The sequence below is a fragment of the Martes martes genome, assembly GCF_963455335.1.
Source record: "Martes martes genome assembly, chromosome: 12".
In the NCBI taxonomy this organism is placed as follows: domain Eukaryota; kingdom Metazoa; phylum Chordata; class Mammalia; order Carnivora; family Mustelidae; genus Martes; species Martes martes.
The window spans coordinates 28,272,375-28,344,463 of NC_137900.1; the positions used below are offsets into that span (position 1 = coordinate 28,272,375).

Here is a 72,089-nt window from a genome sequence, read left to right on the forward strand (position 1 = left end):
GAGAGCCTTACAGTGGAGAAACCTGATAAACATTTCCTCAGCCAGGTGATCAAGGCCACCATTAGCAGTGATAAGTCATATTCATACTACATCCTTCATATGACGTGACGAGATCGTGCATTTTACTTCTGCGGTCTTCCTCCCAATATCCCATAATCCAAGATTTGTTAGGAGAAAATCATCAGATAAACCCCATTATTGGGGGAATGCTGCAAAATACTTGACCAGCACTTCTCAATACTGTCAAGGTCATCAAGACCAAGGAAAGTCTGAGAAACTGTTATAGCCAAGAAGAACCCAAGTAGACTTGACAGCTAAACAGAATGTGGTGTCCTGGATGGAACTCTGAAACAGCAAAAGGACATTAAGGAAGAACTGAGGATATTGGAATAGTCTGGTCTTCGGTTAATAATAATGTTTTGCTATTGATTCATTAATGCTAACGGTTGTGTCTGTTATAAAATGTTAATAGTATGATAAACTGGGTGTGAAGTATATGGGAACTCTACACTAGTGTTTTAATTTTTCTGTAACCCTAAACCTGTTTTAAAAAATAAAGTCTATGAAAATGAAAAAAAGTAAAGATTACAAAGTAAAAAGACAGTTTTACCTGAGACAATCTTTAATGAGTATGCCCTAGTAATAATACCTGACACTGAGTTTCCCTCTCCAGAATGAATTTTTCTTTTATGAAACCAGCATTGACAATGGAGACTTGCAGCCCTGTGGTGTTCTCAGGTGACCTGCATTTCTTTGTTTTTTATTAGATTTATCTTCTCTGCAAAAGTTAAACAAACCCATTTTATTTAGTGGAAGTCAAGTGGATGTAAATAGATAGAGAAGGGGAAGGGGAAAAAATTATTGATTTCCAGAGGGAAATAATGATATCCCAACTTTTTCACAAAGGAAACTGAGGTTCATAGAGATTGGATAAAATATCTCAGAGTTGCAGGTGTCATAAAGAGCCGAGCCAGGGATCTTGGCCCAGGTCTGTCTGCTTCAAAGTTCCTTCTCTTTCTACTTACTTGCTGACCACAAAATGTACTCAAACATCACATGGTTTATATGTTCTGCTTTGGGCAACGCCAGCCAAGGAGGCTGGGAGATAACTCTGGGCATGGCTGCTGTAGATGAGGGAATGGAAGAGACAATAAATAAGCAGACAAAGCCATTTCTTCCCTTCCACAGCACCCCCATCCTGGGCTGCCCAGTGATCTGTGACTTACTTCCACTCTTCTTCACGTTCTTTTCAGTCTCTTAAGGTGGTTTTCCAAGTTTTACTTCTTAAAATGTGTTTACATGAGCTCACACATCCAACAAGCAAAATTAGAGGAGCCCTCATTGAGGCAAGGCTGGGTGTGGAACCCCAAAATCGGCCCCTTCTCTAGTCCAAAGCCTACCACCCCTAGGTCCCTAACACAGCTTCTGTCAAGAACTTCGAGTCTCTTACATCTTACAGGAACACTGAGGGGAGTTGGGAGGGGGTAAGGGAAGGGTGTGAAAGGCTCCCAATGAGATCCTTCCAGGTCCTGTGCCAAGGCGTTGCTCTCATAACAGCCACAGGTGTGAAAATCCATGTACGGAAGAGAAGCATTTTTAAATCCCCAGGAAGGCAATATGCTGTCGACCAACAACTCAGGTTTCGTTCAAGATTGGAGCAGATCGGGCTTTTATTGAGTACTTCCCAAAGAAAATGATTCAAAGAACCCAAAGAGAGGACTAAAGACTCTTGCGCTGATGCGAACCCGGGGAACCTGCAGCCCACGCCGTCTGAGCAGGCCCAAGGTCTGTCTTTGCGGTCCTCACACTTCGTGGCTCGAGTGGCAGATTTCATCTTTCAGTAACCTTGGAGTTGGTGATGAGTTTGTTCCTGTTTTGGTGCCTCTTGCTTGGGGTCATTGTGCAATCCCAGCAATCCGCCAGCGCGGTCTGTGTAAACCTTGAGATGTATGAGGGAGCCAAGCCTCGAGGGGAGCGGGTGTGGAAGAAAGAGAAGAAAAGGAAAGAAAGGGGACAAGTGGAAAGGACAAGTGGGAAAGGAGGATTCTCTCGCGCGTCTGGGATAGTCCTTCCACACGGGACTAACTGAAGTAGTTGACTTGCATCAGCGAAATGGAAAATGGGCATCTGTGAACGCTAGGTGAGGGGTCCCCACACGTAGGAAGGAGCAAGCCTCATGGAGGGCGCAGAAGACGTCACTCACGCCGATGTCACCCCGGGGCTGTGTCAATGAGGGAAATGGCAGATGGCAGGAGGGTCTGCTCCCCTTCAGTTATTTTCTTTCTTTTCTGTCTTTCCCTCCCTCCTCTCCCCGCCTCCTTTCCTCTCTTTTCCTCCTTCCCCCACCCCTCCACCCTTTCCCTTGTGCCTCGGGTAGATTCTGAGTTGCCAATTTAACGCTAGAACCTCGGGTAATTCCACAAGATCAGATCTTCTCCCCAGTCATCCATGACGTCGATTTCTACATTTTTCATTTTTAAGAGAATAAAATAATAAAAAATTAAATTAAAAGCAAAAGCAAAAATAAAAAGGACTACAATTAAAATGAAAGTAAATGGAAAACGAAAAATGAAAAAATTTAAAATGTAAAACAAAATAAAGCGCCCACATGTCCTTAGCCTCCCCTTCCCTCCTCCCTGGCTTCCTCGTGTCTCTGTGCCTGGGCACAGCTGTCACCCGTTTTCGCTTCTACCGCATCCAAGTTATTCAGGTTTCCGTGAAGCCATGGCCCCTGAGTGCTCGCTGGGAATCTGCCTTTGAAAAGGAGAGTCCCAGGGGCGCCTGGGTGGCTCAGTGGGTTAAGCTTCTGCCTTCGGCTCAGGTCATGATCTCAGGGTCCTGGGATCGAGCCCCACACCTGCTTCCCTTCCTCTCTCTCTGCCTGCCTCTCTGCCTGCTTGTGATCTCTCTCTCTGTGTGTCAAATAAATAAATAAAATCTTAAAAAAAAAAAAAAAAAGAAAAGAAAAGAAAAGGAGAGTCCTACCTCTGGGCCAAGAGTCTGGACTCCGTTGACACTGGTAAAACCCTGTTCTTCAGGCCACACCCCAGGCCTTCCCCAACTGCAGCCAGGGTACGAGTGACTCTTCACCCTCTAGCCAGAAAGTCTTGAAGGTTCCAACTTGAGAAACCCTTTTGTATTATTCTCCTCCCCACTCCACCCATCCCACCAGAGCTCAGGACATCTTCAGCCTAAGGTTGGGAGGTAATTCCCATTCTGAAAGCTCTGCCTTAACTTGGGTTTACATTGACATCAGGGGGGCTATTGCTCTGTGTCAGGTGTTGTTAGAGGAAGGGAAAAACCACAGAAAAGGGGGAAATTGTGGAAGAAAAGCTTCGACCAACAGTATAACTAATCAAATGGTAATAAATAATGATTTTAGAAATGAGATACTTTGTGGTTGATTTTTATGACTTTTAAAACAATATAAGTGGTGGCAAAAACCTCCAGCAACCAGAACCGCAAGTCACATTTTGGTTGTGGTTTTTCATTCCCTACAAAAAACAAAATACTTGGAAAAGTTCACTTCAATTGTATTTTCTCCACAGAGGTTGAAATTGTCCTCCTTTAATGATCCCTGGACAATTTACATGTCTATGTTGGAACTGACATTTCTGCTGGAAGACTTGCTTTGGTGATATGAATATTAATTTATAAAAAACACCTTATTGTTAGCAGAACAATTTCATAGACATTATCTCAGTTTATCCCACTGGTGGTCGGTATGCTCTCTGATGTTCGCAGAAGGTCAAAGTCTTGTCCGAAGTCTCTCATCTGGAACATTCCAGGATCTACAAGATCAGGGCTCCGCAAACAGCAACAATGGACCAAGTCTTACCCATTGTGTATTTTTTTTTTTTAATGGCACATAAGCTAAAAATGAGTTTTACAGGTCTTTTTTTTTTTTTTAAAGATTTTATCTTATTTGAGAGAGAGTGAGAGCAAGAGCAAGAGAGCGAGTGGGAGAGAAAAGGAGAAACAACTCCTCCCTGAGAGCCACAGAGGGCTCCATCCCAGAACGCTGAGATCATGACCTGAGCTGAAGGCAGATGCTTAGCCAGCTGAGTCACCCAGGCACCCCCAAATTTTACAGTTTTAAATGACTTGGGTTGGGGGGGGGATTTACTAGCACAGGAAAATTACTGAAATTCAAATTTCAGCATCCAGCAGTGAAGTTTTCTTGGAACTCAACCCCGTTTACATATTATCTATGGCTGCTTTTTTGCTACAGAGGCAGAGCTGAGTAGTTGGGACAAAGACCATATGGCCCGCAAAGCCTGAACTATTTACTCCCTGGTTCTTTACAGAAAAAGTTTGCCGACCCCTGTCCTAGATCAAGGGCTTATTCTGTCACACAAGAGCTGTCTCTCCAGAATCCTGGCAGACCCGTGGACAAAGGCAAAACCCGCAGGGATCTGGTGTGTAAGCCTCATAGAAGAGGCTTAGAAATGGGCCTGTGACAAAAGGCTAGTCCTTTAAGTCTTGAGTGTCTCGATCCTTCTGACTGGTGAATTGGGGACCGGGGTCCCAGCCTCCAGCCTGGTAGGCAGCTCCCTCCTGGGGGGCTGAGGGTGGGTGAGGAATGCAGGTGTGTTCTCACAAGACCTTTGCCAAAATGAAAGGGTGCTATTTTCGCCTTTCCTTCCTGCACCTCCTCCACTAAAGAAAAAAAATAGTTGCATTGCTGGGTTGCCCCTACAGTTAGGAATGACGGACCATCCCAGCTTAGAGCCGGAGGAGGCCACGAGGAATGGAGCAATGAAACGTTGTAGCATTTGTTTCGTTTTTAATGCATTTGTTAGATACCCTTGTCCTCCTCTTTCTGAACCCCGCTTTCCACCGGCCATTCCGTCTGCTGCTGCTGGAGCGAGGGGTTCAGACTGAGCGTGGAAGGGCAGGTGGGTGGGGGAACCAGGCACAGAAGGCTTGTTCTTCTCTCGGTGGAGCTTCCGATCCTTTCTATTACATGAAATTAATCCTAGTCACCAGAGGGATGCTGAATAACTTGAAGAAAAAAGTATCATTCTGCTAATAAAATAAGTTTATGCACTTCCGCCAAAGGTAGGATGCCGCACACGTTTTTTGTTTATGGCATTGGTTTTCATACAGGAAACAATGCATCTAGGGTAGGGTAAACTCGTGACCAACCATGCTGTGTACAAAACTGCATAGGCACATGCTGTCGCTAGGAGAGAAAGCCACATGTGTGAGCACCCAAAGGGGAAAATGCCCACCTTGTACCAGAAACGCAGGGGAGATTTTGGAGCTGCTAAGCTTTTAAGGCACTTTTGAATCATACTGTGAGGATGACTGTTTTTCCATGCCCCGGGTCAGGAGTCAGCAAACTTTTTCTTTAAAGAAACAGAGAGTGAATAATTTAGACTTTGCAGGTCTCACAGACTCTGTTCCAAGTACCCAGCTCGGCTGCAGTGGTATGCAAGCAGCAGTATGTAAACAAGTGGGCATGGCTGTAGGCCAATAAAATTTTATTTACAAAAACAGGTGGCGGGTTGTACCTGGGCTGAGGGCCGTGGTTCACCAACCCTGGTCTAGATGCCGGGCATAGGCAGATACACTTCTCAGCATCATATTTTACTCAGTTTTTAAAAATTTTTTGTTCATTTGTGTTGCAGAACACTTAACATCTTTTAGAACTAGTATTCTAAAGAACATGACTTTGGGAAAACTTCAAACAGCTTTGAGCATCAGAGTCATTTCCTTAGAACAGTGAACATAGAAGTAATAAAGATGGAGGGAAACTGGATCTAGGCAAAGGGGTCCAGTCTCCGGGGGCTGAGCTATTTATTGGCCATATAAATTCAAGTCCTCAGACAACTACAAGGGATCCAGGATCCCGGCCCTGGCAGACAGACCGTCCAACTGCTCACAATAAAGATAGCTTACTAAGTGGCATAACAGTGTAGCTTTCTGAAAAAAAAAAATTGTTTTTGTTTTATTAGTTAGTCAGGGAATGTCTGCAAGTAACCAAACACCCCTGAAAACCCTTTGAGAGATTGGAGAAGATCAACGCAGACCGTGGCTTCCGGAGCCGTTCTGCCTGGATTCGGGTTAGCATTCCACACCGGGCCCAGCATAATTAGCCTCAGTCTTCTCAGCTATAAAACAGAAATGTCTAAGTCATAGGCAAGAATTCAGTGAATCACATTTAGAGGGCTGGCATGGGGTAAACACCATGGAAGTACTGTTGCTAGTATTAATTTCCGGTTGTTATGATTTATGTTACCCTTAGGTTATTAATCTTACAAGGCTTATCAGTTCACCTAGCTTCGTAAGAGCAAAGAAGTCATTATAAAATTTTACTCTCCATGTTTTTTCAACTCTCTCTGCGTGTTCATTCTTGTTTCTGTGGAGACCTGTTTCATTTTCTTAGGAACATGGAGCCTCATGGCTGCCTTCAAATCGAAGCCCAGCCCCCAGCCCACATCCTCTGCTAGGCCAGCACCCTCAGACAGTAGACTCAGTCTCTCTTCTCACTTGTGTCAGGGGCCTGCCATCCCTACCTCAGCATCCCTGTAATAAATGGCACCTTCTGGTCCATAAGGCTACCCCTTCCATGTCTCTGGGCAGTCCCTGGTCTCTGCAAAGAGAATATGCTCAGCAGGTGGAAATAATGGGCATGTCTGGTGCTATGTCCTGAGGCTGGGTTCATCCCAGAGACATTGGACACCAGGTCAAGACAGCAGACAGTGGCTAGACTCTGAGTCATCAGTCGAGAGGGAACTTTCCATTTTATCTGACTATCTGGGCTTCCTTTGACTCAGGACCAGTGCAAAATCCAGCACAAAGGAATTAGGGTTTCATAGCAGACCTATGGGTGGGCCAGGGTGGGTGGTAACTGACATCAGGTACAGAAATAACTATAAAACATGGAAGGATTTGCTTATTTCCATCCATTTGCTCATTTGTTCAACAAATATTTATTGAGTGACTTCTAAGTGCCATGCTAGGAAATACACAGTTTTTTATTAAAAGAACAAATAGACTTCTTTTTTAAAGAGATGAGGAGTATTTCTGTAATCTCTGAAGTAAAGTTCTCAAGCCAGTTGTCTTTGCAAATAACCCATTTATTCCGGGGGTTCCCTGATGGTAAAAATAAATCTTATCGTATGTCTTATTCACATGCTTTAAAAGTTACTATTATTCAACGGATTCACTACGTTCCATATACGAAACAATCCCTGGAAATTGGCAGTGATTCTATTAAATATTTCATAAATACATTAAGAAAAAATACACACACACACACACACACACACACACACTACCTAGGAGATATGAAGAGAGATGAAACAATAAAATGAAAAGTCATATATTCACAAATGAGCTTAAGAAATAGAATTACACCAGTTTCTCTGAAACCCCTTGTGTGCCCTTCCCAGGTTGAAATCTCTAATCCTCTCTCAGAAGTAGATCATTCTTTTGAATTTGGTGTGAATGAGTCATTTTCTTACCTTTCTTCATAGGTTTTATTATATACGATCCTATCCCCTAAGCAAAACATCATTAGTTTTGTCTATTCTGGAATTTCAAATAAATGGAATCATATTGTATCTGTTGTTATAGATAGCTAGATATCCATTTACTCATTCATTCATTCATTCATTCATTTTTCTGCAACCATCTTTTTAAAAAATTTTATTTCTTTGTGAGACAGAAAGCATGAGAGAGTGTTAATGCACACGGGGGAGAGGGAGAAGGAGAAACAGACTCCCCACTGAGCAGAGAACCCAGTTGGGGCTCCATCCCAGGACCCTGAGATCATGACCTGAGTGAAAGGCAGACGCTTAACTGACTGAGCCACCCAAGCACTCCTCCTGTGACCATTTTTATATTTTCTTTATTAAAAACAATAAATCTGTGAACCTCTTTGTCCTGTTTCCTCAGGCAGATGTGCAACACCTCAGGTTGAAAGCGCGGTGTCCTCAGACATATGCATGTTGTGTATCTTGATATCTGTCAGGTAATAACCCCTTATTCTTCACTGGGTATTTGGGTTATTTCTGGGGTTTTGCTGTAAAAAAATAGTGAATTTATTTAGGTGTTCTCTGCTATACTTTTTGGCATAGTTTTACAATTTTCCTCTTAAGTCTTGGACATCTTTTGTTAAATTCTCTCCTAGGCGCCTGACAATGTTTTGCTGATGTCATATGGAGTGACGTTTTTAAAAACTATGGAACAAATGGTTTGAGAGCTTCACTGTGAACTATATTCTTATCGTGTGGCCTTGCTCTTCAAAGACATGGAGGTGGATGGGGTCAGACTTGTAGAAAGTTCTGTTTTTCAAATCCTTGGGTTCACTTCTTGTGGTCTTTTGTCTTCTTTATTATTATTATTATTATTATTATTATATTGGGAGGCAGGGATTCAATACGATCCCCAGCTTAATGAATTCCTGAATAACCATATGATATTTATTATGATTAGAGGAAAAGTAACCGTAAATATATTCTGTGACATTTATTTAAACTGATCATCCTATTATTTCAAATTCCTTCAAGGTTCTCAAAGAGTTGAGCTTACAGAGAAAATGATCTTTGGATCAGTAAGCTATTATGTTACTAGCCGATAGTTATCGTATCTATTTTAAGTAATTATATTCTTACAGAAAAAATAATTATAATTAACTGGAAAAAGGTCATCTTTGAAGTCATAACTCAGAAAGCATTGCCCAATGGTTGCAGCTTAATAAAAATGTAGGCAAAATTCTTACGTGAAAATGAATAATATCAGAGATATTACTCTCAGCAAACCTAGTTCAACAGAGCAATGGCTAACCCTTGTGTACTTGAGAGCAGTGAGGCTGCGTGTGCGGACACGGCCTCAGAGTTCTGGGACCATTTGGCTAGTTTCTCTGTTTATAAAATCCTACATTTTTAATAAGCTATGTCAAAAATTTAGCTGATGTGGGTAAAATTCGAATTTAATTGAGGTATATTATTTGCCTGTCTAGGGAAGAGCCATCCATCTGTTAGATAGTTAGATAACTACCATAGGATGCGTGAGGGAACAAGACAGGTGGTTCCAGAAGCTAAGATGGACTAACCACGAAGAACGGCCAACATCGACAACTTAGGGGACCGTTTAGAGAGGACAGTGATACTCTTTGCTTTTCCATTTTCAGAATGCCCGAGGGATATTGTGGTAGGGTTACTTCTGTCCGTCTCTCCTTCTGGAAACTGTAATTCCTCCCTCCCTTGAGATTAGGCACGGTCATGTGGCCGCTTAAGCCGCTGAAGTGTGAGCCGAAGTGGTGATGTCACTTCCAGTGAACGCACTTCACTGTGTCTCTCTTTCCCTGACTTGGGACATGACAGAACAGCACCAAACCTCACATGGAAAACAGCGGCTGGGATTGTCTGTCACACCTGCACCGGACCGTGTGAGCAAGAAATAACGCTTGTGTTGAGGAAGAGTCTGGGCTGTGTGCGCTGCAGGAGAGCACTTAGGCGTGCCACAGGTACCGACGCTGACCGTGGGAGGTGAATCGTGAACTGGAGACCTAGCAGTCAGGACCATGGATCTGAGTCTCCGAGACCTTGACTCTTCTTTTCCCACATGAGTCCCACCCAACGTGAGGGAAATGGGACTTGCTATCCATTCAAGAAAAAGTCACACTCACACTTTTGTGATAAGAGTGAGGAAAGGGAAGTTATGTAAACTAAAGGATTCCATTCCTGAAAACTCTAATTTGGTTATCTTTCAAGGATTAAAAAATGTGCGTGTATGCAAGTATATGACATACGTATATGCATTGGATGTGAGTGGATGTACAAGGTCTGTGTCTGCTGTCCTGACTCCTCTAAGGTCTGTTGGCTCTAGAAAATAGAGGTTTCTCGAAACAGAGCTCTGTCCCGAACCCATCCTTACATGCTGCAAACACTACTGGAACAGAATTTATCAACAAAAAAGCAAAACATAACATTAACTTAGCGGCTTCCCTTTGAAGACAGTAAACCCCCTTCCTCCATGTCCTACCTCATGTCTCTCGCCTTGTGAGAGCCCTCGCTTCACGTGGGTCACATGGGATCGTCAAACATCAAGGGGACTTTTACTTTTGGCATATCTCACCCTCATAATCTTTTCTGATGCTCCACCTCAAAGGGCCTCTGCCCTTGCTTTTCTAGAATCTGTAGTTTACACACTAATAGCTGCCTTCTCCCAAACTCAAGTGGTCTTGTCTGCACCCCACCAGCATAAACAAACAAAACCCTTCAAAACTCAGGATCGCAAACAAATCCTTTTCTGATCTGAAAAAGAGGAGAAATTCTTTCTTTTTTTCCCTTTTTATCCTCACCCATTCCCCTGTCCTTCTCTGCATCCATTCCTCACCCTTTATCCCAACAGAGAGGTCCCGAACCTCACTCTCTAGAACATTTTTGGTCTAGAGTCACGATGCAGGCAGTCACAGTAATGCTGGCTATGACAAGCAAAAAAAGAGGAGTGGAAATTCAGGGAATCCCATTTTCCAGGATGACAGACAAGTGCAGGGACGGTACAAGAGGTCCCCGCTGTCTGACACGCAGTGTAGGAGAGCCCTCTTGGTGCCTTGTGTCAGGACTCTGATGCCACAAGGGAGACCAGGCTAGAAAGGGGGCAAGCGGGACTCAGGACGTATTTTTCACTCAAAGAATTTTCATGAAGCAATAGAGAGAATTGACAAAGTCACTCTCAGTAATAAATATAATTTTGATATTTCCTTTAGATGAGATGAGTCTCAAAAGTGTGTTTCTAAGTGCCTAACAGTTTTTTTAGAAATTTAAATTTTGGGGCACCTGGGTGGCTCAGTCGTTACGCATCTGCCTTTAGCTCATGTCATGATCCCAGGGTCCTGGGATCGAACCCCACATTGGGCTCCCTGCTCAGGGGGGATCCTGCTTCTCCCTCTCCCACTGCTCCCTCTCATGCTCTCTCTCTCTCTCAAATAAACAAATAAAATCATTTTTTAAAAATTTAAATTTTGAATCCAATACACCCTGAATGATTTCTCTGATATTATAACTGTTGTTACTAACTACAATGTCATAATAGTAATATTGTTTAAGATTTATGAGGGCATATATGTGCTAATAACTACATTAAACATTTACATTGTCATAGAATTTCAGTGAATTGGGTGCTATGATCTTCATTTTACCAATGAGGTATCACCTTTAGAGGTAATATGGTGGCCCAAGGCCAACATTGGTGAGCAGCAGAATGGCGGCTCAGCCTTAGCCTGTCCCATCTCAGACCCTAGGTCTAAGTCCTCCAACATATACATCTGCTCTGACTCTTGAGACTTTACATGCCTCCTGGAAGAGCTTAATATACTTGATTTGGATCATCTTGAACTTTTCTCTCAGCACCAAAACATAACAACAGAGCTCAGAACCCCTGGTCTTTATTCATGTACTTTCTGCCCAGCCCTGTGATGACAAAATGGTGGGCATGATCCCCAGATGGACAAGGGGATAGAAGGCTCAGGCTGGGAAGTGTGTGGCCTTGCGCCACTACAAACTCGGTTTCCTCATCCATGATTTGAAGAGTTTGTGGTCCTCACAGGTTCCCTCCGGAGTCTCTTCCAGATGTGGAATTTGGCGGCTCTATGCGCTCAGTGCGTGGCTTTTATGTGGTCTCACATCTGAATTCAGAGTGATTCTGCTTCCCCGTGGGCATTTTTCCGTGGTTCAGGGAACATCAACAACATTCACAGCATTTGCAGGCAGTTCCGGCGACAAGGCTGGAGTTCATTACTTTCAGTAGCCAAAAAGCCTTTATACTTCTATAACTTTGGTGCCAGTTGAAGTCAGTCCATCCCTGGATCTTCTGGTCCACCTTTTTGCCCTAGCTACAGGCCTTCTGGAACTAGGAAATGAAGACCTTTGCCTTTGACGTTTGGGCTGGGAAGAAGTGAAAACTGATCTAATAATAATTAGTTATGGCTTAATATACGAGATCGGAATGTTCTTATTTTTCGTCCTGGAGCCTGGTGAGAAAGAGCCAAGGGGAAAGGGAGAGCACAAACCCTTGAAATGTTCTCACACCGTGTGGCGTAGGTGATCCTTGGGCACCTTCTTATATCATGTTAAGAGCCTGTGGCAGCCCTGAAAGAAATGGAGAAACCCGGCGAAGGTAGTGGATTAAAGGGTTTTCTTGGATTGTTCTCTGAGGCCAAACACCTTTGTACATGAGCTGCCTGCCTATTTACTGCATAAAGACTGTGGTCTCTGACTGGCTCCAAGAAAGAAGGTTTGGGTTCAGATAACTGGCTCTGAGTAAACAGCAGCTTGTTTTTCTAACACTAGAGACGTATTCACTTCTCACTTCATGAACGGGAGTGATGTCTGGGATGACATATGACCCGACACAAACTATAAATATGAAGTCCAAACATTGTAGGGCAAACTCTTTCCAGAACTTTCCAATGGGTTGCCATGTGAAATTGGTGTTGGTGGTTTTAGTTGCCATGGGCCTATTTCACTCACTTTCTGAAGAGGAAACACTGGAACGGAGAAGCCAATGTAAAGACATTCTGTGTGTGGGGGTGTGTGTGTGTGTGTGTGTGTGTAACACAGCTGTGACTTGACATATCTAGTAAGATCAGCCTGTTTCTCACTGCTGGGAAATTCAGTACGGTCCAGAAAGTTGCAAAGGGTGAGGAGGGTATCTATGAATAGTTTAAAAAGGAAAGTGTTAAAGAGTCCTTCAAGTATCACTCTGCCCTCGAAAGGAACGAAGATGAGGAGAGAACAAGAGCTGGTTCCAGGAGAGGAAGAACAGATGGTGCTTCGCAAAGAATGGCCCTGCCGTTCATCTTTGTCTTCTGACAGGGCTTCAAACGTGAATGCTCAGGCTGAGTAGGGAGCAGGCACAGCACTGGGACCCACCAGCGATGTCCGATGACCGAGACGGGTCAGACCCCCGGAGGCCGGGGATCAGGTGCTACCCCACCGGGATCATGCATCAGAGGCCAGTGGAGACAGTGAGCCAAGTGTCCGCTCTCATCCATCTTGAGTGAGATGGCGAGACTCCAGTGAGGGGAATTTCAGCTGAATGTTTAAGTGTAAGGAAATAAGGCCAGGGCAAGTGGGGCTTATCACAGACACCACAACAGAACATGGAAATCTGCACGAATGGTTTTTAGAGACTTGACTGAGTTTTTAATCTTCTCCCTATGACCCTTACGGCTTCACCAAGTTTTGTGAGTCTTCTTATCCCTTCCCTCAGCAGCTCCAAGGATGAAGGGAGCCAGAGACCCTGCTCAGGGCAGGCAGCCTGCGGCCAGCCAGCGTCTTCAGACACCCCTCAGTGTTTGGGAGTTTCTGCAGATTTGAACGTAGTCTTGAGTCATTTGCCTGGAAGCATCGTGTCCAGCGATAGCTCTAACACACTGCTGTCCCATGGGAAAAACAAGGTTGTGGTGTGGAAAGTGTAGGCTTTCATTCACTACTGTGATTTTAACATAAGGAATAGGAGGTTCCATGATGACACTTAAAAAAATAAGAATATTTCCTCAAATACAAAAAGTCCAATGTTGAACTCAACAGTAGAAAAAGAATATCCAGCCCCTGAAGAGAGGACATTCTACACTCAGGATTATAGATACTGCACGAGCCGGACAAGAGTAGCAATTTTGGACTCTTCATTGTTAGCATGGTGTTATGGGGACACACAGGTGGTAAGGGTCGGTGCATTGGTTCTCAAATTTGAACAGGTGCCAGAATCACCTAGAAGGCTTCTTAAAACACAGATGGCCGGGTGCCACCAATGCCAGAGTTTCTGTTTCAGTAGGTCTAGGATGGGGCTTCTAGTAAATTCCCAGGTGCTGCTGCTGCTGCAGCTGCTGACCCAGGGTGCCGTCCCCTTTGAGAACCACTGTCCTAGTGCATTTAGGATCAAGAGACATATGTAAAAGACATTTAGGTTTACCCCCATTCACACCTGTTTTCGGGAAGGAAGTGTAATGGGCTGTAATAAAGCCAACACTTGTTGAGCTCAGCAGAGATGGTTGCTGGCAGTGAAAACCCAGGTGTTCTGGATTCCTAGGCTGTGCTGGAGGCTGGAATGAGCTTGGGACAGAGGAAAGGGGCATAAAATAGTCGACAAAATGCGGACAGACCTGGGAAAGCATGGTGATGACATCGAGCATTGAGTCTGAGAGCTTGAATTCCAATTCCAGCTGCGACTGTCGCCAGCTTTGAAAACTTAGCGAGTTACTTAACCCTGGTGAACCTCACTTTCCTCCTCTGTAAAACTGGGACCGCTGCGAAGCTTGTGTTTCAGTCATGATCCTTAGCTGTAGTCAGCTGAAGCCCACTCTGGCTGCCTGAAGCAGGAAAGACATTTATTGTAAGGATATTGGGTTCTACAGGAAAAAGGAAATTTTTTGCCAACGAATCAATGATACAGGAGAAGAAAATGTTGAATGAAAGAGAAATCAGAGACACAATGACAAGACAATTACTGGGCTTCGTTTGGATCCCAATTCAAGGAAATCCACTGTAAAAAGACAGCTGGAAACTTATAATATGCCTGGGTACCAGACAACATTAAGGAATCACTGTGAATTGTGTTTGGTGTGATAATATAATGAGATTATAATTCTTATAGAGGCCTTAACAGAGGCTAATGCACTAAGGCATTTATAGGTGATATAACACAATGTCTGAGGTTTGCATTGAAAAACTTCAGGGAATGATGGGCACTGAGTAATGTATAGAATTGTTGAATCATTATATTGTGCACCCAAAATTAATATAACACTGTATGTTGTCTCTACTGGAATGGAAGTTTATTATTTTTTTATAATTTTTTAAAGATTTTATTTATTTATTTGACAGAAAGAGATCACAAGTAGGCAGAGAGGTGGGCGTGGGAAGCAGGCTCCCCACTGAGGAGAGAGCCCGATGAGGGGCTCAATCCCAGAACCCTGGGATCATGACCTGAGCCGAAGGCAGAGGCTTTATAACCCACTGAGCCACCCAGGCACCCCTGGAATGGAAGTTTAAAAATTTAACCAAAAAAAAAAAACACCCCAAAACTTCAGGGAAGCAGAGAATGTAGAAGAAGTAGGATTGAAAAATGTTGATTATTGCTATGAAGATGTAAAGGATTTATTTTGCTGTTTCTCCATGTGAGTGTGTGCCTGTGAGTGTATGTGTGTGCACTTGAAATTCTTTATGATAAAATGTCTTCAGAGGTTCTGCTGCATCCCAAGGGCCCACATAAAACTGAGGCATTTAGGAGGATGGTGGCCTGTGGTCTTCAAAGTCATGTGTTCTGGTGGACACCTTCTGGACATTCATGCCTTCACTTGTCTGTCCATGTGGCCACTTTTTGTTAGCCTACCTGGGACCGAATACTTTAAACCATTCCTGAGCTCCTTTTCTCCATCAAGATTTCCCTATTTTAAAAAACATGCTCCTTCTAGACACTGAGCTCTATCAAGTCACAGAGGGGGATCTGTTACTGTTATGGGTGGCAAAGTAATGAATATGCTAAAACTTGCTGTCACTTTGGTTCCTAGCAGAGTTTCAAAATAAACACGGAGACTTCAAAAGAAGCTCATGGAGCTGATTAGTTCCCTACTTGTTGCCTTTCCCCTGCTTCTTACCCACAGTCTTCACTGCCTTGCATCACAGCTGGTCCCTTCCAAAGGGATAGAAAACCACGCATCCCAACATCCCTAGTGAACTAGGTGATCCAGCCTGGCTTGTGGTCAACATCCGCCATCGCTGGGTCAGCCAATCAGAGCAGAAGCTGCGGTTGAGCAAGATTGCATCCAAATATGTTATTTTGTATCCCCGCATATTGCCTCCTCCATCCTACTTCCCCTCCCCCCACCCAGCCCATAGGAGCCCCCACCAGGAGTATCCTATATATCTATGCTATTATTGTCTGCACGATTTTCTGTGCTGCCCCACTAGGCTTCTTGATTCTGTTCCAGGTCCCTTAGTGCTTGGGCTGGGCAGTGTGAAGCCTTCCTACTTGCATCTAGGAAGGCTTCTCTCACCAGCTCCTTCTCTAGAGTTTCTGTAGCCTTGCATCCGTGTTATATATGCTGTTATGCCGCCGTAAGTTGTCTTTGGCATTCCAAATGGCTATGGGAAAGTAAGCAGTGCCTCACCTATTGGGATGAAGGCCCAAATTCCCTGGAATAGGGGCTGAATATCTACCAGACCACTCATTGCACTGCAGGAAGATAGGGAGCATTTTCTTGCTGTATTCCACAACACTTAGCAAAAAGTAGGTGCTTAAAAAATAAGCAGTTGTAAAGATAACGTTCAACCAGAAGAAAGGCTCTAAGGGTGGGAATTTTGGACAAACTGTAGCTGCGGGAAGACATACTCTTGAGCAAGTGTCCTCCAAATTATTTCACGAAGATTTTTTTTTTTTATTCTTTGTTGGACTGGCTCTGGAAAAGTATTGGTAGAATGAAAGCTGAAAGCTCCTTTATAGTCTTATTTATACTTATTAAAAAAAATTGAATGGGTTTTTAAATGGGACCCTGAGTAACAAGCTTGTAATAGCTTTGAAAACAGGTCATGGGCGAGATAAATCAAGGGAACTTAATGAACATAATAAATTGGATCTAAAAGACATGTGATAGGGTCAGCCTATCTCGTCTGTATCAGTTTAGAATAAAAAAATGCATTAACTAAACATTCTGACAAACTGATCCCAATGGGGACAGGAGCTGTCCCCTCCAGTACCTAGCTCAGGGCTCTGTCAAGGCATGGAATTAATAGTTGTTATCCCATGTTGAAATAATATATTGGACATATTCCGTTACTAAGATATATTACTCTTTTAACTGAAGTAGAGTTGACCACAATGTGACATTAGTTTCAGGTGCAGAACATGGTGATTGGACAACTCTGTGTTATGCTGTGTTCACAAGTGTGGCCACCATTTGTCACCATACAACACTATTACAATACCGTTGACTATATTCTTTATGCTGTACCTTTTTATCCATGAATGATATCTTATTAAAACTAACTTCAATCCATCTTTGTATGTTTCTAGTGTGGTTAGTAGAGCATATATAATCACAAATGTGGCCCTCATTCTGTTTCTATTGGGCTGTGCCGCCTCAGAGAGATAGGGCGGGATGTAGAGAAAGAACTTTAGCAGCTATGGGGGACTGTGGGCTAGGTGCCAGAGCAGGGAGTGATGTTATAGACCATCTCAGCTGACCTTCTTTTGCCTATGAATAGACTGGTCAGCTCTGCCACTCATGCTGCTCATGGTGGTCTACCAGAAGTCAGGATGGGGAGGGCCAGGCCACACCCTTCTCCATGCTCCTTGCGGGGCTCTCGTCTGACTCATCAATTTTGAGGAGGCACTGACTACATGGGTCACCCTCTCGGGAGCTTCTTGCATGTTTAAAACATTTTTATTTATTGAATAAAAAAACATTTTTAATTAAAAAATATATTCAAGATAGACAATTTAGAAAACAAGAAAAGATCCAGAAAAAAATAGTAGTTAAATATCCACAATCCTATCACCCAGAAAAAATAATAGAAAAACTTAACTCACATTTGCTATGTCCAGATACTATCTAAACCTCACACACACTGTGTTTCATCAAAACAAAATCACCAGTAATTACAAGAGGCAACTCTTCTTTATGGAACACCAAGAGAAGAAAAAAAAAATGTTGCCAATTAAACTTTGTTATAATGCTTCCTGATCACTTAGAATTTCTCTTTTATACTTAGTAAAAAAGATTTCCTTTTAGATTTACTTAGGCATAGAGGTGTACCATGAATTACTCTTCATTTGTTCATTTGTGAACAAAATGAAATTATTAAGTTTTTACTAAACTTCTTCACATACAGTCTCAACTGCTTGACTAAATCATTAACGACCAAGTCCTTGTTTCTTTACAATATCTTCTGAGCCAATGAGAACGTTGGTGGTTCAGTCTTTTTTGAGGGAATCCATAAAGGGACTACAAGTCCCTGCCCTGGGCTCTGAAGCTGACTTTGCAAATTATCCAGAACTTGTCTCTTTTTGATTCCTGCTTCTAGAACTTTGCAAAACACACCTGGCTCTACCCAGTCACTTCCTTCTCCTTTCAATCATCTGTTTCCTGGGAATTAAGAGTGCTCTACTCTTGCCTTCAGGATCGTTTTGTAAGTGCTGATGTCTCTTCTGCAAATTTTTTGATAGAGCTTTTTTGCTGTTGTTGAAATTTTGACATTTTTCAAGGTACAGGAATAATAGAACATTGTCTTATCAACAGTGAGGTGGTATCTCACTGTGGTTTTGATTTGTATTTCCCTGATGTCAAGTGATGTTGAGCACTTTTTCATGTGTCTGTTGGCAATTTGGATGTCTTCTTTGCAGAAATGTCTGTCAGAATGGCTAAAATTAACAAGTCAGGAAACAACAGATGCTGGCGAGGATGCAGAGAAAGGGGAACCCTCCTACACTGTTGGTGGGAATGCAAGCTGGTGCAGCCACTCTGGAAAACAGTAGGTTCCTCAAAAAGTTGAAAATAGAGCTACCCTGAGACCCAGCAATTATACTGCTGGGTATTTACCCTAAAGATAAAGATCTGAAGGGGCATCTGCACCCCAGTGTTTATAACAGCAATGTCCACAATAGCCAAACTATGTAAAGAACCTGGATGTCCATCAACATCATGATATCCATCATGAATGGGTAAAGATGTGGTATATATAGACAATGGAATACTATGCAACCATCAAAAAACCCTGAAATCTTCCCATTTGTAATGACATGGATGGAACTAGAAGGTATTATGCTAAGTGAAATAAGTCAATTAGAGGAAGACAATTATCAGATGATTTCACTGATATGAGGAATTTGAGAAACAAGACAGAAGATCGTAGGGGAAGGGAGAGAAAAATGAAAGAAGATGAAACCAGAGAGGGAGACAAACCATAAGAGACTCTTAATCTCAGGAAACAAACTGAGGGGTTAGTGGAGGGGAGAGGGGTGGGAGGAATGGGGTACCAGGGTAATGGACATTGGGGAGGGTATGTGCTATGTTGGGCACTGAATTGTGTAAGATTGATGATTCACAGACCTGTACCCCTGGGGCAAATAATACATTATATGTTAATAAAAAATAAAATAAATTAAAACACACACACACATACACACACATGCTAAATAAAAACATCATCTCATATCCTGAAAAAAATAAAAATAAAAATAAATTTTCTTCATTCTAAGTAAAAAAATAAAAAGATACATATTCATTATATGATAATGAATTAATGTTAAAAACTAATTTTCCGTGACCATAAGGCACAAAGTATTTAAAAACAGTATTCTGGATTGCATTATCAGTATAAATATTGTCAATTCACGGTTAATAAAAAGAAAAATATATAAAAAATATTTAAAAAAACCAGTGAACATTAATTCCATCAGTCGTGAGGTGTATCTGGATTTCAGATATGTAAATATGTGGAAGATGGTGTGTCTTTGAATCAGTGAAGTGGGATATAGTATAAACTTGTTTTATTTTCATGGGAACACTCTGAGATAGTGCAACTGTGATTACTATCCCATTATACAGATGGGAAAACTCAGGCACAGAGACCTTCAGCCACTTAATTAAGATCACAGTATTTAACACTTGTAAATAAGTCTTAGAAGTACCATGTGTTTGTGTTTGCTAATGTTTATCTTAACATTTCTTTGCCAACTAGAAAGATTACATTTTTTGAAAGATCTAGAATAGGGAATATTATATTTAAAAATCTTAAGATGCCATGCGAAAAATAGTTATGCATATTGAAGTTATGAATAAACATTTATGCTCACTAAAATAAAACAAAGAAGACAGAATATTTTCAAAATCTTTATCCCCAGTAGCTTTAAGTACACTTCTAAAAAATTCATCTTACTTTATGTCAGATAAAATGTCTGCTAAGAAGCACTTTGTTTCAGAGGGTCCCTCCATCCAAATGTTCACAACTTGCCTGATTTAAGACTCAGAACAGTAGAAGATGCTCACCTTTTGGACCACTCTCTGTGTCTAGAAATTCAGGATAACTAAGATATTTGAGATTTTCAAAAAATATATACTGACCTGAATTTAATCTACCCAATTTACCTTAACAGAACTGATGTTTTCCAACCATCCCATCCCCAATATTTTTTTAATTGAGTTTTTAATTTTAATTCCAGTATAGTGAACATGCAGTGTTCTGTTACCTTCAAGTGTACAGTATAGTGATTCAATGATTCTAGACATCATTACTCAGCGCTCATTATGATGAATACACTCTTAATCCCCTTCACCTATTTGATTTTAAAACTTTGAATCAGTTCTGCTTTCAAATATCCTTCTTCCTCTTATGAAAATTCTGCTTCTGGAGCTGTTTATTAAGCCTTGGGATATTGCACAGTGTGTTTTAACAATGGGCAGTGTTCACTTCATCATTTCCAGGCTTAGAATTTTAAGGTGCATAAAATTTCTGCAGGACAGATTTTGGGGCAGTTGTTTTTCAAATGCTCTCAAATAATACCGTGTATGTATCTGTGGGATGCCTAGTAGAACAGAGGCCGAAGGCATGCACACTGCCTTATTTTTTGATAGGCAAAGTGGGTAGGTTATGGAAAGCATGTGAAGGCAGGGTACACAGTAGAGAGGAGAAGGCGATGTGAGCACTCCATTCCCACTTCACAGATGAGGGCACGGGGGCTGGTGAGGTTGAGTGATGTGCCTGAAGTCACATGGCTAGTCCTGTCCCTGGCAGATAGAGGACCCAGGACTGAAATGTTGCTGTCTGTTTCCAGAGACCTGGGGAGGAAATAGTGCTCATTTGGGTGTGGAAAAGTAAGCCCCAAGGCACTATTGTGGGGTGGGCGGGTTTTGTCAACCCATACCTCTCTCTGGAAGACAATTTTTCAGTGTGTGACGATGAAAATGCCTTTTGGTCCCAATTCCACTTTTGATGATTCATACCCACCCAATGATCAAGAGTGTTGCTCAAAGGTGTACAAATAAGATTGTTCATTAACATATTGTTTAAAATATTAAGGAATTCAGAAACAACTCGAATATTCAATAATCATAATCAATAAAATTTATTAATGGTACAACTAATAAACTCCCATAGGAAAAAATGCTTAATGGCATGAGAATCTTTTCATCAGATTTTTATATTAAGTGAGGAAAAAAATTAACAATGGCTTTAAATTGTGTGGCCCCTCTACTCTGCCCTTATAAGGAAATTACTAAAAAATCATCACAGTGTTATGCAAGATGCTTTGTTCCAAGTAACAGAAACTCAGTAAGGATCGCTCCAGCTCTCTGATATTACCACTGTGGTATTTAGCTTTTCTGAGGGATCCTAAGAAAGCCTCTGGATACTAGCCTATTGCGCAGAACGTGAGCATGACGTAGAACATTCTCATTCTTTTCCTTCGGGGACAAGTTGAGTCACCATGCATGGGTCTGTCCTCTGCCATTCCTCACAACTTCCACTTGATCCACTGACAAGTGCTGAGAACTGTTGCTGGACCCAGCGAATATGGAGGAAAGGAAATCTGTGATCTGGACTTCAGTCCCCTTTGGGAATACATGGCCTGCAGCCACATGAGTGTCTCGGGCTTTGTGAGGACAGTGAGGAAGCACAAGACGTGGTCCCTGGAGTGGAGAAATGCAGAGAAAAGGCACCAGGATAATCACACGAGGGGGTCTGGGGTTAATGCCCCAAAGGAGGGTGCAGCCCGGGTGCTACAGACAATGAGGGAAGTGGGCAGCCTGGAGAAGGTGAGGAGAAAGTCTGCCCAAAGGAAGGGACACACTGAGAAGAATGAACGGTTTGCAGAACGAGGTTTCAGGGGAGGGTAGAATGATTTCAGGCAAACAACTGGGATGACTCAAAGCAGGACAGTCTGGAGTGGTCAGCTGTCTTGGGACAACCATCTTAAGATGTAAACATTATGTTTTATTTGTTTTCACGGTCACTATGTGCAACAGAAATCCATCATGTTATCAGTATTCTCAATACAGAAAGAGCTCCTACAAAGCAATAAGAAAAAAATATAAAAGCCTGGATGATGGATCGACCAGACAGGGTAATAGAAATTAAGTAAGGGTAGGTGAGTTTCTGAAGGTGACTTCCTAGATTCAACTGATAAACCCCAAAGTTTAACCAAGTGGGAGATAATTATCTTCTGGCATTTATCATCTCTCCTAAAAATACAAATGGTAAAGGCAACATAGTCAATGAAAGTTTGCAACATGCATCATCATTCATTATCCCCAAAGTCACATTGATTAAGTTTAAATTTCTCAATCTTGCCGAGATCAGCTCGAAAAGCAAAGATTAAACACTGGTATAGGAAGAAGATTCTTTATGACTAAGAGTAATAAGCTTGTTTAGATGTTTCTCAAACTTCAGTTTCTAGCAAATTCATTAATTAATTTAAAAAAAGGCGTTGTGAGGACTAACAGTCAGTTCTAGGCAATATGTCAGTTTTGATAATGTCTCAAGTAAATTTGATTCCTGTCACTTCTCAGATAAGAACACTAATTGTATTTTTTCTGGTTTATTTTAGTTAATTCAATTGAGTGAATGGGAACACAAAAACAAAAACAAAATTCATTGTCACTTTGGGAAGCGTATCCGCTTGTTACTAATGAGGCTGCTACCCCAGGTTGGTGTCAGGAACCAGTAAACCCCTTCTCTAGCTTGGGCTAACCTCGGGCTGGTTCTGGTCACCTGCACACCCAGATGCTGCCACCACCTTCCTACCCCGTCACACAAGCTCACCCACACAGGCAGACCTGCCAGGGGTCCAGGGCTCTCGCTCTTATTCTCAGTACCATAGAGGGCTTGCTTGCTGTACAGAGCACACGTGGTAGACGGTGTGAGTAGTCACTGACCCTTTTCCTCCATTTCCCCTCCCTGGGTTCACCACTGAAACCAGGCCTCGCATATGATGTGTGTTGACCAATGAAAATAGAGCGAAAGTAACAGCCGTTACATCTGGACGGATGTTTTAAGAGTGATTTGGGGCTTTGTCACAATCTGTTTCCCTTTGGCCTGGGCCCAGACAGTAACTGGTATGATTGCCCTGGGTTCTCTTAGAGAAGATAAACATGATGATGGGGCAGAGCTACCAGCCAGTGCACAACAGCAAACACTGTGAGTCAGACAGAAAGTTCCAGTGAACTTTGGGACTGCTTGTTACTGCAGCATAACCAAGCCTAGTCCAACTAGCATGCTGGCAGGGAAAGGAGGTTCAAATGAGTGCTACCCCTACAAGTTGGTCCCTGGGTTACTAGGTCTCTGAGTCGTACCCAGTGCTTGGACATTTGAACTGAGCCTCCCATAGTGGCCTTTGTTGAGATGGTCCTCAGTCCTCATGGAATCCAGCATGTTCTCTCCTTGTCCCACCCACCCCTCTGGTCTCATCACCTTCCCTTCATCTCATTCCATGTGCCTTCCCTGCCTTAAACCTGGGAAATGTTAGAATCCCCAGGGGAAGTAGGAAGATCTGCTCCTGTTTTCCCCCCAAACATTCTCTCTGCTGGAGCCCTCAGTATTTCCCTAAAGGATCAGGCTTTTGGAAGCAGATGCCAGGCAAGAGTTATTTTTCCTTTAGTCCTGTCACATCTTACCCTGGAGGTAATGAGCACAGAGCCATAAACTAAGCCGTTGGAGTAGAGGACAAATACTGGGTTGCTTCATATTCTCACTTACTGTTCTGCCATGGAGTTTTGAAACTTCTTGTTTGGAATAACACCTATAGTGCATTACTTAAAGTAACCCTAATTGTGACACATCTTTCTTCTTTGACATTGATTCTTTTAGTAAGTTCTAACTCTCTGGGCCAGTTCTGATGGAAAAAAAAGGGGGGGGGAGTGATCATGAGGGGACATATAACTACTCATCCAACAATAGATCAAAAATGGGATAAGTCATATTTCTCGAATGCTGTGCGGATTCTTTTTGATGACAAATTTCATTTTTAAAAAAGCTTTATTAAGAACTACTTATTTCAGTTGCATATCTCCTGCCCTTGAGGCTTTGTAAATATGGAAATACAGAAGCAAATATCCAAACATGAGCAAATATCATGCTGCCAAATGAACAGCTCAGAAAAGTGTAAGCTCCCTGAGACGGGATCACACATACCAGCTCACCATCATGCCATCATGTACCATGTACAGTGACCAGCACATAGGGCACACTCAGGGAACTATTGTTGAGTGAGGGAGTCACTAAGGACTTTAGTGAGTGAGCAGAAGGGAGATAACTCTTGCAGCCAGACTTTTGAGTGAAGATTTCCTATGAGAGCATGGATTCCAGATGATCTTTCAAGGCAAGGGTGAGAAAACAAATGAAAATCCACTCCATCTTTTTCTCACATTTTATTTTATTTCATTTTAAAGATTTTATTTTTTTATTTGTCAGAGAAAGAGAGAAGGCACAAGCACGGGGAGCTGCAGACAGAGGGAGAAGCGGGCTTTCCGATGAGCAAGGAGACCAATGCGGGACTCGATCCCAGGACCCTGGGGTCATGACCTGCGTCCAAGGCAGAGGCTTAACTGATTGAGCTGCCCAGGTATCTCTTTTCCTCACATTCTAATCAGTTTATTAAACATGGCAATTGTTATACATTTCTGATTTATTTGTGTACATGTGTTTGAGGCCAAATGTAAGTCCCACTCAGGCAAATTTCTATGGACGACTATACCTGAACTTAGTTGTGCACCATGCCCACCCTCTGCCCCTTCCTCCATCAGAATCACCACCAGATAAGGCCATGTGATGATGGCCTGACGAAACTACCAAATTCATTTTGTGTCTTTAATTTTGCGTTGGTTCACTGAGAACCATTTCTGTAAGTTTCTTTCATGGCCAAAGAGCCCAATAAACATTGGGCTTAATCACATCTGTGTACAAGTCTCATAAAATAAACCCACTTGGAAATCCTCTTGTTATGAAATCCAACAACTTTTGGGGAATAACAGAAACATAATGCACATGCTTGTGTGCGTGTGTTGTGATTATGTGTGTGTGTGTGTGCACACCCAGGTGTATGCATGTCTGCAAGACTGAAAAACTTGCTGTTTTAGAGAAAATGTGTTTGTTTGTTTGTTTGTTTTAAATTTGCTCTCTAAAGTGGTGGGCCACGATAGAACTTCATTTCTTTTCTATTTTGAAGTGCATTATAAGAAGATCCTCATGACCATCAGTTTTGCTTCATTATCCCATATTTTTTGTGTGAGCCATTTGAGATCAATTTTGTTTAAAGTCAAATATTCACAATTTTTAAGAAAATGCCATGGTGAATTATCAGCATACCGGATTCAAAGAAACTGATTCTATATTTTCTGCAAGGGATGATAGAAATTTCACAACTCTTTTAGCAACACCGAAAAGTTGGCCTTACACTTGTGGCACTCGTCACATGATACTTTAAATAATCTTCCAAATGTCAGCTGTAATGCTATCTCTCCCTGCTAAGACAATGGATGGACCTAAAATTAGCTAGAAAAAGACAGCTGGGTCTATCAGAGTTTCTTCAAGGAAGATGCCAGAAAATCTTGATTAATACCACCGTTCCCTCTGGAATTAATTTTCAGTTCTGCCATCAGGTGTGTTGATGGAAAGCGGTCATACAATTCTAGTAATTGCCTTGGATTCCTGTGTTGTCCTTCATCAGGGCCTTTAATGAAGTCTGAGTCGTAGCCCCGTGGATGCCAGACTGGAATGCAGGGAGGCTGAAAGCTGACACCAGTTCAGCAGAGCAAAGGGCCATGTGCTAAGGTTGTCTCCATGACAACCTGAGGATTTTCCTGGTGATGCATTTACACAGCAGGTTAAAGTTCTGTGAAATCAACAGCTGTTGTAAGAACAGTATATTAAATATGTTCAGGATAGCAAAATGTGCATTCTTCTCTGTGGCATTTCATTTGGGGAAATTCTGAAAATGCAAAATGTACGTAAAACAAAATTACCAAAGGCGGATTATTTCCTTTGACAAATCTCCTTAATTCTTATTTTTGAAAGGAAGTATGAGAAAATCATTGCTGAACCTTTTTTTCCTGGCATTTACTTCTTTTTAAATAATCTTTTCATACTAAAATATCCAAAGTATAACCCTGATCCCTCTCTACTGACCGGTGTATCTGCAGTAAGTCACTATCTGCAGTTAAGTCACTAGGAAGGAAAGCAATATATGAGCCCTGTGACAGAGATCATTTGTTAGGCTTCTTCTCTGACTTTGTTCTTTTCTACTCGAGGCCTGTTAGTTTTTCATGCTAACTCGTATTCTGACAGGTATTTGAGAGAAGAAACAGAATTTATCAAATGGTCAAAAAATATATTGATATTTTTAATAGAAAACTCTGTTCACTTTTTACAAACACTGTGTCCCCAGGTTGAGGGGACTGATTGGCTGGAGGTAAACTGACCTTCATTCAAAGTGAGCAACGTCGTGGCAACTTCTTGAACTGACAGACCATCCATTCCAATTTGACCTGGGTAAAGGGTTTTGCTGAGACATTGAAATTTCACTGCTACAATCAAAGACATTTGGGGAAAACCAGGATTAGTTGGTCATTTTAGCATTCGAAAACATTGGCCAGCATCTGTTAATATGCCAAGCTTGATGGGCATATCACTAAGCAATGGGATCCAAAGTCAAATAGTCCTTGGTCTGTTCCCATCACCCTCAGTAATTCAGTAGAAAAATGCAGTAAATTAATTTTGACTCTACCTCAGTGTGCTCATATCTATAATAAGAGATGATAAAATGTGCACCTTCATTGATGGAACTCGTGAGCCGCGGTACTCTCAAGTAAATAAATATATGGCGGGACCACTTCCTGTTCGAAGCTGACATCTTGGTTGGATTAAAGTGAGCATCTGCCAACCACTTCCTGATTTCCTCTGTCTCTGTACCAGTAGAGGCTAACATTGACCAAGGAAGTCCATTCACACAGTACTCTTCTTGGAGCCTGGAATGGAGACTGGAAAGTTCATCTATCTTGGCTAAATCATGACAGACCCAGCAAAACCAGTCATGTGGCATTTTACTGTCTCCTTTCCATGCAGGGATTGAGCAGAGGAAAAAGAAATCTTTGGACTCTCTAGCCACAGAGAATATTTGCTGGGAATATTTTTCTAAGTCAAATGAGTCAAGGTGTATTGGTTGCCCAGCTCCTTTGTCTAATGTAGGTCTGGGTAATTCAAAGAGACATATTCTCCCTTTCCTTGAAAGCAAGTGACAGAAAATTGTTTTACTCCCTCTGTTTCTGAGTACGGAAAGGAAGCAGTTAGCAACGCTTCTAAAACACTGTCAGCAATTAAGATGGAGGCCAAAGAAATACACACATTCCATTGTACTCTACCCACTACGATTCTGTGAGGAAACTCCTGGTTGAATTCCCCAGCGCAGTGTTCCAATGGTAGGAATGGAATTCCTTGTCCAACCTCATGGAGTAGAAACTCCACGCATGAGCACTCATTCACTCTCTCACTCACCAGGCATTTATTGAGTGCCCACTGCATGCCAGGCATTATCTAGAGCAGTTGGGGGTGGGGGTGGGGATAAGACAAAGATTCTTGCCCTTGTGCAGTTTATATCCTAGTGAAGGAGAATACATTAAAATTCTACCAAAACACACATAAATAATTTCTCATAGATTAGGATTGGATTTAGATTTAGATTAGGATTAGGATTGGGTTTTTAGATTAGGATTATTACAACTTCTTTAGATTAGGATTATTATAACTTCTTCATTTCAAACAACTTCTTCAGATGAGTTCGCAGATGAGTCTCCCCTCAAATTCTAAATTATGATATCTTTTTTTAAAATTATGGCATCCTGACTAATATTCTAGATAGACTTTTATTTTTCAGAAAGTTACAATATGCATAATATGAGGATAAAACTAGCAAGCAGGTATTAAGAACTGACCTATTAAAACCTGTCTAAAGTTATTATGCATATGAGCCTGATGTGGAGCTTATTCCAGTAGAGCTTATTATAGGAGGAACTAAAACTCACCATTTTCTTAGCTAAATGAGCTAATGTTAACAAGGTAACAGACTGAGCTGCTCAAAGGCATCGTAGAATTTGGGAACAGAGATTTTGCAGGTTGCTCGGATCCTGATGGGATCGTTTCACTTAGTCTTGAAGGTAATTGAGATGGGTTGCTTTTTGGAAACAAGGTCTAGCTGATCTGTGACTAGATTGAGCACATACCAGCAGATGGCCACAGAACTGGATGGTTTTGAAGACTCACATTTATTAATGGACATACTAGTCCTAATGAAGAAGTGTTCTTCACTTTTCATTCACTTGAATCTCATGACTGTGCTGGACACAGACTTATGATAAGTGTGGTTTTCTTTACCGCTTCCATATCTTTAAGCCAGATTTCACAAATTGGCCTGTAATATCTAATTTACTACTCAAATTATTTTTCCATGTATCTCAGTTGTTTTCCAAAAGATCTACCAGAAACTGAAGTACGTGGAAAGCATTAATTATTATGAATAAACTAATGGATCTTGAGGAGAAATGACTGTATTTAATACCAGATTCTCTAAATAAAAGCTACTACAATGCTCTGTTTATGACAAATGCTGTCTTTGGGAATATGCTTGTGAAGAAAGAGAAGGTATAATTTGAATAAACACCACATTCCACATTGCCAAATATTTTATAAGAATCTCTTCCATTAAGAAGACGCATTTCACTTAAAACCGCCACTGTTTTCATCCACCTGCTTTGTAGGGAAAATAATGAGAAATAAAAATAAAAATAATTAAATCTTAAAAAGAATCTCTTCCATTTGTAGCATGGGTAGGGGATAAGAATTTTCTTACTTTAAAACAAAACTCTACTGTCAAGAGAATTCTATTTTGTTTTTTTCCATAGGCAAAAAAAGAATGGTTAATTATTTGTCCTTTATGAAATAGAAGAAGCTATTTTGAGAAAAGAAGAGCTACATCTGCTATATTCTTAGAAAGACCATGATATAAAATTTGACTCCTTAAAAAGAAAATCATGTTGGGAAGATAGCCATGAAATTGAACTGAACGGGCATCTGTCAAAATATCTTTTTCTAGGCTACCTCCTCCCAAGAATGCAATAGGGTTTAAGCAACTGAAAAGCCTAAATGACTTCCACCCATAGCTAGTGTTACTAGAGGTCCAGCGCAAGTTAAGGACTTTGGCCTGTGGCTTCTTTTGGAGGTTTGGTTTGGATTTAAAATCTGCTCTTAGAAGATAGGAATAAATAATTTTAAAAACCAGTTGCTGGATTTGGGAGGGCAGGGATGGAACATGAAACCCGGGACTGAGAAGCCCGTGTGTGTCCTCAAACTACCCTGCGGGACCCAGTTTCAGTGTGCAAAGGGACCTCCAGAGGTGGTGTCCACAACTGCATCCCTTGGAAAGATGTAAACAGAGTCTGCCTCACAGTCGCACTGAGAGGGTTGTGGTCTTAGGAGCAAGAGACGGAGCTTCTCGAACCGGCTTTCTCGTTCGCTCATTGGCTTGGTTTCCTTAGGAAAATTATTTAACTTACCTAGGAGCCTGTTTTCTCACTTGGAAAAGTGAGAACCCGAGTCCCGTTCCCTTGCAACACTAGGTTCTACTCAGGCAGGCCAGGACCGCCCCCCCCTCGAAAAGGATCCTGGCTGCTTTCACTAGGCACAGAGAACATTCTGCCAACTGCGAAGAGAGAAGCTTCTCCACTCTCAGTGCATCCTTTCAAAATGGTGAAGCAGTAGCATGTGGGGTGCTGTCAGATACCTTTCTGATGACAGATTTAGTACTTTTCTCGATGGGGGATTTCAATGAGCCTTTAAAAGGAGGCCTGAGAAAGCAAGCTTGAAAAGAACACAGGCTATTTTCTCAAAATCTACTTTTTCCTCAACTAGAAGCCTTTTCTAGATGGATTAACTTCGCCTATGTAGCAGCTTGTTGATTTGAAACATATACAATTGGCCCCTTAATGTCTAATTTGCTCAAGAATTTTTGGATGTCAGTTTTCCTAAGTTTCCAGGAAGCTACCTTGTGGTAGAGCCAGTTTCCCAGAACCTAAAACAAATTAGATTAATCATGCTAGAAACTAAATAGAAGTGCCTTGTTGGGGCCTGTTTGGGCAAGCCCTCATACTCTCTCCCGTTGGCCAAGAGGAAAAGATCATCCTGGGAGGCTCAGCTGCCACCGACCCTGAACCAGAAGAGCGATGTGAGTCTGTGAGCCTCAGAGGGGCTTTAGTTCGGATTGCTCTCCAAGTGTCCAATCAGATGCCAGAATCCTGGAGAAGACAACACGGATGGTCTCCAAAGATTTTTATTTACAGGTAAGCGTGGTTTTTGAGCACTTGAACTGAGGACTGCCAAGGCTTTGTTGCCTTTAATGATCACCCAGCAGAACTATTTACCCTTCTACCTGATTCGCCGGGTATTTTCCCCACCCATCCCCCCTGCTCCGCACTTCTCTAATACGCGGACTTCCCTGCGTGTCTGGGGATATTTACAAGCCCTGGAGAATGCGTGGACCTGACACCACCTGCCACTTGATGCGTTGTTGCTGCGGCTGTCTCTTAGAGCTGCCAAGCTCTTCCCGCGTGTGGCAAAGCTGCCGGAGAACTCCGCCCTCCCCATGGGTTCCAAATCCAGGGCTCCGGACGCACACACACCCAGCCCGCGGCTGCACGAGGCGAGTTGATCCCCAGGCTGCCATTTGATCTCTCCCCGGCCCTCACCAGCGTTCAGGAACTGAAAATATTTACTTTGTGTTGGCTGGACAAAACCCAGTAAATAGCAACCTTTGCAGCCCCAGAACACACGCCGGAGGAGTGGAGGGAGGAGGGTCTGGAGAGCCCTGGTTGTGCTCACATGAGGAGGTTTTCTGAGCTGGGAATGCAAACCCTGAGGGAGTCAAGCCTCGGGTTTGTTTTGCCTCTGCAGTCAGTATTTACAGACCAGGGCTTTGGAACAGAATAAAAGTATGATTGGTGCCCCATTTCCATTGTTAAATCTCTTTTAGGAAACGTAGCTGAAAAGAGTTTTCTGATCATTTTCCCTGTTTGGATTTCAAGATCCCTCATTCACTCAAGGAGTCATTTGATAACTATTTACTGAATTACCGTCATTTTCTAGGCTTTATTCTGGGTGCTAGAGATTCAACAACGAACAGGAAGGATCTCCAAACTCAAGAAAATAAGTCAATAGGATCATTCCAAATTGAGAAAACTGAAAGAAACAAACTGAGGGATTTGAAAGAGTGAAATTTCGGAGTCCTGGTGATAGGTGATCCGAGCAGGCTTTCCTGAGATGCCAATGTTTGATTCAAGACTGAAAGGAAAAAGCAGGCATGCAAAACCTGGTAGGCTCAGGTTTTAAGGCAGAGTGAAGAGTAAATGCCTCTTGGGGCAAGAAGGAGCTTCATACGATCAAAGAATGGGGGAGGTGTTAGAGTCCAGGGGCCAAGTGAATGAGAAGAATGAAGTTGAAGATGACCTTATCACTATGTCACTACCGTATTTTTCAAGCTACTGATCCTTACTACCAACACATTCCTGTTTTATTCCCATGTGTGCTGCTGAATCCAATGATCACCGGGAATGTATTGACGTCAGCACATGAATTTCTTGAAGTTACATAGAAGCAAATGAAGTTCTATTAACATCCTCTAAAGATATAGTGAAATGTACAGTTCAGGAGGCTTGGCAATCCTCTGGCCATCCATCATGGCCAGAGAGTGACCTGTTCTGGATTCTTGGTAATTACATCGTATATTTCTTTGGAATCCCAGTTTCACAGAACTCCAAGTCACAGTATGCTGCGACTCTCCAAGTAAGTCGAGAGTCAATGTAATTGAGTTGACAGTTGGCATCACACAAGATGGCAAGCGTAGGGTTAGAGTCTGCTAGACATGGATGGGAGTTCTGTCTCTGCTCTCCCTCCCTGTGTCCTTGGGAAAGTGACTTGCCCTCCTGAGCCTCAGCTTAATGTCAGTTAAAAAGAGATTGTAACACCTACTTCCTAGAATAGATAACCATGAGATGACTTAAAAAAAAAAATAATCCCCAGGGTATTTTTTAAAACTCCCTGGTAACTCTTACATCTCAGTAAGTGAATAGAATCTGATTAAATTATGATCATATGCAAATGAAGAACCACGTGGTGGCTTCTGGTTGGAGCACTTGTCATTTGACTTGACTAATTTTAAAAAGCACAGTGTGGTATACGGGGGAGGATGAGTAAAAGTGCTCTGAAAGCATTTCAAGGAGAATCACAGTTTGAAAAGAGACCAGCTTCTGCCTCGCAAGGGTGAAGTTGGCTGGAAAGATGGGGGCACAGGCAGATACAGCTGGTTCAGGTAGAGCGCCAGGCTCCCTGCAATGCTCATGAATTTTGTCTCCCGGTCTCCACCTGTCTCCAGCAGCGTTTGCTGGCACAGTCATGCCTGCTGTGATTTCATCCTGGGGGCTCCTTAAAGATTCCTTCTGGCCGCTGGTATTTTCCATCTGAGGAGGACCTTACTGACAAATGCTGTTAATTTTGTTTCCCTTGGGTTCGGAAGGTCAGTTTCTTCTTTTGTTAAATGAGTTACACGCTCTAAAGGATCACTTTGGTTTCTTCAAATTCTAACATTAAACACTTTTAGGAGTGTAATACCTTCAGGTACAATTTGCTGTTGTATGCAAGGAAATCAGGTGGCCCAGAGAACCTACTTAATTTCTCCTGTGTTTCTTGAGTCAGCCAGAAGGAAATGGTTTCTCTTTGGATTAAGGTATCAGATATCTTGTCTTAGAGGCTTTAAAACATCAGCAGGACTGTTATGCTTATTTTCCCTCTTAAAGTAGAATTAGTCATTAAAAATTAAAAATAGAAAAATTAAAAATTATCTGGGGGAAGAAATAACAATAGAGGAATATTTTAATAACAGAAATTTGTCAAGCTACGATAAAAAAATTTTTATAACTATGAATGGTGACAGATGTTAACTAGGTTTATTGTGGTGATTATTTCACAATATATAAAAATATCCGATCATTGTGTTGTACCCCTGAAACTACTATAATGTGTATGTCAATTATATCTCAAGTTTTAAAAAAGACACATGAGAAAGAATGATTATTTGTATATTTCTGTGCCATTGCACATGGTTACCTTTACTGCAAGTTTTAAATAATTTTGGTCTCCTTGTAGGACACACTCCTTGCCTTAATTCTCCTTGAATATTTTTACTCCAATACGTGGATTTTGTGTCAAGTTCCATGAAAAATGCTGCTAGGATTTTTAAAAGAATTATATTAATTTATTAGATTAATTTAGGAAGGATTTACATCTTTATGATGTTAGTTTATTCTCCAGGGACTTGAAAAGTCTTTTCACTAATTTAGGTACATAGTAGCATTTTAACACTTCTTTATATTTTTCAATAAAGATATTGCTAAGCATTTTGTATGCTTATGAACTTTGTAAATTAGGCTGTCATTACATCTTCCAACTAGTTATCTCTATATATGAATTAATGCTATTAATTTTTAAAGTTAATGTGTATTAATTTTGTGGTTGTTCACCTTACTGAATATATATTAGTATATATATGAGATAAATGCTTATATATACAGATGTATATATTTATGTGCATGTATGTCAGAATCTACCATATAAACACGTTTCACAAATCAATAAGCAAAAACGTAAAACCCACTAGAAAATCCAACAAAGGATAAAAGCAATGCGTTTACAAAATAGGAAAAGCAAATAGCCAATTAACATATGAAAATTTGTTTTACTTCACCAGTGACCAAAGAAAAAATATTGTATATGCCCATGTGAGAAAGGAGATATCATGTGGTAACAATATGGTCTACAATACCAGATATTGGCAAGGATGGGGTCAAGGAGGACCTTCACGTTCTTCATGTGACTATAAGTGTGTGTGACCACTTTGGAAAGCAATTTGGCAGTATCTGAAATACTCAGTGCTCACACACCTCCTACCCACCCCGCTTGGCAATTCTACTTCTAGTTACATTTCCTTTTTTTTTTTTTTTTTTAAGATTTTATTTACTTATTTGACAGAGAGAGACACAGCAAGAGAGAAACCCAAGCAGGGGGAGTGGGAGAGGGGGAAGTAGGCTTCCTGCTGAGCAAGGAGCCTGATGCTAGGCTCGATCCCAGGACCCTAGGGTGACCTGAACCAAAGGCAGACGCTTAACACCTGAGCCACCCAGGTGCCCCTCTAGTTATATTTCCTAAAGAAACTTTTGTGTCAAGGAGACGCAGCATAAAAGTGTTTAGTGGAACATGGCATGCGATAGTAAAATCTCTCAAAAATCCAAATGTCCATTGATACACACCGTCATGGGTGAATAAATCTTGATATATGAGGGGATACTGTATGGACACCAAAATGAATGAATTTGATTTATAAATGTTGCTTCTCAAAAAACAATGCTGAATAAAAAGCAAATAACAGAATCTTAGATACAGAATGATGCAGTTTATATATTCACTGAAAAAACCCAAAACAATGCTATTCTTTGATGCCTAGACATGGAGTAACAACGTGGCTGGAGGAACGACACAGGAAGTCATGACAGGGACACGCCTCCAGCAGGGAGGGAGGGATGAAGGGAAGGGAAATGGAGTAGAGAGGCAGATAAAAAAGAGAGAGACTTCAGCTGTGATAGTATCATTTCTTTCATTAAAAATAAATCAAAGCCTAAATGACAATATGCTAGCATGTATTAACTGTGAATTTTAGATATGCAGGTGTTTATCATACCCTGAACCTCTCTGACTTTTTATTTTTATTTTATTTTGTTTCCCTCTGACTTTTTAAAACTTAAAAAAAAATTTTTTTTTTTTGCATTGGTTTGTGCTAAGTAGCAGGCTGCCCTCTACAGTATCCCCTTGCCAACTTCACGTGTGGGTCACCTGTCTGTACACATCTGACCTTTTGCTCTTCTCCCCTCTATCGTACTGCTCTATTTACTGCCTACTTAGCACCTATCACTGTCAGGAAGCCTCCCTTTGGCTTACCTTCTAATTATCTGTCCTCCACCCTTTCCATTAGAACAGAGCTGTAGAAAGGTAAAGTCCTAGCCTGCCTTCTTCACTGCACGATGTTAAGCTGGCGAGCAGGGCAGGTGCCCAGTAAGGACACGTCTGTTGAAGGAGTGAATGCTGTCATGCAAAGAGCTATGTGCCCCCTTAGTTCTTCCATCAGCTCTTGGGTACAGCTACCTGCAGCATTTCTCAGCTTCCTTTCAGGTCCAAATGGAAAAGTTTTCTGTTTTCAGAAAGGAACAAAGATGAGGTTATACACTCTTCTTTAACTTTCGTATTACTGCATTTTTCCTACTCAGGAAAAAGGTCTTGGAAAATGACACTGGGACAGCGCTCCGACTTACTTTCCTTTGACCTCTTTCCCCAGCCAGGGTCTCCCTCACATGGTGGAGGTTCGCTCTGCCCAGCAGGTCCCAGAAGATTCTGTAAGTCACTCAAGGAGTCTATTTCTTAAAAATGCCCAGTAACCCTGCTGTTCTTGGAATATTTAAAAACATATTAAAATAAAATAGTGGGTGGAGTGAGTGAAATGAGTAAAGGGGGGCGGAAGGGTGCAAACTTCTAGTTATAAAATGAGTAAGTCCTGGGGATGTAACGTGCTGCATACTAACTGTAGCTAGTACTACTGTAATTCCATATTTGAAAGTTGCTAACAGAGTCGATCTTACAATTTCTCTCAAGGAGAAAAACTGTAACTATGTGGGGTGATGGATATTAACTAAACATTGTGGTGATCATTTCACAACATATGTGAAGATCCAACCAATCATTACCTTGTACACCTGAAACTGATATAATGTTATATGTCAATTGTGTCTCAATTTAAGAAGTAAAAGGAAATAGGAAACATATTTTTAAAAGCTTAATACTGGGGTGCCTGAGTGGCTCAGTGGTTTAAGCCTCTGCCTTCTGCTCAGGTCATGATCTCAGGGTCCTGGGATCGAGCCCCACATCGGGCTCTCTGCTCGGCAGGGAGCCTGCTCCCCTCCCCCTAATCTCTCTTTGCCTCTCCGCCTACTTGTGATCTCTCTCTGTCAAATAAATAAAAATCAGACTACTGAGACTTCTTAAAAATAATGCATTGCTTTTTTAAAAAAAGCTTAATACTGTGATTTTTACCACATAAAAATAGAAAATACATATTTGCTCAAAATCGGTTTTATTAATCCGTTTCCCCTTGTATTATTTTTGTTATTCCTTATTACAATAGGTGGACATTCCTCAGTTTTTCCACTTACATTTGCATTTTAAAAATCATGTTCAAAGCAAACCACCGGCATAAAATATTGGATCATTTTTAAGAATAACATCCCTAAAAATATGAGCAATGTCATTATAATAATGATACTATCATAATATTGACCCCCATTTATCTGAGTCCTCTAAGATTTGTCTCAGAACATACATTGACTACAGCTGTATCTTTACAAATGTCAATGTTAGGTGTTTTGCATGAGATGTAGAATTGTTCTGACATGACCCTTTGTTTTCAGTACGAAGTTGTAAAATTACAAGTAGAAAAAATTAGCATGTGGCTCTTTAAAACTTCCAAGCATACAGCTACCTCGTTTCCCTTATTGGGACCGTCAGGATGCACGTTTCTGAAAGATTCTGTCTAGAAATCTCCTTTAGTAGAAGGGAGAATAGACCAGAGGCCACTTGCAGCCTGGCCTGAGCGCCTGAGCATGAGGACGAGGCCTGAGCAGAAGGACCATTTGTCTTTGTTATTAGGAGATAAATCAACCTTTGTTTTCCTGGCCAAACTCAAGGAATGTCATTATTACCAAATAAATTGTGTCGTTACAAATCAATCAAGCCACCTTTCATTTAAATGTGAATCACTTTAATTGTCTGAACTTCAAACTTGATTCCACCCGGTGGAAACAAATGATGAGAGATATACATCATTCAAACTCTACCTCCCGTCCAAATTTTTCTACAAATGCAAGTTAAAAGAAAAAAAATCTGTAGATTAGTCAACAAACTAACTCATCATTCAATGTTCTCTCTTAGCGAAGGGGTCATTGCGAAGCTCTCTTTGTGACTGTAAGATCAATTTGGCAAAAAGTCAAAGGCTGTCTTTCTCAGAAAATGGCAAAAATGGCAGACTAGAGATACCATGAATGAGGTATTTATGTCTGATTATGCTTTGCGTCTTTTAAAATCTAGTTCCTCTGCTGATAAAAAGAGAACAGTTCCTGTTTGGAGAAACTTTCCGAAGGACTTGGAGACAGAGTGAGTTGATTACTTACTTTGAACTAAGTTTCATTCTACCTTTTGCTGAACAGACAGACTTTCTATGTAAAACAACCATAGGTTTTAAGTTCTGCTGTGGGCATTTTTCATAAGTCTCTAATTTCATTAGTGTACAGTTACAAGGAACGTCATTCTGAACTAATGACACTACTCAGCCCAAAGATTGCCCCATTTCCCCTCTGGTTCTCACACTGTCCTTTCTCTGTGACCTCTCTCCCACCTCTGACCTCCTTCCCAGTTTTCACCCTTGCTTTAACAATTGATTTATGATGGGCCCATGGAAGGGTCAAGCCCACTTTTATGGTTTGCTTAAAATATTTCTTTTAGAATGAGCATCAGAAGTGGTCTTCAAGCCCAGCTAACCAGTTTCGCCAAGACCTCAAAAGAGCTCCCTTTACTGCCTGCCCATCACTGCGCCTTATTTATATCTTTTGTACTCGTGAAGAGAAACTCATTAAATAAGGCAATTTTGAAACTTTTACCAAACTGAATAACATATAAAAGATGTGTGGGATTGAGCTCCCCCCCCAGCCCAGTGAGAATGTCTATGAATACATTTGTAACTCAGGGGAAGCGAGGTGGGAGGAAGAGAGAAGAAAAAGCCACTCGGAGTAATTCGAAGACTAGGATTATTTCTTTTATGGGATCTAGTTTTCTTCGGCTGTGACAGTTTTGATCTTCTCCAGCACTGAAGCCTGCAGAACTATTTGAGGACACTCTCACCTTCATTGTCTCCACAGTAAATTTCACCCTTTCGTTTAATTCCACTTCCTGTTGTTGTTTCAATATACTAAATTATTGCCGAATTTTGGGAACGCTTTTTAATGATTACTGGAGCAGACTTCTTTTTTTTTTTTTTTTTAACATTTTGGAGATTCTGAAGATAGAAAACGATTGGAAAGGCAGAGGACCATTTATTTTTAAATACACACAGAATCTGAAAGACCAAATAGCCCCTAAAATGAGGAGAGTTGAAACCAAGACTTCCGGCCTGAAAGGGAATACAACCTTAATGCTCTAATTTGGATCTTAACATTGAACTTTGGACTGCTGTGACATATTTGCCACCTTGGTGAGCTTGCATTAAATAACACCATATGATGCTTCTACAGATGGCTTCCCCAAGCTTATTGATCTCCCCCTCCTCGGTCATTAAAAATGTGATTTATTGGTCTGACATTTTTAATAGGGCAAAGCTCAGAGGTTTATTGCAATGGCTTTCCCACTTCCATGTTGCCGAAGAAGCAACTCTTTTTTTTTTTTTAAACTAAATGACAACCTCTACAGATTTAAAGTGTTTTACACCTATGACATAGCAATGAATTAATTTTTCCCATTTCACCCGTCTTTTTCATGTACTGCAAGGTGCTCCCCCCCGCCAATTAAATGCCGTCATTTCCTTAGTGGGAGGCTTGGCAGGACTCCAGAAGTGAGCAAGCGTGAACTACAGGGTCTGCTGCTAGGAGTCTGTGTGAGCTGAGACAAAAGAGTAGGTCTCTGACCCACTGCCGTCCTCAGCCCGGGGAAGGAGACACAACTGCGAGCCAGCAGCCTCTCACGCATGAAATGGCAAATCCAGCCATGTGAGGGTCACTGACCCAGTGTATGAAAACAGGACACGTGAAGGGACTGTGCTCTGTATCCTAACTTCCTAGGCTTTGCTGTGATGAATCTTCATGAATGGGAACGACTCTGTGTGCCTACCATCAAATTTAGATTCATACTTCTGGATTCTGGCTCGTGGCCAGCAGAACTTTGCAGGGGTGGGGGGGACGGGGGGTGAGTAGAGTGTCAGCTACAGCAGGGGGTATCCAAATGAACCCATGGTGAGGGGCTGGATTCCTGCCCTGGATTTGAACCTTCGGCGGTCCCCCAAGAGCCATGTGGCTCCCTTTCCCCCAGTTCCTTCCAGGAACCCATGTCCGATTTGCATGTATTTTATTCGGAGGAGGAAGAGAGATGAAGTTTTTGGAAAAAAAGAGCTATGGTTCTTTTGATCATAGTCTATTTAGTCAGCATACCATGGCTATGACACAAACCCAGAATATCAGCTTTACGTCTTTCCCAGGTTGTTTGATTCTGAATCTTTTCTCACGCACTCACTTTAATCTCGGACACCAGTACACAGCCAGAGACACAGGGAGGGGAGGGGAACCGGACACACGTCTGTATGAGCATTCTCCAGCGGAAGAGAAACGGTTGCATTTGACATCTACTAAGAGGTGTACGTTTTAGGACAACAGGGCTGCCCCTGAATTTTTTTGACTAAGGCTTTTGAAGCGAAAAATGTGGGACCTGTACTTCTCTTACGGTGGATTATAAAATGCCTCATGTGCTTTTCACCTTCCATGCTTCACTTTCTGTTTTTACTTCCTTCTGGCAAGTAAATGTCGTCAGCCGGCGCTGTGGGGAGGCAGGTGCTGAGCAGGCTACCTGCCCTCTGCTGCCACGGGTCCCCTCAGCGGGGTTCATCCCAGAGCAGACTGGCCACGGAGGTCCCCACATTTCAGGAGCAGTCATGGTGAACACCAGTGGTCCCAAATACTGATCAGTAATCCCCCTTCCGTTCTCGAATTGTGCTGATTTGGATAGGATACATGACCCGCTTGTGAAAGGGGCGTGTCAGAGCTGTGCCGTGGGAGTGCAGTTCCACTTGGGGTTCATCGTCTCACCCTTCAAGGCCAAGTGTGGCCGCCGGGAGGACTGGTTCCTGTGTTCCAGTCAGGCGGACCTGTGTTTGATTTTTGGCTCGGTCAGCGTTCTTTAGGTACATAAACGTGGAGAAGTTGCTTCCTGTCACCGAGCCTTGATGTGCTCACCTGGGAAATGGGATGAATGATAACTCTTTATAACAAATGATTAAATATAAAGTGCCCATATCAGTGCCTGTAAGTAAAAAATGAAGTTAATATTTCCTTTCCCTTATTCTTGCCTCTTAAGTGTAGCAGCAGGGTCTTTCCATTCTAAGGTATGCCTCCCTATGTACACCACAATGTTGAGGGAAGTTACAAACCCGCGGTGTTGTGAAGGTCGGGGTGTATGCTACCGTTTCCGGTTCTGCCACTGACTCGATCCTTGCAAGCTGTTTGCAAACTGTCTGAGCTGTTTAAGAAGTCCGTATAATAAGGATTGTGAGAGCAACAAAGAAGATTGAGAGATTAGTCTTTTTACCTCTTTAACAAAGCAAGTATTTAGCGATCATTTTCTATTAAATTCCACCACTTGTGCCAGAAAGTATACATTTTATATATATATATGTGTGTGTGTGTATATATATACACATATATATATACATTTTATATATGTATATGTGTGTATATATATATATACATATCTATGTATATATATATAAAACTCACTAACATGAGTTAGAAAGAGAAGAGATGCTTCTTGATTCAAAGAGATTTGAGAGCTAGTTGGGGAAGTTTTAAGTGGACCCAAAGGCTGCAGGGTTTCTCAACCTTGGCACTATTGACCTTACAGGTCAGATAATTCTCTGTCACGGGTGGCTGTCTTGTGCGTTGCAAGGTGCTCTGTCACATGCCTGGCTTCTACCCACTAGATGCCAGTAGCATCTCCCCCGTCCGCTTGTGACAATCACAAATGTCTCCATTAATGCCTGCTACGTAATTCACAGGGCCCCGTGCAAAGGAAAATGTGGGTCCCTTATTCAAAGAGCAGGGAAAATGTGGCATCAAAGGTACTAAAATATGCTGATTTTTCTTTTCTTCCATAGTCTTTCTCGTCTCTGTCATGACGCTTTATTTTTTTTAAGATTTAATTTATTCATTTGAGAGACAGAGAGAGAGCACACACGAACAGGAGGAGGGGCAGAGAGAAAGGGAGAAGCAGACTCCCCATTGAGCAGGGAGCCTGATGTGGGGCTCAATCCCAGGACTTCAGGATCATGACCTGAGCTGAAGGAAGACACTCAACTGACTGAGCCATCCAAGGGTTCCCGCCATGATGCTTTTAAAACTTTGCTATTCAGTGCCATTCTAACAAGAAAAATTAAAGCTTTAATTTATTAACATGAATTTCACTGTTTATATTGCAGAATACCACTTTTAATGCAAATATAGGAGCCTTTATAATCATATGCAGAATCACTGAAATTACACAACTCGTATTTCGCCCCCCCCCTCCCAGAATAGTGACTGCACTGCACAAAATATGCACACATTTTACTCACACTCTACCTTCAGCTCCTTGCCCAGGAAGGAAGGTCAGAAAGGAAAGGAGCTAGGAGATATTCTAGCTTTTCCTTTCTTTCTACATCATCATTTGCAGTCCAAGTGGTGGGCTAACCCAGGGAAGTAACATGAACAAGAAAGGATATGATGGGATTTCTTGGTCATTTGCATTTCTTAGAATGCCATTGACTTCTTTCGGCAAGACCCAAGGCAAGTTCTGGTTCAAACAGAAAGTGTGGTATCCTGGGGACGCCCCTGCTTACTCAGCCATAGGTGAAGCACGCAGAACTTGTACTACCTTGAAGTCTGGTTGAATCCTACTCAAGGGAGGCTCACCGGAATTCTGTGTTCAGAGGGCATCTCAAATGCTGTATTGAACGGGGTGCCAGGCATCCACACATTCTGCACGTATCCATTCTGCTCACACACAAGCTCCATTGTCCGCTTAGATTTCACATACAAAATACAAGTTCAAAGATAAAATTCTTAGCAATTGTAAACGGTGGCAACAGAGCATTAAACCAGGAGCAGAGCCCTTCTGAACATACAGCCCCATGCAAATGCGTAGGTCACACATTTATTAAGGAGGTCCTGGGCACCAGACTTTGCCAACTGTTTCCTAGTTGTTTCCTTCAAAATAACCCCCGGACGGAAACCACTGCAGTCCAGTACACAGTAGGCTATGCTTAGGACCATGGTGAAAAAATAAAATCATATGGATTTTAAGTGTGTTATCTCAGAATGAGAGATGCAAAGAAAGCTTTGCATTGACTGAGACCTTTGAGGACAGGGTGATGGGTATTAAAAATTGGAAATTGCCCGAGCTCGTTCATTTCTGATAGTTCATTTGTTGTCTTTTGTGAAACACTGTTTTGAGGGTGTTTTAACTTTTTTTTTTATCCTCATGGAATATTTTTAATTTTTGCCTTAATAAAAGTTTCTGTCAGTACAACACCAACTGAGAAAAAAGTTATAAAAAATTTGGCGAGTTATGTATTATACACTATGTATTTTACTTATGGATAAAAGTTTTTTTTTTTTAAGATTTTATTTATTTGACAGACAGAGATCACAAGTAGGCAGAGAGGCAGGCATAGACTATGAGAGGAGGAAGCAGGCTCCCTGCTGAGCAGAGAGCCCGATGCAGGGCTCGATCCCAGGACCTTGGGATCATGACCTGAGCTGAAGGCAGAGGTTTTAACCCACTGAGCCACCCAGGCGCCCCTGGATAAAAGTTTTTGATCAATTCTTTATTTTTCCAGGAGATGCATTGCACTGGAATGTTCCGAATTTCTCTATGTCATTAATCATAATATGGAGTAGATAAGGTGGTACAACTCTTTTCTGTTTTTAAAGAAATCTAACTAAAGGAAAAATCATTAACCATAGGCCAAGAATCTAGGCCTTGCTGAAGGCTTTGGCATGGAGATTGGGTATAAATATTAAGTTGAAATATGAATATGAGAAAAGAAATGGATAACAAAATTAAGCATCATTTCTACCTCTTTGAGAATTCTCTGCTAAACAGAAACCGTGGTAGATGGCCAGAGGATAAAATGAAGATTCAAGGTAGTCTTGTTTAAATCTCAGCTTCTTCACTCTGTCTGCACTTCTGTGTCTTAATCTATACCAGTGATAATAAGCCCCACTCTGTACTGTAACTGGTTGTCTCGAGTGTCTTAAAGAAAACAGTGTGTGAAGGAGTTTTGCTAACTACAAGACTCATATGATTATTTAGTAATCTGTTGTTACTAAGTACATTGAAGGATCTGAACACCGACTTGTGTCATCCGTTGTTTTCTAGACCATCTCTGAAAAGACAAGTTGTAAGTATCCATCAGAATTCGTAATGCTGATCGCTGTAACAAACAAACGTCAAATCTCAGTGGCTTAACACAAATATGATTATTTCTTATGTGTTCCCATCTGATGCTGGTTCGGATGACCCTTCTCTGTGGCTGTCCTCCAAGCTGTGACTCAGGGACCCAGGCTCCTTCTTCTCTCCATGACTCCATCCACAACATATAGCTTCCACAAATGCTGGAATGTGGAAATAGAGGATGTTTAAAAGTTCATGCAGGGGATTTCAGTGGCCAGTCCTAGAAATAGTGTCCCTAACATCTGCTTACATTCTATTGCCTGAAATGCAATCTAATAATGGCTTGAAACGAACTATAAAGGAGACTGGGGAGCACACCCTTTATGTGTGCTTAAAAGAGGAAGGTATATGGTAAGAATCGGTCTAGTCTCGGCCACATTTCTGGAATAATGTGATGGTCTACTATAGGGCCAGAAATCTTATTCTTACTTCTCTATAGAGTAAGTCTTGCCCAGGAATATCTGAGGAGTCATTGTTTATCACTTTAAGAAATGTCAAGTTAGACTTAAGTTTATGTCCACCCTCTGTCTTACTAGATTGGTGAAGTACTATGCATATTTGAGCTATCATGTTAACAAAAGCAACAACAATGCCTATGCATTTGTGAAATGTACTGGGCACAGAGCTTGGCATTGTGCGAAGACCAGTACACACACACACACACACACACACACACACACACACACACAGTATGCATTTATCAGGCCCCAACCTCTTATCCCAACTCCTAGTTCCAGGAACTATAAAAAAGCTGGGAAGTCAAAATTAGCCCCCATAAAATAACTGAACAAAACTGGGAAATCTACAATTAAGCACTGAATCTTAAGGTTCTGACTACAAAGCAGAGCCTTCAAACCCTCAGTCCAGCTATTGAATTGATCTCATTCGGTTTGGACCACACAATGTTTTATTTGAAAAGTCTGATTGGTTGGGGCACCTGGGTGGCTCAGTGGGTTAAAGCCTCTGCCTTTGGCTCAAGTCATGATTTCAGGGTCCTAGGATCATGCCCCACGTCAGGCTCTCTGTTCAGCAGGGAGCCTGCTTCCTCCTCTCTCTCTCTGCCTGCCTCTCTGCCTACTTGTGATCTCTGTCTGCCAAATAAATAAATAAAATCTTAAAAAAAGTATGATTGGTCATTTTAAAAATCAGATTTTATTATAAAGTTCTCTTGGACAAATAGAAAATCTGGCAACATTGGACTGACACTGTCCCATGGTATCAACCAGGAGAGCTGCGGGGTGGCTGGCCAACTGAGGGGGGGCATGCCTCTCTCCATCACGGCGGGTCCCACCACCCCTGATGGAGGCCCCACAGTAGGGAGTCATTGATTTCCACTTGTCATGTGATCACAATGTTGCTTCCCTCTTAGTTAAGAAATATTTCTCTATAGTCACATCTTTATCAAAATTAGGAAATAAAAACTAGAACAAGAAATTCTTCAGTTCCATGAAATATGGAAGATTGCTATTTCTTTGTGTGATTGAAGGATGTTGTTAAATGTTTACTAAGCCAAAAGAGTCTGTCTGCAACCAAATCCTAAAACCTACACCTGTTTACCACTATAAGCCTGGCTTGGTAGATGTCATGTTTTTGTTTTTTTTTTTTTTTTTAAACAACTCCTCAATATTATACCTCAATAGTATAATGTAAATATTATAAATTTCACCCATAGAAAGTGTACAAGTCAATGATTTTATTACACTTTTTGAGATGAGCAGCCATAACCACAATGTACATCATAGAGCACATCCCTCACTGCAAAAGTTCCCTGGTGCTCATGGGCAGGGATTCCCCTACTCCTAGCCCCAGGCAACCACTGCTGTGCTTGCTTTGTCCATCTGTCACACAACCGTGTTCTCAAATCGTGCTCAGAGGACCCATAGGTATTCAGAGGAGAAGGACACCATTCCAGTCTGATACAAGAAGGACTCCATCATGAAGGAGATGAGATCTGGGCAGTTTGTATAAATGCTGGCAAAGGAGAAATGTATTCTGGGGCCAACCATCACATTTTGCTTAAGATTTCCTTCAGATTGGCTGGGTAACTTTTCCTTAAATTTGTGATACAATAACATGCAATTTTAGGAAGACATACAAATTACATGATACAACTACACTTATGCTTTTCATTGGTCACTATAGATTAAGCAATAAAAATGGGTGATATATAAATCAAATGTCTCCAAGTGGCCCTTTCTTCTCTCCACCCAGTGGGGAATCAGCAGTCCTTGAAGACCCAAAGCAAGTCAACCATCTTCATAGAACTATGGGAGATTACACTAATTTCCAAAAGGCCTCAAAACACATAGTCTGTATCCCACATGAGACTGTTCTTGAGTTTTTGCCTGGGACATTTCCTGTATTTTTTCCCTTGCTATTCAGTTCTTGTCTTCATAGAATTCAGTTTGGCATGTGTTTATCAAAGTTGCCTAAGGATCTATTCCCTCAGTGTTTAGGGACAGTTATCGTTTCTTCAACATTTTTGTATTCTTTGCGCAAACCTTTACGTTCTTTCAGTCCTATAGTAGATGTTTAATAAAACTTGTTGAAGAGTGAATGTTGTTTATGAAGTACTTTTAAGAATTACAATTCAGTGATTCTGTAGTTTTACATGCAATAAAAATAAAATGTGTTGACTGAGTCAATATAGACATGATCTAACAAGGGGCTTTCTTTATCCTTGCAACTAAGACCACTGAAAGAGCCCCAAACAAGAGATGGGTTTGCTCATTTTAGTATCTGAACAACTGAAATAGATCAACCGTTCATCTTACCCATTGCTCACAGATCCCATTTAATCAGTTAAACGAGGAAGTCTGGGCCAGTTACTTTTCTGTTGTTTCTGGATGTTTAGTTTTGTTTTGTTCTTTTGTTTTTTCTTTGCTTTTTTTCTCTTCCTCTCCTGGTGTCTCTCTATAGCCTTATTTGTGACTGTCTACTTCTCCCATCACCCCCCCCCCCCCCGCCGAGTTTCTCCATCTCTCGCTCCCTCTCCCTCCCTCCTTCCCACTGTCTCTGTCTCTCTCCCCTCCTCTGTCCCCTGCCCCTTTGTCCATTGGCATCTCTGTTGTGGCCTCTGTTTGTTCCTTGGTCTCTTGCCTTTATGGTGTGAGCACCCTCCAAGTTCAAGGACACTTTCGGAGCACCAGCACTGGCTTGCCTCATGTGGCAAGCACAGGAAGTCATTTGTGGGTTCAAAAATGGGTCATCTGAGACATTCAGACAGACTTTAACGTCCGTAGAGATATTTGTGCTAATAAAATGGGGGGGGGGGGGAAGGCAAAGAAAAAAAATAGTAAATTCTCCATACAGAAAGACTGAAATGTTTTAGAACACATAGAAATGCCACATTATAAAAACTTAATCTTGGCTTCAACTCACATGGAATTTACTTAACAAAGGCTATTCCCTAAGAAAGAGTCTATATATCTGAATGAGAGACTCGATATGAATAGTATGTAATTCATCCTCTTTTTTGATGTTTCTCTCTCAAAATACAAGGACGACACTTAAAAATTCTGCGAAATCATTCTTTCAGGCTCAGATTATAACTCGATTGGAGAAAATACAACCTAAACAAGATTTATCTTTAAAAATTTTTCCCACCCACCTCTGCTATTCTACACCAAAACACTTTGAGACCTTGGGGAAAAAAAAGGGGGATTTCTAAAATAAATAAGTGTATCTTCCTGGGGGAAAATAATGTCGCATCCTCACCCCACAAGACTGTCCCCCCAAAACCCTCCAGCTTTCCCACTGCTTCATATTCATTAATTAGTCTGAGGTTTCTTCCGTGTTTCGTTTACAAAGCCACTTAAACTCACGCACCCATTTAACATATTTATGACCCCCGTTTTCTTTCTGTTCTCCGAGACTGTACCGTAATTGTTCTCTGGACCCCGGGACTGCAGAGAGCCTCCCTGCTGAAAAGACACAACATAAAGAAGGAAATGAATGTGTGCGGGTTGAATACCTTCAACAAAACCACTGGGTGCAGTTTGGCCCCTGCCCCTCCCCCCTCCCCTCCCCCTCCCGGGGTCACTTTAATTGAGTGGAGCCTCGCCCTCTATTGAGTGTATGGGAGACTATTAACTCTTAACAACGCTTCTCTCAGGTTATTTATTTATTGCTTAAATGATTTGTTATTGCTCCTTGAATTTAATACACCCTCTGGGAACCAAGATGGCAGCATCATGTTACAGAAAAACTACAAGTTATTTTAAAACTGTAATTGACATTTTATGAGCGCCATAAAATCTTTCTGAACAAATAACTTACCATTAGTCAGAAACTTCAGCAGGAGATCTGTAAAATTAAGGATACGGTAGAACAGTACTGTACTTGTGTGTGTCCTTCTGCGTATGTGCTGGGGAGGATGGGGCAGGAGGCAACCAGAGACAATCCTGGTGATTATTCTGCATGGCTTCCACATGTCTTGTTTTAAATCCTCACACTTCGGAGTCCCGGGGGTTTGGAAAGTAGGGCATGGGATTCCGGGTGAACTGTATCTGCTGAGCACATTTCAAGGGACCACCTGTGGTCTTTCAGATTTTGCTGCTGACTGAGACCACTTCCCAGCCAGACACCGGTGTAGTCCACTGTGGTCATGCTGCCTGGTCTCGCTGGGTCAGCAGTTACCTGTTAGAATGACATATTCCTGTCCCAACCACATGTAGATTTCTTGGCTCTTCATAAGAGCTGTGAGAACCCATCACTGACAGGTTTGGACCATCTCGTTTCCTGGTCCAGCAGAGCTTAATCATTTTTTTTAATTAACATATAATGTATTATTAGCCACAGGGGTACAGGTCTGTGAATCGCCAGGTTTACACATGTCACAGCACTCACCATAGCACATACCCTCCCCAATGTCCATAACCCTACCACCCTCTCCCTATAACCTTCCCCCTGGCAACCCTCAGTTTGTTTTGTGAGATTAAGAGTCACTTATGGTTTGTCTCCCTCCCGATCCCATCTTGTTTCATTTATTCTTTTCCTACCCCCCAAACCCCCCACGTTGCATCTCCACTTCCTCATATCAGGGAGATCATATGATAGATGTCTTTCTCCGATTGACTTATTTCGTTCAGCATAATACCCTCTAGTTCCATCCACATCGTCGTAAATAGCAAGATTTCATTTCTTTTGATGGCTGCATAGTATTCCATTGTATATATATACCACATCTTCTTTATCCATTCATCTGTTGATGGACATCTAGGTTCTTTCCACAGTTTGGCTATTGTGGACATTGCTGCTATAAACATTCGGGTGCACGTGCCCCTTTGGATCACTGCATTTGTATCTTTAGGATAAATACCCAGTTGTGTAATTGCTGGGTCATAGGGTAGCTCTATTTTCAACTTTTTGAGGAACCTCCATGCTGTTTTCCAGAGTGGTTGCACCAGCTTGCATTCCCACCAACAGTGTAGGAGGGTTCCCCTTTCTCTGCATCCTCGCCAGCATCTGTCATTCCCTGACTTGTTAACTTTAGCCATTCTGACTGGTGTGAGGTGGTATCTCTTTGTGGTTTTGATTTGTATTTCCCTGATGCCGAGTGATGTGGAAGCACTTTTTCATGTGTCTGTTGGCCACCTGGATGTCTTCTTTGCAGAAATGTCTGTTCATGTGCTCCAGCAGAGCTTAATCTTTTTAAAATCACTTTGAGATAATAGGAAAGAGTTTGACTGAAAACCCGCAGTTCTGAAAATAGCACGTGCCCATCTTCTCTTTCACGGGATCCCCCCTCCAGAACTGAGGGTCCCCAGGAGTCCTGAGTGTTGGCTCCTGGTGTTCACAGCTGCATCCCCAGGAACTGTCTTTGGCAAGAGTGCGTTTGCCTGCCCAAAGTAGCACACATCCACCGAAAAGTTACCAAAATCCAATTCTCTTGCCTTAATTCAGGACAACCCTAAATGGCCTCCCCAGTTCCAGAACTACCTAAGGGATCAGCTTCGGATTTGCTTGCAACTGCATCTATAACTGTTCAACTTCTCCCTCTACCCCATGTGCTTCCCTCAACCCCTTCCAAAGTTGATCCTGAGAGCATGCCCCAGTAACCCTCCTGCACACTCAGAATGTGTACCCAGGGGAACCCAACCCAAGACAAGTGTTCACTTTACCTTCGTTGACACTTCGAGCCAACCACAGACCAATCCACCCACCTAGGAAGCCCCAAGGTTGCTTTGTAAATTGCTCAGGAATGTATTTGTCTGGCTTCTATCTTATTTTTGCTCTGAGCTCCTCCCTATTCAGAGCTCAGCTCTGAAACCCCCACCAAATCCTGTTCCTGGCTCCCACACTCCAGTTACATTTTTCTCTTGTTTGTACTTTGACTTTTCCAACTGGCTTCGACTCAGAGCCCCCACGCTGTAGCTTGAAGGTGATTTATGTAGCCAACAGTTAGAAGCTCCTCACAGCTGTGCCAGATGACAGAGGAATCCAACCCTGGATGCCAGTTCACTTAACACTATTTAAGTTAACCTGCTTGGTTAGTGCTGACCTCGCTTCCCCACCAAGACCTCATCTGCCCCACCAATCTTTGGAGGCAAGCACGCTGGACAAATGATATCAGGAACAGTCACAAACCGACATACTATATATGCTTCTCGTGACAGGAAAGCATGATGTTCAGATCTTGTTGGGGCTGAATCTCTTACAAGTACTACCGTTGTACTAGGCGTTACACAGAACACAGCAGAAAAAACCTGAGCATAAGTTCGCAGGCGCAGAAATAAGTAGCATCACCCAGGACTTCTACTGGATGGGCCTGGTTGTGTAGAAAAAAACATGCAAGATGACTCTTAAAAATTAACTAAGACACTAACTTCCTCCCCTTCCCCCTACATCTACACACACCACCTGCCAAACTGCGTTCTCTGGACCACTGTGTTCACATTACTCTTCTTCGGGCAGGGAACTGTTATAGCTATGAAGGTCCCTTTAATCTCCCAAGACCTCTAGTTATTTGAAAGTTCTTTTCAGGGATATTTTGGAATGGACCCCAGATTTGTTTGAATCAGGTCTAGTAAGACACGCAGATGCAGAAATGATGGACATGAAGGAAGAAGTCTCTATACTCCGTGATCCCTAAAATTAGACCACACAGGGTCAGTCAGGAGACAGAGGGAATGAGGGGGCCATGTGGGCAAAGCCTCTATTGTGGTTTCCACAGGAAGGATCCAGCAGCCTGAGCAGGTTTCAGTTTGGCTTGTTTGAATACCTGCATTAGGCTCTGGACAGTGTAGGTGCTGTCCCTGGTTGTCTGGCACCTGGCTCTGGGATGATTAGGGCAGCTGGATTGTTGCCCAGAGTGTGTGAGCTCCATAAAGGTGGTAGTCGGTTACAGCCTCTGAATTGGTTGGTTTGCCTCTGAAAGGCACGCCCAGTCATGTGCTGTGTCTAGGAATTAGCTTGTGCACGGAAGGACAGTCCCTCCAGTGCCCCAGATGTCAAAGCACCAAATACAGAAACTGGAAGAAGTGGTTATTATAAGATGAGCTACAACTGCCCCCTTGCCCTCTCTACCCAAAAGTCCTCGTTTAGCCCTCTGGTGCTGTGCAGCATCACCTGGAAATTCCCTGACTTGCTCTTGGCTGCTTGAAGTCCACCATCTTCCTCTCTCCGCTCCTCCTCCCCTTCCTGGGTCACAACTGCAAACCACCTCCCAGACTTGTCTTGAGAGACATCAGTTTGTCCTTTTCTTCTCCTGTGGTCTGTACATCATGCAGCACGTGACCGGGAACCCCCTGCTTACTGGTTAATGCATTTTGAGCACATACAAGTACATCTCTAGGCTACGTTCTTAGGTGGGAATTGTTTGCTCAAGGGAAAGAGGGATTTGTAATCCTACAGAAATTGAGAAATTTCCCACCATGAATGTTACTTCTCGTTTTGTTCTTAACATATTTTTAAAATATATTCTACACGTAGAGGGCACCTGAGTGTCTCAGTGGGTTAAACCTCTGCCTTTGGCTTACATCATGATCTCAGGGTCCTGGGATGAGCCCATGTTGGGCTCTCTGCTCAGCAGGGAGCCTGCTTCCCACCTCCCACCCCGCCTGCCTCTCTGCCTACTCTCTGTCAAATAATAAATAAAATCTTTATATATATATATATATATATATATATATATATAAAATTCACTTAGTAAATTAATGTGGATAACCCATCGTTCTCCTAGCTTACTTCAATAAAATAAGAAATAGCAAAAGTAAACTTTGTTTCCGTAGTCCCCTGCTCTTTTTACAGATTTTACATAGGTAAGGTATAATGATATTCATTCACTCCATTCCACTCTGATAAAGTAACTATTGCCCCTTTATTGTCTGGAAAAGCAACCCTAAGTCATTAAAAAATCTGTGTTAATGAAAACCGTTAATGCTGTAAGATTTTGGATAAATGAAAAGTGATAGGGAAACTACAGGAAAGGAGTAGACAATTCGATATAGAAAAAGAAAAAAATGATAAAGAAATACAGAATATGTATAGCATCTACAATATAGAGAGAATATAGAATATCTAGAGAGAAAGAAAAAAAAATGATAGGACAACTCCAGGAAAAACTAGAAAGTCAATGAAGAAAAGTCATTGTCTTGTTTATTATCAGGACATGTAGAAAAGTCCAAAGTGAAGTGTTGTCATTTAATGTTTATAAACAATAGTAAGAATTTATAATATTCACATCTGAAAGTTTGTACTGAAACTCTCAAAGCACCTAAGGAAAAAATAAATATCAAGGGAAGGTGTGGATAATAAGACACATTTCCTTTGAGTTAGAAACTACTGAACTATTGCAAAGATCTTTGCTGTGTTGGAAGAAGAAACATTCTTGACTTTCCCATTTGGCCACCCGGCCCCAGTGATGATCAACCTTTGAAATCCCATGATCTTGGGGAATTTCTTGCATGGACAAAGGGCTCAACCTTGGTTTTTGATGGTTCACCTGCAGGAGGACTAATATATGGGTGAAATTTTTATTCTTTGAAACTTAACTCTTTGGGCATCTTGATGGCTGATTTTGAACTCCTGTTTGTTTTTTTGTTTTATTTTTTGCCTATATCTTAAAATTTCTTTTTTCTACTGGGGAGCCGCAAGACAAAAGCTCATCCTCTTCACATTTTAGCTCACACTTGGAGATGTGTGTGTGACCTGTAACGTAAGCATGTGGGGTGGGGAATGGAGGGAGAGGGACAAGCGACTCTGCACTCAGCACGGAGCCCAACACAGGGCTGGATCCCCGGACCCTGAGATCATGACCTGAGCTGAAACCAAGAGGCAGACGCTTAGCTGACAGAGCCATGCATGCACCCCAAGACATCCATCCTTTAAAACAGGTTTCTTGGTGGTGTTTTCATCACTTTCCTTCTTTAAAGCTGTCAGAAACTATGGGTACCATTGGTGCCCATCAACTGACCACTTCCTCTGCACCAAGCACTGCCTTGGTTCATCCTTACAACTGCCTCCCCAGACAGACAGATTCATTTACACAAGTGGAACCTGATGTGGCCCAAACTTATAAAGGAAGCCCCAGGCTTTGGTCTCTGATCTGTGTAATGTCAGAGACTATGGTCTTAATGAGTCTGTATCCATCCTGAGATTTAGGTGCTGAGAAATCAGGACACAATTATTTCTTACCAGTTGAGCTCTCTGCCTCACCCCAAACTAAATTATTTTTCTCTCCCAATAAGCCTCTTAGGGGCCTTCATTTTTATAATCAGTACAGGAGCTTTTAAAAGACACTATCTTACATTTCCTTCCATTTCTCATGGCACCATTACCCCCAGACCGACGAAAATACTTGGTTATTTTGGAGAAACTTGTTCATGCTTCAAGCAATCCGTGTATGTCGTCTTGGGTTCTCAGACTGCACTTCTGAGCTCTGTCTCCGTTTTGGGATGTTAGAGACCCTTTCTTCTGTTGAGCAGTGTCCAGAAATAGACATGAAGCTGACTCTATGTTGAATCTTAAACATGTGTAGATTTATGCCATGACTTGAGGCATTCCTTCACTTGCCTTGAAAGAAGATACAGATGTTTCTATGAGAACGTCACTGCATAAAATGCCAGCGGGGGTCATATGAATGCAGACTTCTGGGGAATCAGCATGGCTACACATGAGACTTTGGACTGCTTACACAGACACCCTCCAGTCCAGTTGTACATGTTGTAGATGAAGGAGAGGGAACATTGTCATTGTCTTTCCCTCCGAATGCTTCCATATGGCAAGGGGCAGAGATATCATGGGCTGAAAGTGATGGAAATAGAAGCAGATGCCTCATGGAATCAGGCATATGTTCTAGAGATATGGACAATGTAGAAGTCACATCCTTGGAAAGGAGAACTTGCTGCTCTTTTCTGGATACTCTAAGATGGGTCTGGGTCAGCAGCCACAGCTTGTCAACCACCAACCAACCTCCCTGTCACCCAGTGATTTTCAGCCTTTGTTGCACGTTGGAATCACCCAGGGCTTTAAGAGACTGATGCTCATGTCCTTCCCCCAGAGACTGGATTTTTGCAAGCAACCCAGGTGATGAAAGTGCAACCTGATATTGAGAGTTACTGCTTGTCTACACCCTTGTTGCCAGTGTAGACTGTGAACCGGCAACTTCTGTGTCACTGGGGAGCTTCTTGGAAATTCAGAGTCTCGGGCCCATCCCCAAATTATCAAGTCAAAATTGGCATTTTGACAAGATATGCAGATGATGTGTTTGCACATTAAAGTCTGAAGAAACACAGGTCTAGGCTTTTTCTCTGCCTTTAACTTCTGACCCCCTGAATGTCCAGAACAGTCAAGGCTCCCGCTGACTCAGTGACTCCTAGTGACTCTACTGTCCCTATTCTGGAATATTAACTCTGTCTGCAGGTTTTAGATATAAGATGGCCTCCCCTCCCAATCCCCCAGCTCCAGTGACTTAAACTGGGTCTCTTATCCCAGCCAGGCAGAGCCACCTCGGGTCCACTGCCCAGCCTGCCAACGAGCTGCTTGGAAGGAGTCATCTGATCATCTAATCTATTCCAATGCTGATCTGTAGACATCCAGGGCCAGAGGCCAGCTTTCCTTGAGTGGAGACATGGGCCAGGTAGGTACCGACAGAAGCCCTCTCTCTTAAATTCTTTTCTGTCCAGAAAGATTATTCTGGGAAATCACCATCACCTCTCACTCTGGAAATTGGACTGCATGGTGTATTGTCTACAGCTAAAAGATGCTTTAAAGGGAGGAGGGTTTTGGTGTTGATGACCTGGGCCTCTGAAGGCTAACGGCCCCTGGAATTATTCATTCTGTGATATAGGCCCCAGAGTGAAGGTGAAGCAGCATCTAAAATATTCTTACCAAGCCTAGCAGATATTTTCTGTTTTCATTCAGGTCAGAAAAAGAAGGTGTGGATGTAAACTGCTGGGTCATTATAAAATGAGAATTATTTACAAAGTGCGCTCACATCTTTATCTAAATGCAAGACATAATCAACAGCAGCGGTTAACTATGGTGTTATCTTTAGAGCCAAATGCCCCTTGGAGGAAGTGATCAGCCATTGGGATTCTGCGAAGGGGATGGGTGTGGTGGTTGTCCAGCTGAACCTGACCTCCACCACTGCCCCTCACTCCAACCTGGTCCAAACTCCCTTCTCCAGCAGCACCCCTGTGAGCTGTTAGGGACTTCTCTGGACAGATCTCTCCAGTCACCTGAATCTGCATTTGAGAAAACCCTAAGGAAAGGAGGGAGACGCCACTGGAGGCATTGCAGGGAGGGCTTGTTTGATGGTTGGTTTTGACTTGCAGTTGGCAAACAAAGAGGAATCTTTCCCCATTTCAAGTCATTTTTCTCACAGGATCATCCTCCAAACAAATCCTTTTTCCAAATTCTTTAAACAAAGTAAAGGACCACACATCAGATTTTGTGAGTTTTACCTGAGATGGCTTACTATAAATGAATTGAAGAATTTTTGTCCTCATAAGTATGCCAGCAGTTGTTGGCTGGGGGAAGATTTATACTCGCTAACACTGCAAGCATCTCCAAATCCACCTACAGATGTGCCTAGCTTTAGAAAAGAAAAAAAAAAAAAAGTTAAGATGCAGACTACGAGTTTTGCAAAATGGTGCAGCCATTGTGGGAAACGGGATGGAGGTTCCTCAAAAAATTAAAATAGGATCCAGTAATTCCACTACTGTGCATTTACCCCCAAAAAATGAAAACACTAAATCAAAAAGACATATGCACCCCTATGTTTATTATAACATTTTTTTACTATTTATTTTAGATACAAAATGGCCTCCCCTCCCAATTACCCAATAGAGTAAATAAATAGCATTCATTTACCCTATGTTTATTATAACATTATTTACTATAGCCAAGATATGCAAGCAACCCAAGTGTCCATTGGTAAATGAATGGATAAAAAAAGATATGGTATAGATATCCAGTGGAATTTAATGCAGCCATAAAAAGAAATGAGACCTTGCCATTTTCAAGAACATGGATGTACCTGGAGAGGGTATTATGCTAAGTGAAATAAGTCCATCAGAGAAAGACCAATACTATACAATTTCACACTGGAATTTAAGAAACAAAACAAATGAACAAAGGAAAAAAGAGATAAACAAGAAAACAGACTCTCTCTCTCTCTTTAAATATTTTATTTATTTATCTGACAGAGAGATAGAGAGCACAAGTAGGGGAGACGCAAGCAGAGGGACAAGGAGAAGCAGGATCTCCGCTGAGAATGGAGCCTGATGCGGGGCTTGATCCCAGAACCCTGGGAACATAACCCCAGACGAAGACAGCCACTTAACCGACTGAGCCACCCAGGCGCCCCAAGAAAACAGACTCTTAACTACACAGAACAAACTGGTGGTTGCCAAAGAGGAGTTGGGCAAGGGGATGGGTGAAATAGGGGAAGGGGATCAAGAGTGAGTCATGTAAAGAATTGTTGAATAACTATATTGTACACCTGAAACTAATATAGGAAGGAAGGAAGGCAGGAAGGAAGGGGACGGGACATATTTCCTGTGAAAGATCAAGCACTGCTTTCACACTGGAATTCAGCTCTTTTGTAGATAAATTTAGTACCTATTATCTGGCTATCTCACTATAGATCCTCTTTGACCTAATTTACAGGGTTCAAAGAATTGCAATAGATGACATTTATAAGTGAAGCACAAAAAAGAAAAGGCATTATCTCTCCATGTTCAGGATGTAATACATTTATGCATATAAGATATATATCATATGTAAAATACAGTAATATATATTACTAAAAATCTTGCTTATTTTTCAGAAAATAACTTTAAATAATTCTTTCCGTATTACTTTCAAGTCAATAAACTATTTTGCAGAGAAAAAAAATGCAGACTGCAAGTTCAATAAGAAAAAAACTATATTGTACAATTTGTAGTTAAATAATGTGAGCCTCAAGTTATCTGATCAAAGATAAATAGCCAATTTGATGAGAATCTGTGGGACAGAGTCAGTGGGAAAGAAAGACATATTGAAGAAAAAGTGTCTCAGAAATATTTTTTGTACAGCATAATGCATAAGTATAATTCTGCTGACAAATGATTAAAATAAAAATATGATATGGGCCCAGATTGAGATGACACGAATCTTTCTGTGCACACTGGAAAGTGTAAGATGAGACTACCTTGACCTTTTCTAGTTCAACACCCTTCCCCATGCTAGGCTAGTACAAAGTTCAATTTGAGTCACATGGGAGTGTGGCAGACTGTGTTTTCTGAAGATAGTCACAGACTTCCTCTCATCCTACGTGCTATACTTGCAGGGAAGTTTTGACAATCTTTCATCAAGTGATGAGATTGTTGTTCCTTCCTCTGAACCTGAGGTGGTAGAAGTGACACCATGTACTTCCTCGGCTAGGTCTTCCCAGGTCTTTTGGGACACCTACTCTTGGATATTAGTCACCACGCATGAGAGGAAGCCCAAAGAGCCTTTGGACAAGCCTGTGTGGAGATAATCTAAAGATCTGATATCTTGGCCTATAGCTGCATGAGTTCCCAGTCAAGAGCAGAAGCAACTCATCAACTATGGGAATGAACCATCTTGAAAGTAGATTCTCCAGTCCTAAGTCAAGCTGTTTAGGTGAACTTGGAAGGAAGAGAGAGGAGACCAACCTAAATTGCAGATTCATGAACAAAATAAAAGATATTTTGTTATGTCAAGCCAGTAAGCTATGGGGTGGTTTGTCACAGAGCCATAGATAATTTATACAAGGCCCTTCCCCTAATACCCTGCAGAGTTATGCAAACATCTCAGGCATCTCAAGCAGAGCTAAACCTGGAGGAAGGAAGGAAGGAGGAGGAAGGAGCTCTGGAATTTGGACATCTGGTTACAACTGAGGTGCCGCTAACCAAGCCAATAAGAGATCCTGAAGTCCAGCATCTTTGGCTCCTCCTTGGGTAGCAAATGAGCAGGACATTTGTCTACCCTCAAAGCATGATAGGCATCCTCCACCATCTTCCCCACCCCCACCGCAGGGTCCCTGCACCAAGGAACGCCACCACCTCCATCTCTTTCCATTTGGAGACTGTCTCTCTTCTTGACTATGCTTCTCCATCTTCTCCTGTGGGCAAAGGAGTCAGAGGACCTTCTTGAACAGGAGATTGAAAGGATATTGAGATAGGAACACACACACACACACACACACACACACACACACACTAATAGCTCAGTAATTTACCTGTCACATTTATATTTTGTTGGGGAGGCCACTGAGAGGACAGAATGGCTACAAGAAAGTGAGAACACTATTGATAATTATAGGAATAAAAAAACCCATTATGGGCCAAGGTTATAATAAAGTATCATTCACAGATTAAATATTTCTCAAAAGCTATGCAAACACACATACTGTACACACATTATTGGAAATAATACAGAAACTGGCTAACTCTAGGAGAGTGAAAGCAGCCAAAGTAACAAGATGGTCAGTTACTTTAAAAAAAAAAAAAGAAAGGATACTGAACTGGAGATCAGAAAGTTGGTCTCATCTTAGTGTGTGTTCTTATCCTGGGAACATAATTTGTTCCATGGTTTAGTTTTCTTGTCAGTGAGATGAAAGTTTGAAAGGGATCGTTTTGAAGCCCCCTTGAACCCCATAGCCCTACAACTCCCATACAAGTCATGCTAACACAGACTGGTCCAGTTAATAACCAATCTGCTTACACTATGAGAAAATCAGTTGGAATTTGGGTGCAAACATCAGAATTTTCTGCCACTCTGTGCCAGAAATTAAATTAGACTCACATAACTTTATATATCCCCAAACTAGCCAAAAGTAAACAAGAAATGTAAAAAGAGTAGGGAACACGTGGAAGTGTTCTATGAATATTCGTTGAGTGATAATTATAGTCCATGACATGATATCATTTGTTCTAATTATCTTCTAGTCCACAGTCCAGGGGTCAGATGCTCGTTTACATGTCTTTATACCTGTTTGCACGTACATGTGTTGTCAGATCCTGATCAAGCAGACAGTTCATGAAAGATTTTGATGATCATAATTTATATATATTCCACTTAAAGACTATGAAGAAAATCCCAATTGCTTATATTCAATGTTAGTTATTAAGACAAATAATGTTCTTAACTTTCTGTTGACAGTACTTTAGGATGAAAAATTTAAGAATTCCTGGTGTGAAGAACTTAATATCATATAAAAAAAAACATAATTTGGGACGCCTGGGTGGCTCAGTTGGTTAAGCGGCTGCCTTCGGCTCAAGTCATGATCCCAGCGTCCTGGGATCGAGTCCCACATTGGGCTCCTTGCTCTGCGGGGAGCCTGCTTCTCCCTCTGCCTCTGCTTACCACTCTGTCTGCCTGTGCTCACTCGCGCTCTCTCTCTCTAACAAATAAATAAATTAAAAAAAAAAAAAACATAATTTGGGGAAGACTGAATTTACCAGGGATCCAATGGAATTCTTGTATTTTTCACATTTCATAAAAATTAAAATAGCTTGCTGAAATAATGTGTCTTAATGATATTTATAGTAGCATCATTTGTAATAGGAAAACACTGGAAACAAAATAAATATTCATCATAAGAGAATTCATGAATTCAATTATGATACATCCACATACTGGAATACTATGTAGCCATCAAAAGGAACAAGAACATATTCTATGTACATTGTCATAGTGAAGAAAGCGTGGTACAGAATAGTGAGGTTAACACCTATTATGGTTTTTGACTGTTTACGACATATCAGGAGCTGGGAAGATACAGTAACTGTGACCAGCAGCTCCCTCTGGAAGATAGAAAGGAGTAGGTAAGTACTCTACTGTAGCCAGGGGAAAACGAGTCTTGATTTGCACTGTGCTTTCCTTCTTACCTTTTGGACTTATATACCACATGGGAAAAAAAAAATTAAGCAGTAAGAGTGTACTAAATAAAGATGGCATCAATGCCATTTACACATGGGGAATCATAATGGTGAGGAGCTCCAAAGTGTCATACATTGCTAACCTTCTATCCCTGTTTTACCTTCTGTTTCTCCTATATTCTTTCCTCCCATTTGTCAGATTTCTTTGTTCAATTATGTTGAATGGAATTAACTTAAAATATGCAGTTTAAAAAAATAAATAATTACTACTCCTCCAAAACCTCCCAAAATGCCAAAAAAAAAACCCCAAAAAACAAAAAACCCAAACCCACAAAACAACAAACAAAACACAAGAAAACAGATCTTCAAAGTTAAGAGAAAGCTATCCAGAAGTCAGTCCACATACACTACATTTTAGGAAAAGATTTTATAGTGAGGGAAGGATTACTGTTTTGTCTCCATTCATACAGATCTTTCCCCCTATGATTTTTGTACTGAATGCTTACACAGAGGTAGCAGAGGGGGTGGGCATGGATTCTAGGGGGCCAAAACTGTCCTCACAGAATGGTTATTCTCAGGAACAATGGAGAAGGAACTGCCATATGAATATGGTTCTAAAACTAGTGACCTTATCTAAGGATGCTAGGGATATGCTTGCTTTGGGAGATATTTATTTACTTCCTTATAATAGAGAGGTAGCATTTTTTTATGACCGTCTCAGTCCATTCAGGTTGTTATAACACAAATACTATACAATAGTGCCTTATAAACAACAGATATTTATTTCTCATGGTTCTAGAAGCTGGGAAGTCCAAGCTTGCAGGCAGATTTGGTATCTGGTGAGGATCTCTTTCTTGGTTCATAGGCACCACCTTTTTACCCCATGGCAGAAGAGGCTAGGGAGCTCTCTTAAACCAACTTCATTATAAGGACACTAATCTCATTCATGAAGGTAGAGCCTCCCAAAAGGTCCTAATATGAATACACTGGGGGTTAGGATTTGAACACATGAATTTTGACAGGTAATGGGGCACAAACGTTCAGACCATATCAAGGACCTCGGAGTGGAAAATTAGACAAGAAATAACCACAGCTATGAGGACTTTATTATATTGGCTATGCCTTTTTCTTGGTGGTTTAACATATTTAAGTATATAAATAAAGATGTATTTAAGTGATGTTGAAGCTAGATGAAATAAGGTAGACTAAAGAGTAGCAAGCCTTCCATAGAATGTTCTTTTTTGAGTGATGATGTTGATAATAATGGTGATGATAGTGATGAGAGTGATGATGATGGTAGTGGTGATGATAACGGTCGTGATGGTGATTGCGATGATGATGATGATGGTGATGATGATGGTGATGATGGTGATGATAGGGATAGGGATGATGATAGTAATTGTGCTGACAGTGATGATGATGATGATGATGGTGATGGTGGTGATAGTGATGATAATGTTGATGGTAATGGTTCTGAAAATGGTGATATTGGTGATAGTGATGGTGATGATGCTGATGGGGACAGTGGTGGTGTTGGTGAAGGTGGTGATTATTCTCACTTATTCTTTAATATGTGCCAGGAATCATGCAAAGTACTTTACTTACATTATTTCATTCATTCCTAACAACATTCCTATAAGACAGGAATTATCTCTGTCTTCTAGACTAGAAGAAGAGGCTCAAAGAGGTCAGGAAACTTCAAGATCACATTTTTTCTGTGGTTTTACACCAGAGGTAAGTTAGTGCTGATGTAATTCATGCAGCATATATGAACCCAAACATGCCACACATGGTACCCTTTCCCTGTTAACTAAAAACTCTCTTCTCCAGCCCTGAGAACTCTTCTTTCCAACTGTAAATGTGGGCACATCAGATGATTTCTTGTCAGCAGTTTTGGTAATCAGAAAAAAGAAATATGTGCCTCCATCATTTTGTTTATCCTCAGGAGGTCTGGCTAAAAACCAATGCCATATGGCTCTCTAAAATAGTGGTTTCAATGAGCTGAAATTTTAGCTAAGACGGGGAACTTCAAGAACCCACAGACTGGGTGCCTGGGTGGCTCAGTTGGTTGAGCAACTGCCTTCAGCTCAGGTCGTGATCCTGGAGTCCCAGGATCCAGTCCCCCATAGGGCTTCCTGCTCAGCAAGGGTCTGCTTCCCTCTGACCTTCACCCTCTCATACTCACTCACTCTCATTCTCTCTTTCTTTCAAATAAATAAATAAAATCTTAAAAAAAAAAAAAAACAAACAAACCCACAAACTATCTCATCCTTGCCACAGGGCATAAAACATCTAGGTATATCTAGGTTACATATGCGGATATCATCAGGTCAGTCCATGTTGGCCCAGAAAGACTGGGAACCATTTCTCTCTTCTCAAGTCCACCGAGGAACACACTCTTTGCCACTGGTCAGTGTGATGATGCCATATTGTTCCATTCATCCTGTGGCTTTTATATGACACAGAGCCTTTGACATCAATTACGGTGTCAGGAACTCAACTTTTAGGTTCTCAGGCAGGTCTTCTATTAAATTTGGGCAAGGATTAAAAGCAGGCAGCAGTACCCAGAATACTTTGTGAGCTTCATCGCTGCCTGGAAAGTAGACTTCAGGCATCAACTGATGAGTAATTTCACAAGGCAAACTGCCTCTGCTCACCCTCTAGAGAATAATGAGAAATCTGGCCAGTTTGAAGGATGGTTTCCATCAACAATTCACTCCAGGATGCTCTTGGTACTCTTTATCATTTTTTTGGACCCCTTTTTAGAAATAATGGTGCTTGCTGATGCCCATTCAAGTGATTTGCCTATTCTTAAACTGACCTAAGCAAATCTGAATTAAGAAGTAGTGAGCTTTGCATTGTAAAGAACAGTTTCTAGCTGGTCTTTTCATGACCGACTCCCGAGCACATTTGAACCTACCACCATCAATTCTTCTGCAACAGAGTGTGTGGACACTGCACCCTGATTAAATGTTCATCTCTCAAGAAGGTTGGAGTTTATATTAGTTTCCTGCTACATAATCAGTTACCACAAACTGGCTTAAAACAACACCCATCTATTATCTTACATTTCTAGTCAAAAATCCAGGCACTGTTAGTGGACGTTCTGCTCAGGGTCTCACAAGGCTAAAATCAAGGTGTCAGCCAGGCTGTACTCTCCACTGGAGCTTGGTGCCTTCCTCCAAGTTTAACATCTAGTTCTTTGCAACAATAGGGCTGACTTGAAGTTTCATTGGTGTCAGCTTGGAGCCACTCTGAACACCTACAGGCTGCTCACAATCTTCACCATACAACCCCTTCTGTCTTCTAAACCAGCAATGGAGACTTTTTCTTAAGTCAAATCCCTTTTATTCTTCAAATCTCTCTCATTGGGAAGTCCTTCCTGTGGGTTCACCTGATCATATTAGGCCCAATGAGGGTAGTCTCCCACTCTTCTGGCCAACTGTGTCCTATAATGTCACTTGACCGTGGGTGCCCATCTCGTCATTGTCACAAGTCCCAATTATACAGGGTATGTACACCCGGAGGCCATCTTTGTGTTCTGAGGTTTGGGTGTTACTAAGATACCTTCCTTCTGCTGAGACTCACAGGGATGAAGAGAAATCTCTGCAGGTGAAGAATCTTCTGGAAGGTGAGGCCATTCACCCAAATAAAGATGGAGTCCCTCAACAGGAAATGGGAATTAGGGGACCAGGATTGAGATAGATGAAAGAGGCAACGTTGGCTCCTTTTCTTGGTCTTTATTTCAGGACACTTGCATGTCTAAGACTTCTCACCTGGGTGGTGTTGGTCAGAGATGATTACCATCATTGGGCACGACGTGCGTTTTAGGCAGAAGGGGATTCCCTCAGATGCATCACAGGCTAAAGATGAGTGATCTTCTTTTTGTAAGCTAAGACATTGCTTTTTTTTTTTTCTTTGTCTTTTGCTCTGTCCTTGCCTCAAGTAGTCTTTTTGAACATCACAGATGTGCAGCCGACTATAAGGGGGAGCACATAGGAGTTCAAGGAAGAACAGTCGCTCTGAAGTTCACAGGGCAGTACCAGAAGTTTCAGCCAAAGACACCAAGGGGAATGTGAATCCTCGAGAGAACCAGGATTGGCCCAGGCTCCTTGCTGACCAGCACAATCTCTTCCCATATTTGACAAAGAAATCCTGGGTTTCCTGTTATTTATTTTTTTCTTTTTAAGGTAGTTTTCTGACATAGTCATGCACATTAATATGCATTTGTGAAAGAGGTAGAGCAATGGTGGATTGCACTGAGGACAAGAGATGTGCCACATTTAGTGACCTGCCTCTACCTCTCTACTTTCTGGGCCCCCTTAGTCAATTCCAAGCCACCAGATTTGCTGTTTGTTCAGTGGCTTTAGAATGACCACTTGTATTAATTGGGCCTCCTTTATATTCTGCATTTCTGATGCTTTGATATGCTGATCCTAGAGGGACTGCCCCTCTCAGGATTATTAGCCAATTCCTAGAGTCAGTATAGGACTCACCAGTGAGTGTCTTTCATATGCAAACCAGCCCATCCAGAGCCCATTTGTCCACCCCCACCCCCTCCTTTACCGGGCTCACATTCCAGGCCACCATTCCCCTACCCCAATCACACCCAGGTCAGTTCCAGAAAACTAGGCACACTCCACACCCCAGAGTCTGCTGAAATTACTGGAACAAGTCAATCCTAACCTTGCCTATGCGGCCTTGCCTGTTCCTACCTGCAGAAACCCCAATAAAGACCCTGGCCCCTAATTGCTTCCTGCTCCCTCTCCCTCTTGACTGACCCTCATGCTTCCCCATGTGAACATGCCTGATTTTGTGTTCCCCTGTAACTATTTTTTCATCGATATTTATGCCCTGATCTGTTGGCCTCACCATTCCTGAACACACATTTTATTTTATTTTTGTTTTTAAAGATTTTATTTATTTATTTGAAAGAGAGAGAACACGTGCACCTACACAAGCAGGGCAAGGGTGGGGCAGAAGGAGAAGCAGTTTCCCCACTGAGCAGGGAACCCAATGAGGAGGTGGGCCTGGGGCTCCCCAAGACCCTGGGACCATGACATGAGCCCAAAGGCAGACGCTTAACCTACTGAACCACCCAGTCGCCCTTGAACCCGCATTTTAAAACACCAACTTCCAGATCTGCTGCAGTTTCCCTGGCCCAGATAATGCAGAGACTTCCTTCAGTTGGTACCATTGCAATTTCCCCCCAATAAAAGACATCCTTTGAGGGACATCAACCCCAGTGGTGTATGTGAATAGCATAAATTTCAGACCCTTTCTTCACTGGTCACTTCTTTGACCCAGAGAGTGGGACGAAAGTCATTTGGATCCTTTGTGTTTATAATTGTAATCATTATATGCAATTTCAATTCATTTCAAAGCAGGAGGTCAGGGATGTTTTCTAATATCAAACCCTCTTCCTGTAATAGCCATATGCTCCGGAATCTGCCTTGGAACAGAGCTGAGGGCATGAGCAGCAGGAGGGGACCCCATTGCCCTTCCTAGGGCAAGGTCTTCTCTGGTTTCAAATTTCCCTTGGCTCCCCATCAACCTCATCAACTTTTGTCATTTGCTAGGACACTTTTCATTACAATGTATAATCTAACAAAGCCCCTTAGGAATACTTTTTACCACTTGTCAATATTGTATAGAATGTGGTAAAATTTATCTCAAGTATCTCAAGGAAAATATTTTATTTTATATATAAGTATATTTGCAGAGGTTAGAAATTTTTTTCCAATGTAAAAATGCAATAATATCAGTAGTAGCAAAGGCATGTTTTGCTCCCCCCCCACCCCCACATTTGACTCATGCCCTCAGGGGGCTGTAAATTAATTATGTAAGTAAATACATTATTTGTTGATGAATATGTTACTAAATGATGTATTATATTCTGTTTGGGTGAAAAAGTAAATTACATTGCAGCTTGAAATTGAACTATTTGTCCCAACTTCGCAACCAATATAGAAGTCTTTCAATGACATGATGTTTGCAACACTTATATTTTGCCTTAAAAATTATAATGTCTATTTTTTTTTTAAATAATTTTTCTGTTTTGCTTCTGAGAGATGAGAGAAGGAAAGGTTTCAGGCCATTGTCTACAATCATTGCACAAATGAAGTACTGTGTCACAGATCTTTATAATTAAGTGTAGAGTTAAATTGGATGTGAAAAGCAGTTTCTTCTCTTTCCACATTGAATTTTGAAGTCTTTGATGTGCTGCAGAAGGTTTTTTTATCAGAACATTGGTACTTACTGATATGGTGGTAATCATCTGAAGGTAATATTTTAGGATAATTTTCCCTGTTATGTTTCTCACAAATCTTGTGTTTGACACCTTTGTTCCTTGTGATTCTCCCTCAAACCAATAATCCATACATTTTGTATGACTAATAACCCAAATAATGTTAAAACCAACTGATAACATTAAGGAGGATCCTTGATCTCTGCTAACTGCCATGCACTTTCTCTGCTTTTTTAAAATTTATTTTTAGATTTTATTTATTTATTTCACAGAGAGATCACAGGTAGGCAGAGAGGCAGGCAGAGAGAGAGGGGGAAGCAGGCTCCCCGCTGAGCAGAGAGCCCAATGTGGGGCTCGATCCCAGGACCCTGAGATCATGACCTGAGCCAAAGGCAGAGGCTTGACCCACTGAGCCACCCAGGCGCCCCTGAATTTTTTTTTTAAAGGAAATAAAAGCAATGCCTCATTGGTTGATTGTTTTTATCAAACTTTAGATCCCATAGATCCCATAACATCTTCAATGACTTGATCTCTTGGAACACTTTCCTGATCCCCCAAAGGAGTCTGGGGTCCTCCAATTAGAAAATGCTAGCCAGCAGGCTAGAGTTTGTGCTACGTAACCAGGTGTATGAGACTCTCCTATTCTAGACCTTGGTGATCTCTCCAGCTACATTGCCTTTGCTCTCCAAATCATCTGCTTAGAGTCCGCAGCCCATACGTTATGTCTGATATCCTCCAGCCCTGGGGTATGCATGAAATGTCATCTCTCTACCACGTTTTGCTGGAGTCCTATGCTAAAGTCACCTTCTTTGCCTGCCCCTGCTCTCCAAGCTTAGTTGAGTATACGTCCTCTGTGTCTGCTAGACTGTGAACTGAGCTCCCAGATAACATATCTTGTTTATTTATAACTGTAGTAGAGACCCCAGCTAGCGCGGAGAAAGTAGACACTCAATCAGATTTTTGAAGGAGTGAATGAATGATTGAATGAACAAGCAAATGAGCTGAAGGCAAAATAAATAAATACTTGAATGCTGAAGTGGCATGCCTGCCCAGGGCATCCATGCTGTTTTTTTGGAAGTGCTAAAGAGATGGGCTTAAGTGGCCGTGTTTAAGCCGATGACTCTGTCTCCTGGCCAGACCTGATTAGAACAGAGTGACAAGTGGCCATATAGAACTAGGCATCAGATCTCTGTTTTGATGCCTGGTTCAAATTAAGAGTTCAAATTAACAGACCCAGAAGCTGTAGTCAGGCCGCTGTTGGACACTGGTGCTGTGAGGTGTCTCGGAATTGGGGCCCTAGTTACTGTCATTGGAAACGAGCGCTACTGGTAAGCCAAGATGGTGGAGAAGAAAAATCAAGAGATGTCAAAAAGCCCTCAGGCAGAGAGGCAAAAGTGGAGGCTTGGAGGGTGAAGCCAACATTAGAGACTGTAGAGCTCCTAAAATTGAACTGATACTCTGTCTCTCAGTGCAGAAAATCTGTGAAATACATCTCTAGTCCTCAAAGTTTAGGTGTGAAGCGTTCAAAAATTCCAGAAAATTCTAAATGAAAGGGGATCAACTTTGAATGACTTTGATAAGTATTTCTTCATAACTGATAGGTCTGTTGAAGTGCAACCAACACCTTCAGAGAGAGCAGAACTGATCACAATCACCAGCCATAGGGTCTTGAATAAATACCTTGTTTACACAAGTCCTTGCTCATTTACCCAAATTTAGTTCTGACCAATTTGCAATTGTAACTCATTTGCCTCTCCCATTCGTCCCTAAGTGCATTGAGCATTTTGTACATTCAAAAACTCCTGTGCAATAAATGGGTTCAGGTTAAACGTGACTTTATTATTTCCCTCCTTGTAATAATAAGCGGCTCAGAGAACATCTAGGAACATTTCATATCTGGTTGTTTAACGGTAACCCTGGGATGATATACATTCCTGATAGTTTGATCTGCTCCTTCATAAGTAAATTCCTTCTGTGGATAATAAAAAAGTATCCTTTTTAAAAAATGTAACATTACTGGGGCACCTGGGTGGCTCAGTGGGTTAAGCCTCTGCCTTCTGCTCAGGTCATGATCTCAGGGTCCTGGGATGGAGCCCTGCATTGGGCTCTCTGCTCAGCAGGAAGCCTGCCCCCCACACACACCTGCCTCTCTGCCTACTTGTGATCTCTCTCTCTCTGTCAAATAAATAAATAAATTTTTTTAAAAAAATGTAACATTACTATTATTGAATTGCCAGATAAAAATCCCTTCAATACCAATGTTGTGTTCTTTGATGATGTTAAGTGGGTTTAATGATGTTTTAAAACAACCTTAGGCTCAGACTGGGGGAGCAGCTTTAATTCCTGGCTGCTGAGGAAAGTGTCCTGCCTCCTGGCTGCCAAGTGGGGCATGAGGGTTAACACTTCTAGGTACCTTTCTAATGGGTATTGAACCACAAGCTCTTCTGAGGTAGCTCACCCTCTCAAAAAAAATCTCCTCTCTCCTGAATCTGATCCCAGGGGGTCATGGTAAAACCTTCGCAAGCACAGAAGGACCAGAGCCCATCGTGGACCATGCATCGCCAAGCAGTCTCTGCCCTGGTGTGTGAGTGTGTGATGCACTTTGACATGAGGAACTGTTCTTTTTTTTTTTTTTTTTAAGATTTTATTTATTTATTTGACACAGAGAGGGAACAAGTAGGCAGAGAGGCAAGGTGTGGGGGAGGGGAAGCAGGCTCCCTGCGGAGCAGAGATCCAATGTGGGGCTGGATCCCAGGACCCTGAGATCATGACCTGAGCTGAAGGCGGAGGTTCAACCCACTGAGCCACCCAGGCGCCCAAGGAACTGCTCTGTTCTGAATGTGTGACATGATGAAGGCGACACAGAAGTCCGAGGTCTTTTGTTCCTGCCTAAGTGTCAAGTGTTCTTTGATTAAGAGCTGTGACAGAACAAACATGAATTACTTCATTAATGAGGAAAAAAAATGGTTTTTCCATCTGTGCTTTTGATTCAGTAATGCTATTTCTGGCAATCTATCCTAAGGAAATGCCAGTAATACAAATATCCAAGCAACTTCATGAATGAAAATGTTTGGAATGGCCATACGAAAGACCGGAAAAGAGTTAAGAATGTGTTTGGAAAATGAAAGTATATTATTACAGTGATCGATGACACAGTCTAAAGAGGTAAACAAATGAAAACATCAGCACACATAAAAATATAGAGAAAATAGTAATATCTGGGAATACAGCAAAATATTTATTTTATCATATAATAAAATTAAATGTATACGAGAGAATAAAAATCCAGAGAGCACAAGCAATTTAAACTGTTGCTTTAAGATAAATTGTAAAGTGCAAAGAATTATTAATTTTCTTGCGGTTGGTAAACGAAATTGACAGCTTTTCAAAGGAAAAAAAAAACAACCCAGATCTGCCCTTAGAGGGACCTGAGGTGCTGTCACTTCCCCAGCTACAACCCACCTCTTAAAAATACCCTTGCCCGAGTTGGACATCAAAGATAACATATTGTATGATTCCATTCATATGGACTACCCAAAAGAGGTAAATGCACAGAGACAGAACATTGATGGATGATTTCCAGGGACTGGAGGTACGGGGAAAGAGGGAGAAACTGATTAATAAGGCCACGGTTTTGTTTTATCTGGGAGGGATGAAAGTGTTTTGAAACTACCTAGAAGTGGTGATGGTTGAACACTATGGATGTACTAAATGCTGCTGCATGGTTCCCCTTAAAATGCTTAATTTCGTGTTATGTGAATTTCACTGCAATATATTTCAAAAATGTTTTTTAAAATGATGCATGCCTGGGCCCCACTCTGGAGGTGCTGACCCTATGTGTCGGGGGCCAGGCAAGGCTCTGTATTTTATAAAGTTCCCCAAGGGATGCTGATGTTCGGTCAGGATCGAAAACCTGGCATCCGAGATACCCCACCCTGCCTGCCCGATGTGCAGTGGGAGCGGACTAACTGTACACAATTTGTGTTAAACGCATAAACTGTATAAAACTGTGTGGGTACTGCAGCTTGAATTGGAGAAATTTAAATCATCTGCTCTGGCGTGGTGGGCAGAAGACTTGCTCCTCCCATGACATCCGGTGGGTAGGGAGAAGGGTCACCTCGCTGATGCGCTTGGAAGGGTCAGGGCGGGTGGGAGCATGGGGTGACGTAGGTGGACCACATTCAAGCTTCCCACCGGGCGGAGAGCAGGGGTGCTCATGCTGCTTTGTTCTCTTTAATCTTCTTGTGCAGGAATCCTTAGAAGTCTGTGGACTGCTACCCAGTTTTGAAATACAGACCATTGTTGTAATCCCTACCTGGAGACCAGAGACAATATTTTATCAAAAATAGGAAGGGCAGGGGTGCCTGGGTGGGTCAGATGGTTAAGCATCTGCCTTCGGCTCAGGTCATGATCCCAGGACCCTGGGATGGAGCCATATGGGGGGGGGGTCCCTGCCCCCCCTGCCCCGGGGTGGGGGGAGCCTGCTTTCCCTCTCCTATTCCCCCTGCTTGTGTTCCTGTTCTCGCTGTCTCTCCCTGTCAAATAAATAAATAAAATCTTTTTTTAAAAAAATAGGAAGGGCAGATTTACTTTGCTCTCCTTGACATTTCGTTTATCTGCATCCCATTTCCACCACTGGTGAGGGTTTTCTCGATGAGCGGATCTTTTCAGAGCTGAGGAGCCTTCCATTAATCTGAAGCTGTTCAAAGGTTAGCTGGTGAGTAAAACCATGCAAATGCCAAAGGCTCCAAGACCACAGACACAGCACCTCCTGACCTACAGAAGAGGTTCAAAGGGACCCCCAAAACGAATGAAGGGAAAGTCCTATGCATGGGACTCCTTACTACAGGCTCATCTGAGTTCAGCAGAGGTTACTAAATCGCCGGGAGAGAAGGCTCCGCCTGCGGAACTCGTTTCCAAGATAAATGCATCACTCTGTCGCTTATATTAAGTTAAAGGACACTTGAGGTGTTGGGACTCTTTGCTTGGACATTATGGCTGATTATTTCAGGATGGTCCGGTCTCCAAAACGTCCCCTTTGGGCAAACAGATCTTTGCCAGAGTTTAAACAGTGAGCACAGCCACCTGAGGATGAGGTTTTTGTTCTCAGAAATACGTAGAACGAGGGAGGATGCAGTGGGTCTGGTAATAGCCCACTTTCCCTTTGAGCGGTTTAATCACACGGGAGGTCTCGCGTTTCATCAGGGTGTGAAATGCCTTATATCTCTCCTGGTTTCTTTTTTCTTCTTGCACAATGAATGCAAGTCCAAGAACGTGAATGAGGCCTTTCCCCACCGCACACATGCCCTCCTCCCACCCCCTGCCAGCCAGCCCGGCTCTGACCTCCCGGCCTCCCGAGGACACCGCGCCCCTCCTTCGCGCGGTACAGTCCCCGCCGCCCCGCCGGCCGGTCTCGGCGGGGGCGCCCGGCTGCGGAGGGCGAGGACACGGGAAACCCTCCCTTCCACCGCCGTCACCTCCGCCACCGCCGCCTCCGCCGCCACCGGCCGGCCCGCCCCGCCCCGGCCCCCGCCCGGGCTCCCGGCTCCCGGGTCTCTCCCGGCCTGGGCAAGGCGCCGCGCGGAGACCCCGATTTCTATGCACCCTGGAAAGGGTGATTAATTTAAAGTGAGTGGAGTCTGTTTCTTTAAGACAAGCTCATAAATCGTGAAAGATCACCACTTCTTTTCAAAAGCCTCTCCACGGTCTGAGTTTCCCTTCTGGGTCAGTAAAGTCATTGAAGCTTTAACGGCATGCCATGGCAGATTACACGATACAGCTGTCCCAGCACCGTGAAAATTAAGTTATGCCCCGTGTCAGCAAGGGGGTTTTCCCCTTTCTTTTCCCTCCCCTCCCCCACCCCTTTCTCTTTTCTCTCCATTCCTTCCCACCCCCTCCTTCTCTCCCCCCTCCTTTTTCCTCTCTTTCCCTCCCTCTCCCCCTCCCCCTCCTCCTGTCTCTCCCTCTCCCCCCCAACTCTTTCTCTCCGTCCTTCTCCCCTTCCCCACCCCTCTCCCTCTCCTCCTTCTCCCACCTCTCCTACCATTTCCCCTCTGCTCTTGCACTTTCCTCCTGGGAAGTGGACATCCCAGAAGCTGCCGAAGTTGGCCCCCACGGGGC

At 42.1% G+C, this 72,089-nt stretch overlaps 1 long non-coding RNA gene across 1 annotated transcript; it reads left to right on the forward strand.

The window, feature by feature from the left end:
• Positions 1-30,194: 30,194 nt before the first annotated feature.
• On the forward strand, positions 30,195-55,434 carry LOC308353743. Its single transcript, XR_013967807.1, has 3 exons — positions 30,195-30,334; positions 37,233-37,298; positions 54,327-55,434. It is a non-coding gene; the product is annotated as an uncharacterized lncRNA (long non-coding RNA).
• Positions 55,435-72,089: the final 16,655 nt, after the last annotated feature.